The sequence below is a fragment of the Sceloporus undulatus genome, chromosome 5, assembly GCF_019175285.1.
Source record: "Sceloporus undulatus isolate JIND9_A2432 ecotype Alabama chromosome 5, SceUnd_v1.1, whole genome shotgun sequence".
Lineage (NCBI taxonomy): Eukaryota > Metazoa > Chordata > Lepidosauria > Squamata > Phrynosomatidae > Sceloporus > Sceloporus undulatus.
Window position 1 is genome coordinate 123235586 of NC_056526.1, and position 72089 is coordinate 123307674.

Sequence of the window (72089 nt, forward strand, 5' to 3'; positions counted from 1 at the left end):
GGAACTTTCAATCAATGCACCTCCACCAGATGGCCATCCAGCCACTGTTGAAAAACCTCCAATGAAGGAGGCTCCACCACACTCTGGGGAGGCAGCCTATTCCACTGTCAAGCACCTCTTACTGCCAGGAAAAGCAAGGAAGCCTCAGTAATGGCAAAACCCTCTCTGAAGAAACTTGCCACCCCGCCCCCCGTGATAGCCTTGCCATAGGGTTGCCATAAGTCAGAAATGACTTCAAGGCACATGGTGCAAGGTAATTTAGGAGTCCTGGTGGTGCAGTGGTTAAATGCTGGTACTGCAGCCATTCACAGCCACAAGGTTGTGAGTTCGATCCCAGGCTGGGCTCCAGGGTCTTCCATCCTTCCATAATTAGCTAAAATGAATACCCAGCTTGTTGGGGGCAATTGGCTTACATGTTGTAAACCACTTAAGGCTGTGGTGGCAAACCTATGGCACGTGAAGCCATTTTTCTGGGCACGCAGAGGGTGGGGAAAAGGAGGAGTAGGTGCATGCCTGTCCCTCCTCTTCTTGGCTGTCCAGGGCCTTCAGATGACTCTGGAGAGGCTGGGGAGGGTGTGTGTGTGTGTGGGGGGGGAAGTCCTGCCCCAGAAGATGGAAGTTCTGCCCTGGAAGTCCTGGTCCTCCCCTTCAAAAGTCCCACCCCTGGCACTGGATAACAACCAGTGCTGGAAAGCCTTTTAGTTTGGCTTTCCGCCACCTTGATGGGTTCCTGGTGGCGCAGTGGTTAAATGCCTGTACTGCAGCCATTCACTCGAAACCACAAGGTTGCGAGTTCAAGACCAGCAAAAGGGCCCAAGCTCGACTCAGGCTTGCATCCTTCCGAGGTCGCTAAAATGAGTACCCAGACTGTTGGGGGCTAATTAGCTTACTTGCTGTTCACCGCTATGATCTTTGGAATAGCGGTATATAAATAAAACAAATTATTGCAGTGGTTCCCAATCTTCCTAATGCCATGACCCTTTAGTTCCTCATGTTGTGGTGACCCCCAACCATAAAATTGTGGTGTCTTAGTTCCTAAGACCACCTGAAATATGTGTTTTCTGACGGTCTTAGGTGACCCCTGTGAAAGGGTCATTCAACCCCCAAAGGGGTCACAACCCCACAGGTTGAGAACTGATGCTCTATTGGGAGAAAGGCTGGGTAGAAGAAAATAATAATAATAATAAATAAATGATTTGGGCACTCAGTCCCTAAAAGGTTCGCCATCCCTGACTTAAGTGCACTAAGCGGCAAAGAAATGGACTTGCTATTGCTATTTTGATTTGGCTTTCTGCCACCTTGAGTCCCTCTACTGGGAGAAATATGGAATATAAGAATATTATTATTATTATTATTATTATTATTATTATTATTATTATTATTATTATTATTAGTGATTATGATTAATTTGGGCACTCAGTCCCTCAATGGCTCACCTCCATCCCTGACTTAGGGAGTGATAAGCGGCATAGACTTGCTCCTGCTCCTTGGTATTTATTTTATTTTCCCTTGAGTGTGAGGTCCTTGGCTTCCTTCCCTGCTTGCTCTCCCTCCCTCCCTCCTTCAGCCTCCAGAGAGAGAGAGAGAGAGAGAGAGAGAAAGAATGAAAGAAAGAGTCCCGCCCTGAAGCCCACAGGCTGCCCACACATCTTAGCACTCCTGGCGCGTGCCTGGCGCCCTTCTCGCGCTGCAGGGAGGCTCCTTGCTTTCCTCCTCCACCAGCAGCAGCTTTCCTCCCTCCCTCCCTCCCTTCCTTCCTTTTTCTTTCTTCCTTCCCTTTCCCTTCCTCCCTTCCTGGCTCTCTCTCTCTCTCCCTCCCTCCCCTCCTGCTCCTCCTTCCTCCTCTCCTTCGTCCTCCTACTCCTCGTTCTCTCTCCAGTCAGACTCAGGGGAAGGAGGAGGAGGATGCATCTTCGGAGGCTGCTGCCGGGGCTCAGGGCCGGGGGGCTGCTGCTGAGGCGCCCAGCGGAGCGAGGCTGAGGCCCCGGAGGCTGCTCCTGCCCTGCCTCCAGTCCCTGCCTCCTCTTCATTCTGGCCGGGGCAGGTAACCCTGGGGAGGGAGGCGGGGGCTCGGGGGCTCGGGGCTCCTTTGGAGTCCGCCCGGGCCGCTGGAGGCTGGGCAAAGACGCCTCGCCTTCCTCGGCTGCATCCGCACTGCGGGCACCATCCGCTTTGGCACCGCTTGCACCGCCCTGAGGGCATCCCCACCATCCCCAGGGCACTCAGCCATCGGCACTTAAAGCGGGACCAAACCGGATTGTTTTGTTTATTTATTAGTTTAATTTAATTTTTATCCCGCCTTTCTCCCAAGTTGGGAGCCAAGGCGGCTCACAATATTTATATCTATATATCTATATATCTATGTGTGTGTGTGTATGATGTATGTATGTATATATATGGACAGAGAGAGAGAGAGAGAATGTGTATATATATGCGTGTGTGTATATATATATATATATATATATATACACACATACACACACACATACATATACACACACATACAGAATGTATGTACTGTATTATCCCTCCTTTCTCCAAGTTGAAACCCACAATATATATATATACACACACATATATGTGTATGCATATATATATATATATATATATAGAGAGAATTATATATATATATATATACACATATTTTATATGTGTATGTATATATATATATATATATAGAGAGAGAAAGAGATATATATATATATATATATACACACACACTATATATATATATATATATATATATATATATATATATATATTGGGAGAAAGGCAATCTATATCAAAACCCATTCCTAGCTAAAGGGAAGCAGGGCTGAAAGGATGGATGAGGCTTCTGCTGGGGATGGACCCTGGCAGCTTGTAGATCCAAATGCTTAGTTGTGAGGACATGCTTGGGCTTTAAAACAAAACCGAACCCAGTTTCCTTGTAGATGCTGGTTTTTGAATGCCTTCCCTGGCCTCTTTTGTGTGTTGTTGCATGGCTTTTTACAAGTCCTTCTTTTCCAAGCCTGCTTCCTCCTCTTGACTTCTTTTGAATGGACCTCATTGCTCCCTGCTCCTCCTCCTCCTCCTTCTCCCCTTGAGCTGATGTTTTGTGTTCTGCAAATAATCTTAAAATAGCTCTGCTCTTGGAAACAACGTGGGCGAGGTGGCCGGTTCTTCAGGCTGGAGAAATAACCTGGTTTGGCTCCGCTTACCTGCCCTGACTCAAGGCTATGGAATTCTGGGAGTTGGGCCCCACAACAAACTCCAACTCCCAGAATTCCACAGCCTTGAGCCAGGGCAGGTAAAGCGGTGCCAAATCAGGTTATTTCTCCAATGTGGATGCAGCCCAAGTTTATCACACAGGGAAAATTGGACCTTTCTAAGGATAGATCTCATGCTTATTGTGCAAATGAAGCATAATTGCGCAATTGGTTTTCACACGACGTCACATGCAATCCGCTATTAATCCAATAAGAAAGAGGCATGATCCATTCAGGGATAGCTGCGTTGGCCATTGAACAAGTGCAAACCAAAATCCATCAGGGATACTGTTACGGGCCAACCGAAATGCACAATATGGCAAGCTTTTGAAGCTCCACGGGCTTCTTCGTCAGGCAAGATGTTACAAACCAAACAGGAGGGCGGGGGGAAGCCAATTGGAAATATTAGTCAGATGCCTGCATGTTGTTTCAGGCCTTAGTAAAGATGGTATGCTGCGGAGGATATGTTTTGTTCAGACAAGCTTCTCCTTCTTTTTCTCTTCATTTGCGAATTCGCTTCATTTGCGCAATTGCTACAGTATGAAAGGTAATTACAGTTTATTCACGGGATAATCATCGGTTTTGAGCATATTGCTGGATTTATCATGGTTTATCAGGGTGAGTTTATTTCCTGGTCTGCTTTGTGAGCAGACATGGCCGGCTGGTGAGTCGGGCGCAGCATTTCATGTTCTGGATTCTTTTTGGTATTGTTATGTTCCTTTATGCATGTGGCAGGAAATGCAAGGATGGGTTGGGGGTCATTGAAATAAATAGATACGATGAGGATGAGTACAATGAGCCCTTGGTATTCGCTGGGGTTTGGTTCCAGGACCCCACTGTGGATCCCGGGGATGCAATGACTATTCATGTGAGCATGCACGAAAGTAGCTATTTCTAAACCATTAGCAGGATATTCATGCAACTGTGTGAAAACCAAATGTGTGTTCTACCCTCTTTACCCCATTGGTAATGTGCCCTCATCACATTATTATCGGATGTCTGTGAAAACCATTTGTGCATTTGCACGCTTTTGAGCAATGTGGATGCTTTAATAATTTCATGGGATGGTGGCACATATGGTCCCTGATAAACTCCTATGAGGGAAGCTGCCTTGCTCCATGTTGGATTCCCTGTATGGATATTACATCTACATTGGGGGGGGGGGGAGAGGGGTAAGCACACCTGTAATGAAGATGTGTGACTAAACTAACAGGTACTCACATCAAAATTGACATATTGGCCACATGCTTCCCCTCCACCCCCCATGATCATTGCACAGGACATCAATATGATGGCATTAGATGTACCAAAGAAACATAAATCTGATGCACCTGGAAAAACCTGAAAGAATGACTTTACTGTAAATATTCCCTCCGTAGTTTATTGGTGGGATGCCATTTCCAGACAGTAATGTGATAGTAATCGTGTGTGTGTGTGTGTGTGTGTGTTTGTGTTCAGATTGCCAGGAGTGGCAGGTGGCCAGGTGATGCCTTGCTTGTTTCTCCTTCTGTTGCTAGTCTCCACCTTGTGTTTGCATATCTGTGCACTGTCTACCTTTTCTTTCCATGCAACATTGCAACCATATGCTGCCCTCTTGAACTGCATCTTTGTTTATCCATTTCCTCAATAGCCCAGTGTTTTTCATATTGTTTCTCCCCCACCCACCCCTGCTTTATTTTAAATTTGTTTTATGGCAGTTTTGTTCTAGGGAAAGAGACCTTCCTAAAGCTTATTAGGTGTGGCAAGGGATTATCAGGGGTGTGGAAGCAAATGTATTAATGTAGAACAATAAGCCTGTGGCAGTATAAACTGGAAACAATGCGCAGTTATATAATGAAAATGTGTGCAACAGAATGGCAGCATTTAATTACATCATGATGCTAAGGTTTGACATTAGGATAACTTTAGCATGGAGGGAAAAATTAATGACTTTTAAATAGACTTTTAAATGTTTAATAATATTTATCAAACATGACATTTAAATTAGTTCTATAGCACTTTAAAAAATTTTTTACACAAACTTTAATAGCTAATAAATAACACAGTGTAACAGCCCTCAGTATAATACATTTGCTGCATCTTATTATATTATCCAAGTATTTATTTTAAATAATTTTTTTTTAGTACAAAGTCTTTTTCCTTAATGTCCAAATGGATGCAATTCTCTCCCCTTCCACTTCTGGTAAACTCAAATAAAAAATTAACTCTAAATTACTTTTCTTGTGGATGTAATATTTTGCTTTCTCTGATGTGCTTTTTCTTTCTTCACCATCTTACACCATGCATTTATAGGTTTAGTTTACATGTTTTATAAAAGTTTCATATGTTTTAGAACTTTATATTATCATATATAAAATAAATGTTTTATATTTATATGTTTAGTTAGGATTAATTTAGCATGGAAGGAAAACCTTTGCAATTTTCTTAGTTTGTACATCTTCTGAGCATCTAGTTCTGTGGTATGATTGCAAGAATTAGGGCTTCTTCATTGGTAGAATCCATTGGTGAACCTTTCTCCATATAGAAGCTTGGGAAGTATGTATACTACTAGGACTGGGGAAAGTCTTCCTATTCAGGAGAGTATTTAGGGAATGGTCATGGATCCTTGTTAGGATTTATGGTAGACTTTGAGTAATTAGTTCAATATGAAGTGGTACATAAATGAAGCTGCTATTGCTAATTAACTGTTAAACTGTTGACTGGATTTGTATAACTCTTTATTATTTCAGTGGGAAGGGTCCAGAAGTCTGATCAGTTCATAGGAAAGGGTATATATTCAAACAGTATAATAATTATGAATACTTAATTCCACATATGGAATAAGCCTAATTCTTAGGATGTTGCCAACATCTTCTTTACATTTCTAGCCTTCAAATTTTTTGAAAGCAAGTTCTTTATCCTCTCTCAATGTATTGAACATATACAGAAAACTGTGTAACAGATTTCTCTGCAGGTGCTCAAAAATAAATTGTTCCTTCCTTCTAGCGTTTTGTGTAGTGAGTGTAATTTGGGCATTGGGCATTGCCTTTCTGCTTGATTAACTTTATGTACTTAATTTTAAACCTGTTAGACCATCATGTTTAGGTTTTTGCTGTTTTGCACTAACGTGCTGTGCCTACTTACAAAATACATGTAGGTTTTTCCACCCTTGTCTATGGCATGCATGTGTTCCCCTTGTCCAATTATCTTCTATCTTTACATGCTTGTGAGATTATGTAATAGAAATGTACAAGCCAACTGAATGCAAAAGGACCCTTTTCACTCTTTGTTAAGCCATGTAAAACGTCTTTACATAGCTTAACAAATTAGGTCATTCATTCTTTTCCAGTTTGGAAAGAAAGAGGTGAACAGAATAACTTCAGTATTGCTACAGAGGCTAAGAAGGCATGGAGGAAAAAAATCCGCTTGACTCATCCTTATTTCACCTTTGCCTGGTAGCAATGCGAACTAGGCATATGACTGTGACTTGGAATGCATGAATCAGGATTCCAAAATAGATGTTTAAAAAAAAAAAAAAGGGGGGGGGAGAGATCCAGTTTTGCAAAATCTTTTGATAGCCTAGCATGAAAAACATCAACACTTTCTTATGATTGCTTATTTCTATGTTGATAAAATATCTCAAAGGATCAGTTGATTATTTGCATTGAAACAATTTCCGAATTCTGTGCTTTTGTGTGATTATTTAATGTAGTAAAACCTGTCTCCAATGCATGGAGAGCTAATATTGGTGGCTGTTAAGCAATGGGCTCTTGAAATTATGGGGTGGGGGGAGTAGCTAAAAAGTAAGTATTCCCTGGGCACGTTCACACTAGTGTTTTTGTAGTGAGGAGATCTGAGCAGAATCAATGTTGCAGTTCTGTATCGAAATTCCCACTACATTTGCTCTGATCGAATCTCTCTGTTGCAATTTAACACTGTGGACATTCATACTACCATTATTATCAATTTAAAAATAATAATAATAATAATAATTCATTTTTATTTATATCCCACCTCTCCCTTCGGATCGAGGTGGGTTACAATAGCACAATAGTAACAATAAAATACATAACACATATAAAACCAGTTCTACATAATCCCCTACCCCCAACCCCCCTTCCTCCCTTAAAAATAAAATAGAAATAAAAACAACAGCAATATAAAATTAGTTGTGATAGACGTATTTCAGGCAAGACATCTTTTGGGGCAGACAGGATTTAAAATGGAATGTGTTTGATCATTTTTGGTTTTTTAAAACTGTCAATCAAATGACGTACTTCTGCGTCATTCTGCATCTGCTGTCTTTGTTGGTGACATGAATCCCCAAGGCACCTCCGGATCCATGCATGCCAGGGAAGTATCCCCCATGGCACTCTTGGCTCTATACATGCCAGGGAAAAATTCCCCATGGCACCTACAACCCCCCCCCCCCCGTGAAGTCACACAAATGCAACAGTGTGCAGAAAGTGTCAGTTTTTTTTAAAAAAAACAACAACATGCTGCACCATGCCCCCTAAAGAACCCTCCCTCCCGACTTCCCTGACCTCTGGTCAACAGAGAAAAGGGAATCAATTCACCAGTAGAAGTGGAAGACAACTGCATGGTGATATAAAAAGAACACCTGACAGCGTGGGAAATTTGAATTCACAGGATTTAAACAGGTGGTATCTTTGCCCACAGAACTAGAGCCCAAGAGGGGGAAAACAATGGTGGTTTGCCAAGACCTGTGGGATGGATATGTTCTATCCTTCTGCCCACCCTCTGCTCATTGTCCCTCCCTCCTGGATGCCCCAAATGGGATTGGCAGCATGTTCCCATTGGTGGCTGACTAAAATAACCTGATTCTTTTGAAAAGACATGGCAAATGCCTTGGTTTCAAAAAAACTGGATTAAGGGGGATTTGCACCCCCCCCCCAAAAAAAATTCGGATCAGGGAAAACCAGCACAAGCGTGAACAATCCCCTTTTAAACTGGTTTGCAAACCAGTTCAAAACATACTGTGAGAAGCCCCTGATTACCTTTTTGTGGTACAGAGCTCATTAGACAAATAATGACATTAAAGCTGTTAAGCTAAGTAAAGTTGTAGCTTATTAGCTATGTGGAAGAAAGTATTATTGTAAGAGCAAAACATGTAATTGCTGTACGTAATTATTAAAATCATAAAACTGACAAAGAATTAGTACTAGATTAGTACAAATCAGCATATTGGATTATATTTGAATCCTGCCAGAAGACCATCTAAGGTTTAGATGCCAAGGCTGATATACCTATTATTCTTGTGTTATGACATGCAGTAATAGCCATTGGTGACCCAACTCTAGTGGTTTGCTAGCTATTAGTATGGGTTAATATTTGGTGTGCTTAGATAAAACTGTGGATACCAAAGGGACTAACTAATATGGCTACTTAGTAATCCCTTAGTGAAAATCCCTTTCTTCTCTAATCCTTTGTCCCCTAAATAAGTGTCTAAAAATACACTGTAAGATAGGTTTCTCTACATTTCAGTTTGAACTGAGTGCCCCTTTGTGTGGGGAGAGATGTTAAGTAAGAGCCATGCACCACTCTGTATTTATCTCCTCTCCCCCTGTCTTGCTGCCACAGCATATTTTTGTATTGGATGTCCAAAACTCTTTCTGGCCCTTGTCTTCTGTTTTTGTACAAAGAGAACAGATGGATTGGAAGGGAGGGGAAAGACATAGTTATTACAGAGTCTATAATGAGGAGTGTTGGGTCTCATTCTGAAAGTATCCCACCCTTACTGTCTGATTGAATTGCTAAAAAAGCATGCTACAAGTTACATATAAGCTATCACTTCCTAAGAAAACTATTGATGGTCTTCCTGAAAACATTATCCTCACTATTGTGGATGTGAAGGCTTTTTTTTACATTACCATCCTCCGCAAAGATGGACTATAAGCCATTAAGAACGAACACTTGGCCCTCCACATCCATCCACAGTTTGAAAATATTCCAATCCCTCCTCTCCAAAGCAAATCTTGATTTTGCCATTTTATATAAGGAACATTATTTTACGACACCATTGTATATAATAGGATTTGAGCATCAATGTATTTTGGCACCCACAGTGGGTGGGGCTGGTCTTGGAACCAAACTCCAGTAGATGCCTGATGTGCTGTAACCAGCTATACCTTAAATCGGTACGTATGCAGAATTATTTAATCTTTGGAGAGAATGTATATTGTTGTATCAGTGACACTGCAATATGTATTTCCTGGCTGTACAATATGCCAACTTTTCCATGAATCCCCATGACCAATGATTTCTCAGTTCCTGTCCCCCAAGGGCTCTCTTCTCTTTGAAACACATTGGTGACATTCTTATGATCTGCATTCATGGACAAGAGGCACTTGAATTTCAACCAGGATGTCAGTAAGCTTTCATCTCATTATAAACCTCATTATTTCATCTCATTATAAAAATGCACATGACAATTCAAGAAGAATTAAATATCCAATTTCCACTATCTCCAGACTTATATTTGCTGAGTATAACTTCAGTACTTCAAAAGAAAGACAAAAATACTTTTTGGAGAATTTTGCTATATTTGGTAACGGCCGCGAGGCTAATAATAGCAAAAAAAATGGAAACTGGAAGAAGCACCAATAATATTTGAATGGAAATTAAAAATTCTAGACATGAGAGAATTGGATTTTATGACTCTTCTAATTAAAAATAAGCCAGTAAATAAAATAAAAAAGGAATGGCTTCCATTAGAAAAAATATGAAAAGGAAAAGGTGAAACAAAAGTGTTAAAGGCAAAATAGAAGACACAAAATATGATAAGCATTGACAAAACCTTTTATGTGAATATTTAGTTTGAAAATAAAAAATAAAGTATGTAGAGATATAATACAATATACATTAGTTAGATGACAAACAAGAGAATGCATATTTAGTAATAGTACATGGTAACAATATTTTGTTTTATTTTATGGAAAATTAACAGATTAAGAAAAATGCAAAATATTTGATATTAGGATGGGTAGCTGTAAACGTTAATATAAGAGAGGTGCACAAAGGATAACAAATCTCTCTCAGCTAATGAGAAATGAGAAAGTTGCAAATATTATAAGTTTTGTTGCATGTTGTAAATAATTTACCAATGTCTTTATGTATATATAGGGAGGTATATGCAGACATATATACATATCCTTTTTTAGTTAGTACTATGTTGAAGATGTGACTTTTTAAGATTTCATTATTATGTTTCAAAACTTATTTTTCTAAAATTAATATAATATAAATAAAAAAAATAAACCTGAGCTTGGATAAGTTCAGTTTTCTGTTCTGCCTCATAATAGACATAGAATCATAGAGTTGGATGAGACCACAAGGGCCATCCAATCTAACCCCCTGCCGTGCAGGAACCTTATATGTGAAACCTGCTGATCGATATGCATACTCAACTACTTTTGTATTCTACTCAGAACACGCTAGAAATCCATTCTCTGCAGCTAAACCATGCAATTACAACTGTGTTCAGACTCCTTAAATGAAAGCCAGCATCTTGTTAGCTACATGCCTATGTCTCTTTTTGAGCAGGGCATGGCGGGGAGCGGGGGCATTCTCTTGCCCTTGTGCTCCATCTTCAAACCTTTTCCCCAGGCAGTTGTCAGTTCCTGGAAAGGGCTGCTGCTTCTGAATAGTAAGAAGGGGAGGGAGGAATTACAATCCACACCATCAAGATGTGGAAACTGGGATCCTGGGGGAAGGAAAGGGAATGTGCACTCCATCTACAAATGTACCTTTGTTTCTTCTACCCAAAGAGACAGTTGTTTCCAGCTGTAACTTTAAGGTATGAATCTCTTGCTAGAGAGGTTAAGAACAGTAAAAGGACTTTTATCGTTATGGCTGTAGCAAAATGAAGAAGGAGGAAATGATAGGGCCATTGTGTGGAGTAAATGTTGAAATGTTACTGGGGACAGAGAAAAGGCAGAACTACTCAACACCTTCTTTGCCTCAATCTTCTCACAAAAGGAAGAGAGTGGTAAGCCTGAGGAAAACAGAGGAGAGGATGCAGTAGGTGAAATGCAGCACAGAATCAGTAAAGAGGTAGTACAGGAGTATCTGGTTAATCTAAATGAATTCAAGTCTCCAGGAACAGATGGATTACATCCAAGGGTATTAAAGGAACTGGTAGAAGTAATCTCAGAGCCACTGGCAAAAATATTTGAGAATTTATGGAGAACAAGAGAAGTCCCAGCAGACTGGAGGGGAGGGCAAATATCTTGATGAAGGGGAAAAAAGAGGATCCCAAAAATTATTGCCCATTTAGCCTGACATCAATACCAGGAAAGATTCTAGAGCAGCTTATTAAACAGTGAGTCTGTGAGTATTTAGAAGGGAATGTCATAATCACAAAAAGTCAACATGGGTTTCTCAAAAACAAGTCATGCCAGACTAATAATATATCTCTTTTTTGATAAAATTACTAGCTTGGTAGATGAAAGGAATGCTGTAGATGCAGCATACCTTGATTTTAGTAAGGCTTTTGACAAGGTCACTCCATGATATTCTTGCAAACAAGCTAGTAAAATGTGGTTGACAATGCAACTGTTAGGTGGATTTGTAATTGGTTGACCAGCCGGACCCAAAGGGTGCTCAGCAATGGCTCTTCTTCATCCTGGAGAGCAGTGACCAGTGGGGTGCCACAGGGTTGTGTCCTGGGCCCAGTGCTATTAAACATCTTTATCGATGACTTGGATGAAGAAATAGAGGGTATGCTTATCAGATCTGCAGATATTGCCAAATTAGAAAGAGCAGCTAATAATCCAGAGGACGGGATCAAAATAAAAAAAATGACCTTAATAGATAAGAAAGCTGGGCCAAAACTAATAAAATGAATTTTAACATGGAGAAATGTAAGGTACTGCACTTTGGCAGTAATAAAGAAATGCCCAGATATAGGATGGGTGACATCTGGCTTGACAACAGTACATGTAAAAGAGATCTAGGAGTCTTTGTGGACTACAGTCTGAACATGAGCCAGCAATGTGATGAGGCAGCTAAGAAAGCCAATGCATTTCTAGGCTGCATCAATAGGGGTTTGGTATCTAGATGAAGGGAAGTAATAGTGCCACTCTATTCTGCTTCAATCAGGCATCACCAGGAATACTGTGTCCAGGTCTGGGCACCACAATTCAGAAAGGATGTTGTCAAGCTGGAGCATGTCCAGAGAAGGATGACTATACTGGTGAAGGATCTGGAAACCATCCCCTATGAAAAGTGGGAGCTGGGTATGTTTACCCTGGAGAAGAGAAAATTAAGAGGTGATATGATAGCCCTGTTTAAATATTTGAAGGGATGTCATATTGAAGATGATGCCTTGTTTTCTGCTACTCCAGAGATTAGGACCCAGAGCAACGGATACAAACCACAGGAAAAGGGATTCTACCTCAACATACCTGATAGTAAGAGCTGTTTGCCAGTGGAATGTGTTGCCTCAGAGTGTGGTGGAGTCTCTCTCTTTGGGGCTTTTTAAACAGAGGTAGATGGCCATCTGTTGGGGCTTTGATTGTGTGTTCCTGTATGGCAGGGGTTGGACTGGATGGCCTTGTGGTCTCTTCCAACCCTATGATTTTATTATTCTATCTCCCCTCCCCCCCAAACACACACACAAACACAGGTATAAGCAGCAGCTTGAAAGTTGCTGAGGGAGGGATAAAGGATGTATACAGGTAGAGCCATGCTGCAATGCAGAATCTCATCCAAAGACTTAAGGATTTACCCATCAGGGCTAAAGTGGTACCTGGAAATAGTTTGTTATAGGAAAGAACCAGAAGAGGAAATGGCAGAACACTACTTGTTATGCCTGTCTAAAATTAATCATTTAATTCATCAGTGGGCGACATCTGATTCCAGACTATGGGTGCATCCACAGTATAAGAATAATGCATCTTGACAGCACTTTAAGTGTTGTAGTTCCATGCTATGGAATACTGGGATTTGTAGGTTTGCAAGCCTTCTTGGCCAAAGAATGCTGATGCCTGACAAAACTACAAATCGCAGGATTCTGTAGGATGGAGCCATGGCAGTTAAAGTGGTGTCAAACTGCATTTTTTCTACAGTACAGATTCAGTTTAACTGTCATGGCTCAATGCTGTGGGATTCTGGGATTTGTAATTTTGTGAGATATTTAAACTATTCTGTCAGAGAGCTCTGGTGCCACATAGACTACAGATCCCAGGATTCCACAGCATTGAGCCATGGCACTGAAATTGGTGTCAAACTCCATTAATTCTGTGGTGTGACAGCAGCCTACATTTTAACTGTGAATGCTAGTATGTCCCTGCTGTCATCGACAGTGCTTTCCACGAATGACCACCATTAATATGAGCCTTGCCATCCATACCTTCTAATTTTCTTTTTACTTTCATGTTTATAGTTTCCCAAAGTCTCTCAATTCAACTTTTGTCCATCTAATGGGTTCAGTCTGTAAAAGCTTATACAATAATATAGTTGTCTGCCTTTAAGGTGTCACAAGACTCCCTTGCTTTAGTCATAAACTGGAATTTTCAGTCACACTGACAAGGAAGGCTGCATCTGTACTGCAGAAATCATCCATGGCTCCATGCTATGGAATACTGGGATTTGTAGTTTGTGGCAACAGAGCTCTCTGACAGAGAAGGTTAAATGTTTCACAAAATTAAAATTCCCAGAGTTCCATAGCATGGAGCAATGGAAGATAAAGTGGTGCCAACCTGGATTATTTCTGCAGTGCGGATGCAGCTGAAAAGGACTTTTCCAAAGTTGTATACTTGAACCAGGAGAGGCAGCTGAACTCCCTCACCAATGTCTCTTCTACTCTTCAATTCAACCAGTCCTCATTCCAAAATTGTATATCAAACTTGGTAAGCATTGTTATTATATATAATGTACCAAGGAAATGTTGAATAATTTATTGATAATGAACCAAATTCATTGCTATTTTGTTAATATTTAATAGTGTTTTAGTTGGTTAGATAATAAAATCTAATCTAAAACAACAGAATAGCTTGGAAGCTGTGCTGGATACTTCGATGTGTGAATCATCCACAGTAGATAATATATTCATTCACATTAAAAAGTCAGTGGCAGCAAATACTCTTTTAATTAGCCTGGTAACATCAAAGTACTTTTAATCTTGCTGTGAACAGGAAGTTTAAAAAAAAGCACCAACTATAATCCCAACATTATAGAAGTCTATCAATAATTCAGTTCATACTATAGTTTTAAATTTTTTAGCACAGATCGATTTTTGATAGAGAATAATTCTAGTATTGCTTGTTGCTAAAATTCCTCTTGAAGTTTCAGTTTTAATTTCAATTAAAAATCTTCTTCATTTGGTTTGCTGGGGAAGGATTACCCATCCTTCCAACACAGGGCTCATTTGTTTCAAAAGGTGAATAATGACTGGAAAGAATAAAGCTGCCCAAGGTTTTCCTAGCATAATGGATAGCATGATGGGGAAAACAGAGTTTAAAAAAATTCTTTCTGTAGTCATGACCTTTTAAAGGCATAGCATTTTGTGAGGGAAAGACAGCCAGTCCTACAGCTGGAGCAAAGCAGAATGGATATAGGAATGCTGAGTTAATGTTTGAGAAAGCTGTGAAACTGTAGACTGGCACAAGAATGTGGGATGGGTCTGAAGGTAGCCATACCTAGAATTGCCAGACAAGGCCTGTTCCAAGATCTGAGATTTCAAGGCCAAAACCTTGGGACAAACTTTTGTGATACCATAGTGGCAGACTCTGGAGATTTTACAACAGGTGATATAATTCAGCACAATATCTTAAGCATCATCCACAGCTGCATGGAGCAAGCCATTCAAATAAAAAAGACCAGGTCGGGCAAATGAGGAAAATATGCAGAGGGCCCTTGGGATCTGTTGGGGTTTGGTTCCAGGACCCCCTGGAGATACCAAAATCTGTGGGTCCCAAGTCCCATTAAATACAGTGGCATAGTAAAATGGTGTCCCTTATGTAAAAGGGTAAAATCAAGGTTTGCCTATGGGAATTTGTATATTTTTAAGTATTTTCAAGCTGTGGATGCTTGAATCCATGGATAAAAAAAATCAGTGCATAAGGAGGGCTGACTGTACAAACACAAGTTTTTCAAGGTAGTGTTCTCACTCTGAGATTCCTCCCCCTCTCTTCCTGAGAATTGGAGAAGATGGTCCAGGGCCTGAAATTTGGAAACTTATCAGTATCTGAGCACTTGAAAAAAACAGTGCAGGCCTATATGGGGAACATGCTGGTGTGGTCTTTAGACTCCTATACTTAGAGTGTATCTAACTACACACATAACAGTCTGATACTGTTTTTAACCATGATGGCTGCATTCTGTGGAATCTTGGGGTTCATAATTTGTTCAGATTTTTTTTTTAATATCACACCAAACTACAGGCTTCTGTAGGATGGAGCTGTCATAGATGTCATAGATACAACAATGTAGTAACAGCATAGATACACTGAGAGCAGCTGACCCTATAATGAGAGATCATGATATAGACAAATCTGCCAGTCATTAAAGAAAGAAAAATTGGAAATTTTTATTTATAAAAAAGGGAGCTGTTTTTATGATGAGTAATGGAAAGTGACTAATGGGAAGGTAAAACAACAGAGGCCTGTTACAGACTGCCAAAATAAAGCTGCTTCAGGTCTCTTTGGAGGTATGTTATTTAAATGATGCATGGGTCCTAAGAGTCCGGAGGTTGCGCCAAAGCCACACTCCATTCCTAAGCACTGGAGTGCAGCTTTGGTACAGCTTCCGGATTCTTAGGATGCATGCATCATTTAAACAGCATACCTCCAAAGAGACCCGAAGCAGCTTTATTTTGGCAGTCTGTAACAGGCCAGATTCAGTTGGAAGAGAATGGCCTCTTTTTAACCTGCTATTCTGCAATGCAATTGTTTCCCACACCAACATCTAAATAATATTAGCCTTCCCCAATCTGTTGTCTTTCAGAAGTATTGGACTACAGTTCTTGATCATCTTCATGTCTGAGCAACTGATTGCCTTTGGCTCAAGTCACCCGCAGCTGCATCGGACCTAAGTCTGACTGTCTCGTCTTTCTTGTTTACACCAGCTGCTTCAGTTGTAGCTACTATTTTATGTCCCTGTGACTATTCTGTGCATTCTAAGACTTTTATGTTTTGTAATTGCTACTCTGTAAAAGCAACTGACGCAGTCATGGAATTCACTGTCTACGTTAGATGGACAAGAAATAATAAAGCAGAGAGGATCTTGTGTAAAGGGCCATGTAATTCAGAGGCATTATATAAATAGTTACAATTATAATTTCCTCTTTAGAGTATGTGTATTATTTATATACGGAGAAAGAAATGGTATCTTTTATGCTTAATCAAAAATTACATAAATTTTAATCGCAGTGGGAAAAGGTCAGGTCCAGTCCTACCATTAGACAGAATGAGATGGTTGCCTCAGGCAGCAGATTTTGAGTGCTATGAAAGGACAGCACATTGTTATTAATTTGAGCAACTCAGGTTACTCTTTGCTGCTTCTTAGAATGGTACTGGGAGTGGCAGAATGTTTTCTTCTAGATAACTGATATTTCAATTTTTAAAAAAGAAACTTAATGAACACACACACACACTCCCCTCAGGTTCTGCAGGAAGAGCTAAAAGGTAGTTTTAGCTCTGGAATAATGACCTTTCCAGGGCTATATACAGTATCGCTCCTAAGCATCCTTTCTGGCCTGCTTCTAATAAAAAACCCTGAAGATCTCCGGGAAATTAAGCGGGCCGCGCAACGACTAGAGCGTAGCTGGCAGAGACACCAGCGCTTGTTCTATGCTGTGCGTATTGCGTCTGCAGAGTCATGTCCAGCAGAGCTGTTCAGGGTGGTTAGGGAGCTGACTCAGCTTCCTCCCGCCCTGAACCCTATTTTAGAACCAACTAAGGCCTGCTGTGATGACTTTAACAGCTTTTTCACAGATAAAATATCTCGGATAAGGGCTGATCTCGACGTGGGCATTTCAACAGGAACAATAGCAGAGACGTCCAGAGCATCCGTGGACTCTATTAAACTGGATCATTTTGAGTTTGTTAATACTGATGAAGTGGACAAGCTTCTTGGAAGTGTTAGGAGGACGACGTGCTCTCTCGATCCCTGTCCTTCGTGGCTGGCCGTTCAGGGTGGTGATGCTGTAATCTTATTATTACAATGCATAATCAATGCATCTTTCAGGAAGGGAAAATTTCCATCTAATTTAAAACAAGCAACAGTCAAACCGTTGCTCAAAAAACCCTCCCTGGACCTCCTGATAAGGAACAACTACAGACCGGTCTCATTATTGCCATTTTTGGGTAAGGTGATCGAGAGAGCGGCCGCCTTCCAACTCCAAGCAGTTTTGGATGAAACCAATTATCTGGACCCATTTCAGACTGGCTTCAGAGCGGGATATGGAGTTGACACTGCCATGGTTGCCTTAGTCGATGATCTCCGTCTGGGCATCAACCGGGGAAGTGTGACCCTGTTGGTGCTCTTGGACATCTCAGCGGCTTTCGATACCATTGACCACGGTATCCTTCTGGAACGCCTGAGGGAGTTGGGCATCGGGGGCACTGCACTCCAGTGGTTCCAATCCTACCTCTCGGGCAGATTCCAGATGGTGCAGTTGGGGGACACTTGCTCCTCTAAGAGGGAACTAACATCTGGTGTCCCTTAGGGAGCTATTTTGTCCCCCACTTTGTTTAACATTTGCATGAAACCGCTGGGAGAGATCATCCGGAAACACGGGGCGCGGTGTTATCAGTACGCTGATGACACCCAAATATGCTTCTCTGTGCCTCTGACTGATGCAGTGACTAAGGATGGCGTCTCTCCTCTGAATGCCTGCCTGGAATTGGTAACGGGCTGGATGAGGGAAAACAAACTCAGTCTGAATCCAGAGAAAATGGAAGTACTGGTGATAGGTTCCCCAGGCCCGGGGAAGGAAATTTATCCACTTGTCCTAAATGGGGTCACACTTCCCCTGAAGCAGAAGTTCGCAGTTTAGGAGTACTTCTGGACTCGTCCCTGCAGTTGACATCTCAAGTAGATGCGACGGTCAGAAGTGCTTGCTATCAACTTCGGTTGATACGCCAACTGCGACCCTAACTGGGCCAAAGGGATCTTGAAACTGTGATATATGCACTGGTAACCTCTCGCTTACATTTCTGCAGTGCGCTCTACATGGGGCTACCCTTGTATCAAGCCCGGAAGCTTCAGTTAGTACAAAACATGGCAGCCAGACTGGTCACCGGCGCATCCAGGTTTGACCATATAACACCTATCTTGAAAGATCTTCGCTGGCTGCCCATTTGCTTCCGAGCGCAATACAAGGTGTTGGTTATTACCTATAAAGCCCTACATGGCTTGGGCCCGAGTTACTTGAGGGACCACATCTCCCCATATAATCTGCCGTGCACGCTCAGAACATCCGGGAAGAATCTGTTGGAAACTCTATCCTCCAAATATGTTTCCACATCCCAGATGGCCTTTTCAGTGGGGGCCCCGCAGATTTGGAATAGTCTTCCCGAGGAGCTCCGTCTCACGACCCCCCAGAAACATTTAAAAAGAGGCTTAAAACCTTTCTTTTTTGTCAAGCCTTCCCCCCACAGGAATGAAGTTGAGTGTTCTTGATGTCATTGATTCTCTGCCTTACCCTGTGAATGATTGTGTTTTGTATAATTATATTCTTGGATTTTATCTATTTTTTATAAAGATGGTCTGTAACAATTTTAGTAGTCTGTAAACTGTTTTGATCTTTGGAAAAACGGTATACCAATAAAATTTATTATTATTATTATTATTATTATTATTATTATTATTTAGACTTTAAGTGGACAAAGAAGGATGTGTTTGTGCTGAATGTTAAGGACTAATGGCTCATCTCATAGAAAATGCTCACCAAAGTTGCAGTATTCATTCTGCCTCATATGTTCCCTCTTCACAGATAGGCTGGAAACCACTTTCCTTTTGACAGAATGATTTTGAATAAACAAGGAAAGAAACATTGCCATGTGGGAGAGATTGTAGTTGAATTATGTTCTTAAAAATCCAAGTGCACTCAAGCAACAGATTTCTGCTTGAATGGAATGGACTGTTAACAACACATTATTTTTTTTACAACAACACGCTAAAGCTACCACATGCAGTATAAAAATTTGAAATAGGGTGAGCCCTGCCCACAGTCTTAAGGAGTATCTGAATGTAATAACAGAGGAAATGAACTGGATATGAAGTTTAAAAGGAGATTCAGGAAGCTTTAAAAAATTGCTAAATAAGTGAGCAACAGTGATAGTGATTTAAGGTTTTATTGTGGCATTGGAACAGGGGAGGGGAAGATACAGCCCAGGGCCATTTTAAGCTCCCCCCTACATACAACTTTGAATAATGTAAGGTGGGTGCTGCTCCTAGGCTCTAGGCTGGCTGACAGATGGTGAAGAATAGCATGAAGATGGGAGAAAAGGAATCACCTTGAGCTGACCATTTTGAACAATATTATTTGGAAATCCATAAATATAGATCCAAGTTGTGCCCTAAAATGCCATTATGGGTATCTGTGCAAGAAGCATTATTGAAATCTGATTAAAGTGATAAAAGTAAAAAAAGAACAGTGACTGTTATATAAGGACTATCTGACTTACAAAAATGATCAATATAGATTTAAAGGGATTAATGTGCATTCGTACATATATAAACAAATGTTTGAAAAAAGAGACTTATGGTTTCTGGCATAGAAAGTCAATTTGAGTTGTAATGATGAGCACTTGATTAAGAAAATGTATAATAATATTGTTGAAAATTGAGTTGGAAAAAGAGGAAGATAAAATTGCTCAAGATAACATTGGCCTGTCTGTAACAGGCCATTGTGTCCTTTTGGGTTGGATAGATGAAGATAAGATATTGGGACCATATGAAAAGTTATTTCAATATTTTATTACAGTAGCAAGATTATTATACACACAAAAAATGGAAAAATATGGATATTCCATCAGTGGGAGATCAGATTGTGAAGATATTTGAGTTCGTTGAGAGGGATTAACTACTACATTGCTAAGAGACGAGTCAGTAGACAAATTTGTTGATGTGTGGAATTTGTATTTGAAATATATAAGAAAGAAGTAAAATGATAACATTAGCAGATTTTAAAATTTAACAGTTTTTATATATCCGGGAGTAGAAGAACATAATCATTTGGATATTTAAGTTAAATGGGAAAGTGACTGAACAATATATTTGCACACACACACTCACCAAACAATTAGCAGGAAATCCTTTTTTAAAAATTCAATGTGTTGTTTTTTGTTGTATGTGTTTATTGGAGTGGAGGGAATATGTTAGAGGTTTGTCTAGAGGTGTAAATATGTTTTTGTCTTTTCTGTTATATATTTCTGTTGATTTATATGTGAAAATTAATAAACAAATAAAACATTTTTTCATAGATTCCAATGTATCATTGCTAATACTTTACCATATACTTTGTTATATTCAGTACATTTGTTGTACAAGCTGATATGCCGGTCAACAGTTTCATCTTTTTCTTTGCATAGACAACTATCCATAATATCCATGGTTATTTTTCCCCCAATATTTGCCTTGATGCTTTCTGTTTGAAGTGCCTGTTCTTGAGCCACAAATATAAATCCTGAAATGTTCCTTTCTCTATTTTACCTTCACTGCTCTTATATTTTTTTGCCATGCTTCAGTGTGATTTTTCCTTATTTTTTTATACCATCTTTTGTTTCTTTTATTTCTTCAATGATCAGTATATTATATAGTTGGCCCTCCATGTTCGTGGCTTTGACACTTGCGGCTTTGATTATTTGTGAGCTCACGTCTGTCAGTACAGGCATTCCTCCTCTTCTTCCCTCCTGGGCTTTTGGAAGAATAAGCCCAGAAGCCAACAGGCAGCAATCTGGCAGCTGGGCAGCCCAGGCAACAATCCAGCTGGGAAAGGGTCATGGAGGGTGGAGGCTCCCCCCCCCCTTTCCTGGCTGGATTGTTGCCTGGGAAAGGCAGTGATCCAGATGAGAAAGGGTGGGGAGCTAGTTAAAGAGAGTATGGGGGAAAATGTGCTTCTGATCCTCTTTCCTGCCCAGCCCTTCCTTTAACTGGCTTCTGTGGGGAAGGGGGGTTATTCATGGTTTTTCCACATTCACAGGGGTCTTGTTCCCTTAACCCAGCAGTTCCCAACTTTTGTTGGGCTGCAACCCCCTTGTGGCTGTAAGTCCCACCCGGCGGGACTTCAGGCTGCCTACAAGTTCCAGCGGTCTTTGTGGATGGAGGTCCCGTCCCTTCTCGGCCTCCCAACCAATCAGGGAGGCCGCAGGCTGGAAGAAGAGTTGGGACTTCCAGCCGCAAAGGCCAGTGGAAGCTCTTCCTCCTCCTCTTCCTCACCCCCTCCTTTTCCTCCTCCAACATCGGCCAGGCCTCCCCTGGTCTGCCGCTGCCGCCACCACAATAACAGTGGTGCTGGCGGTGGCGACGGAAGTGGTAGCCCTGCATGGTAGCAGCAGTGGTGGCAACCAGATGGGGGAGGAGGAGAAGGGGGAGGAGGTGGTAGCAGCAGACCCAGCCCTGTGTGATGGCGGCGGCAGCCGCGAGGAGGAAGAGGCGGTGGTGGTGGTGGCAGGCCAGAGGAGGCCTGGCCGCTTGGAGGAGAGGAGGAGGAGCGGGAGTGGCAAGTCCCAACCTAGTGACCCCTGAGGAAGGATCAATCAACCCCCAAAGGGGTCGCAACCCCCAGGTTGGGAACCCCTGCCTTAACCCCTGTGAATGTGGTGGACTAACTGTACATTTATCAGCATTTTTCTTTAGTTTCTCTGATGTGTTCACTGAAGGATCTTTTCTCTTTTTCAACAGCTTGCTTAAATTGTAATAATCCCCATCCACCCATATTACATGGCAGATATAGTTTTGAGGATAATAATTTTCTGGATCTGTCTGTCTATCCGTCCATCCGTCCATCCATCCATCTATCCACCCATGCACCCACCCACCCACTGATCTAATTACCCATCTACTTTCCACAGTGGTGGCCTTGTGTGCTATGCTGCTGGTAACGTTGTTGGTAGGGGCTTTCAGATAAGTCTAGCTTTTGCTAATGTGCCAGAGTAAAGATATCCCATTAAGAACTCTTTAAATATGGTGCAGAAGCCAAATATAAATCCCATACCAAATCAGAGTTCCTGGACATGAGATGAAAAAGAAAACAGGACTCAGTGTATTTTGCTAGGCAACTAGAACAAGATACTGTGAAGTTACTGAAAGGACAACCACAGTGGAAGAAATTGACAGCAGATTAATGATGGAATGCTATTATAATGCTAATCTATCAGCCTGAGGTCACTAAAAGAGAATGCATTATTACTGTTGTTGTTATATTTGTGCTTTGTGTGTTTGTGTTTGAATGACATGTTGTGAGTCCTCTGGCAAGACATACAAATCTCCTTCCCCAAGTTTGTGACGCAGTGGAGAGAATGGGGTCAATAGGAGGTCTCCATGCATTGTTCTGTCAGAAAGTTCTGTCTGCTTCAAATCCCAGTGTGTGAGTGAGAGCTAAACCTTCCATGCTCCATGCAGAGATGTGTGCTGTGTTCTCCAAGGAGCTGCAGCATGACACAAAAGACCTGTTCCTTTCTACCTTCTTTTCTGTCTTCTGTCACATACAGAGGCCTTCAAGGAAGAATTCAGTAGTAAGACAGTAATGTGTATAGTACACACAAAAGTTTGTAAGAATATTCCTTGAGAAAGAAGAATGTAAGGAGAGTTCTGCTGGATAAAAGCAAAAGTCTGCCTGTGCCAATATTCTCTTTCTACCATTGACTAATCAGATTCCTCTTGGAGAGATAGGACAACATTGGCTCTGCATGTGTATTGATGTGCCCTGATGGAATCAGGGCTTCCCTTCATGCATAGGTACTCCACATTCATTCATCACTTCACATGGAAAGTCTTTTCCTCTGCTGTCTAAAGAGGTGGGTGGCTGGAAAGTGCCAAATATGGCACAGGATAAAGCAGACTGTGCCCACAGGATGTGTCAGCAGCAAGAGGAAGCCCAGCTCATATGGCCCTGCAGTTCCCCTCCTCATCTGATCACGTGAGCTAAGGCTGCTGTTGTTGCTGACACATTCTGTGGCCACACTCCCACATTTAGCCTTGTTCTTAAAACTGAGTAAAACTTATCTTCATTAAGAAAGATGATAATAATAATAATAATAATAATTTGTTTTATTTATATACCGCTATTCCAAAGATCATAGCGGTGAACAGCAAGTATGCTAATTAGCAAGTAAGCTAATTTGCCCCCAACAGTCTGGGTACTCATTTTAGCGACCTCGGAAGGATGCAAGCCTGAGTCGAGCTTGGGCCCTTTTGCTGGTCTTGAACTCGCAACCTTGTGGTTTTGAGGGAATGGCTGCAGTACAGGCATTTAACCACTGTGCCACCAGGGTTAAATGTTGATTTGGTCATATTTTAGGTATGTATGGCCTGATACAGATGGGCACTTTGTGGCGTAGCGGCGATACTAGGGTTAGGGACTGTGCACCAACCGCACAGTCCTTAACCTTAGTACAGAATGGTGGCATACTAATGCAGCATCCCGTGTCTATGGGCACCACCATTGTGATGTAGGCGCTGCGCAGCATCTGCACGGTGCTGCGTGTCGCTTACATCACGAGTGCACTGTAAAAAGAACCTGGAAATACTGGGTTCTTTTTACTCCAGAGGGAAGCTGCACAGTTTGGCGGCTGCAGCTTCCCTCCAGAAGGAAATAGGCCGCTGGCTGGCCTCCCCTTTGGGGCGGTCTGTACCACACCTATGCCTACAGTTGAGGTTGGTATTATAATCAATACCTGAGGTTCTCAAATAACACTGAGTTCTCTTTCAAGACTCTCATGAATTGCCCTTCACTGCATCCTGTAACGTGCTACCATACCCATCCAAAATCTGCTTGGGCCTCCTCCTTCACCATGCTTACTACACCTTGCCAGGGAACCAGACACCCTGTTTTAACAGGTTCTGGTTTACAATACTGGAACAAATCTATGTTGACTTTGGGCTTTACTTGAAAATTGACTTTAACCTACAGCCAAGGTGCTATGATGCGTTGTTGGCATAAGCTAGCAGTTCTTTAAAGTGATTTGCACTTAGTGCAAGCAGTTATGTTCTTTCCATTTCTGTTTAAGATGTGCAGGAATGGAAAGAGAGATTTCTGAATGAGTAGAAAGAACATTTGGCTCCTGTCTACAAATCAATTAAGAAAGATTGTTCTCACTGAGTTCAATGACTCTAAGATGGCTTAAGCAGAGAAAAAAAGTTTTAATGCACTGAACACTAAAACCAGGGTAGCCATGAGAGAAATTTAATAATAAATAGCAACAACATAAAGAACAAGGAATGTGTAGAGTACAATTTGTTAGATTAAATTTGGATCCTATTTGGAGAATGGACTTTTGAGAAACAAGCAATATTGTGATTTATTCCTACAGAAACCTACACTACAGTATTTCTTATTAATGTAAGCCATGTCTCTATAATCCATCCTGTTGTTGTTATGTGACTTCATGTCAGTGTGGACTTAGACAACCCTACCATATACTTTTCTTGGCAAGATTCATTCAGAAGAGATTTGATTTTGCCTTCTCAGGCTGAGAGAGTATGACTTGCCCAAGGTCACCCAATGGATTTCCATGACTGAGTAGGAATTTGAGCCATGATCTTCCAGACTCCATGAAGTATACAAATGTGCCAGTTCTTTCTTGGTGTGTGTGCATGCGTGCATTAAAAAAGGCCTACGTCTCAGAGCAGGCAGCGGGAAATATTTACCATATGAGCAGCCCATTCACTTTCAGTTGCTCCCTCCCCAATGCTGATCTTCAGTTGGTGTGGCATTGGTGCAGATCTGATCATACAATCCAGGTAATATATGTAGTTGTAGCATATGTACCAGCAGCAGGTAGAGTCCTGATGATATAGAAATACTAAGTTTGGAAAAGTTACTTTTGGATACAAGTCCCAGAATACCCAAGCTAGCATGGCTGACTGGTGACTGGATATTCTAGGAGTTGTAGTTCAAAAGTAGTGTTTCCAAACTGCAGAAAAATTGATACTAGTGTCACCTTCGTAAAATGAGCAAAATGGTAATAAATAGACTTTGCTTGTTGTGTTTAGGCCTGTGGGCACTATTTGTCTCCTAGAAGGATCAGGTTGCAGCATCAGATTAGACTTTGTAGCGAGAGGCAGGCAGAAACTGCAGCTGAAAAAAGAAGGGAGAACGGCTGTGAAACAGCATAAGGACCAATTGGCTTGTTTCAAGAACGAAAGCTTAGTAAAGAAATGGAAAATACTTTCCTGTGAGGAGAAACAGTTTAATTGTGAAAGACACTATGTACTTGGAAAAGTTGTAACTTCTTGTTAGAGTCTTGACTAGTGGTGTATGTGGGGAGGATCCTCTCTTACTGTGTTTCTTGAATTTAACTTGAGCATACACAATTCACATTGTTTGATGCATATATGGTCTCTGTTTGCTGCAGGATGGAACATGAGGCTTCCCAGCTAGAAAAGCAGCATGTACATAGTGTCTATGAAAGCACAGCCACCTATTTCAGTGACCTGCAGGGCAAAGCATGGCCTCGTGTTCGACAGTTTCTGCTGGAGCAAAAGCCTGGAAGCCTCATTGCAGATATAGGTAAGTTGTTTTTGTTGTTGTTTTTATGTAGCACAGTCAAAGGCTCATTATGGCTGTGGACCCTTAATAACATAGGTTTTTGTTTCCACTGTGTCATGAATTTCTATCCATTAAGTCATAATTTTTTACACATTTTACATATATTGTTAGCAGTCAGTCTTCCAAATGCTGGTAGGAAGTTATCACAGACACCTTTGGGTAATTCTCAATTTCTCAGTTTTACAGATTCCAAAGAGAGAGTCTAGTGTCACTTACTGCCCTGTGTTCCAAGAAGCCTTGCTAATCTGATCCAAATGCTCTTTCCAACATGAAATAGACCTCTAGCCCAGAGGCTTCTGAGACAGTTTCTAGGCCTTAAAGATCTGAATCTAAGGTGATCTCTGGCTTCTCGGTAAGAGTGTGCTTACAGGAGGCAGTGGAACATGGGGTCCCTCTAACTGTACTTTTATGCAGTTTCTATTGAGAAATGGCAAAATGATTCAGTATCATGGGTCAGTGATGTTCGCTTTGCCCACAATAGTCCACAATGGTTGTGGGCCATTGACAGATCATACCCCGTTGATGTTTTTTTTTTTAATTTTCAAGGGTTAAATCATTACTATTTTCTAGATGGAATAACAGAATGAATTATTTAAATGGCATTATTGCTCAGCTGTAGAAAACTTTAAAAATTACTATCATATTTGATACATAATGAGATTATTTATTTATTGTATTATTTATTGGATTAATATCCTATCTTTCTCCCAAAATGGGATACTACTAACTCAATATATATGCAGTGTATAAGAGCAGTAAATATTTGCACTGTTTACTAAAAGTTACATGAATAGTATATAATTAGTACTAGACCTTGTCAGTCTTTTGAGCCTGATTATACCAACCACAGTGTGAAGCCTGTTTAATGGTGGCTAAACTCACAGCCAAGCTAAAATGAGCAGTGCTTACTGAGTCACAGCAGGTAAGGAACTGAACCCATCTGTTTGTGGAGATGGGCATTAGATGCTCTAAAGGCATATGTGCCAAACTGATTGAAGAATACAATTTAGTGGTTATTTTATATTGTTATTCTGTAATTATCTTTATTGTGTTCTATGTTGAAAAATGTTTTTCAAAATGCAGTGGCAACATATTTATGTTTATTCTAAGAACACATTCAAACCCATAATCGTACTTTGCTATGATGTTGGTACACTTCAACAGCACAGATGTATGTATGTATTTTTATTTTGTTATGTTTTATTTTCCTACTAGTATAACAAAGTTTGATGTATGTACATTTTACTTTTTGAAGGTTGCGGTACTGGAAAGTATCTTGGCGTCAACAGCCAGGTGTATAACCTGGGATGTGATTATTGTAGCCCTTTGGTTGAGATTGCAAGAAGTAAAGGTTGTGAAGTGATGGTCTGTGATAACCTTAATCTTCCATTTCGGGGTCAGTGCTTCAATGCAATCATATCTGTGGGAGGTAAGAGAGTTTGATTGTTTGAATGTCTGAAAAATACCAAGTCAAAGTGATGGTATAGTCTGTTAATATGTGTGTGCCACTAGAAGAAGTTCTCTGGGGCCTCAGGTAGATATCTTTTATATCACCTGCTACCTGAAGGTGCAAAGTCAGCAAAATAAAAAATTCTTGTTGATATATGAAGATTTTTCCCTTGGTGCAATCAGTAACAAGCTGAGCAAATTGTCTGCCCTCCTTTCCACATTGTATGAGCTTGAAACACAGAATGCTGCTGGCCCTGCAGATGTTTTGAATTATAAGTCCTACATTCTGGCGGGATACAGACTGCCCAAAAGGGCGGTCTGCCAACGGCCTAGTTTGCTGCATGAGGGAGCCACAGTGGACAAACCGCACAACTCCCTCGCGCAGCAAAAAGAAGCCGCTTTTTTTCCTGTGCCGTTGTGACACCGCAAGGCGCCAATGGTGCACTTGTGGCATCATAAAGGCACCATTGGCGCCTTGCGGTGTCACAACGGCGCAGGAAAAAAAAGCGGCTTCTTTTTGCTGCGCGAGGGAGACATGTGGACGCTAGGTGTCTGTCACGTCAAAATGGCGGCACCCATATGTACAGGGCGCCGCCATTTTGACACCCTCGTCACATGTGAGGGGCGAGGGGTGTTTGAAAGCTCCACCCCTTGCACGTGACAGGGGCGCCTCATAGCGCCTGTTTAAATAGGGCCTCTGTTACTGTTGTCTGTACTGGCTGATGGGAGCTGGAGACTCAAATATCAGTTATGTGAAAGGTCTGCTAACCTGGTTTAACAGTAGGAAAAATTAGGTTTTTGATAGCATCTTACTTTTTTATCTACCTGGATAGGCAGGCAGGCACATATTACATTCCATTATTTTTGTACTGAATTAATATATGTTCTTTTCTGAGAAAGGGGGAAAAAACCCACCAGGATTTCACTATTCAAAAACTTCTGAATTTTAAAAACTTTGGATTGATCACACTAAATAACCAGTTATAGGTTGGAGCCCTACAGAGTTACAGTCAATTTAGAAAGTCAGAAATTGTGTTCTATCCATTTTAGTAAATGTATAAAAGATTAGGCAAAAATGGTGGTAATGGTTATACTGCATTTGCTTTTGTGGGTCAGCTGTGGTCCCAAATGCTATTCTCATTGTTAAAGAGTGGGTTCTGTCTATTCCAGGACTCACGAAAGAAAGAACTCCAAACAGAGGAAGGCTTGCCAGTTCCTTAAATATTTACTCCCCAATTGCAGGTGTTATCTATATGAGCATGTGCTCACCCAACCATATCCCAGGACCTTATTTCAAATTACAGTAAGCACACTGACAAAGAGAGAACTGCATTTCCTCACCAATAACCTACTGTGTTATGTCTGATTGGATGTGAGGGTGGGAATATGATGAAAAATCTTTGTGGGAAGGCACTGGAATCTTGTGTAGCAATGCATGCTTGTTTTGGTATGAACTCATAAATCTGCAAAGCTCTAAGTAAACAAATTTTAGCTGTAATGGAAAGCTAAGACTACAGTTGTAATGGCTGCTGAAATCTCAGAAAGCAAATACTAAGTAACCAAATCAAATATTCCAGATGTCAGGCAGCATAGTGACCTACATAGCTTTTTGGCTCTCCTAAGACTATCAAAACAAGATAAAACTATACAAAATGGTAAAATTGCAAATGAATTATTCAAAAATAATAGAAATTATTCAGATTTGCTATATGAACACAGTTTGCAGAACTGATCTTTTGTTGGTGCAGAATTTTAATATCTTCATTGCAGACATCCACATATCTCTGAACACAGAACATCTTTTTGTTACTTTTGCAGTGATTCACCATTTCTCCACGAAACAAAGACGAATCAAAGCAATAAAAGAAATGGTAAGGGTGCTGGTACCTGGAGGCCAGATGATGATTTACGTTTGGGCGATGGAGCAAAAGAATCGGCACTTTGAGAAACAAGATGTGTTTGTTCCGTGGAACAAAGCCTTGTGCTCCCGGCTGCTTTCTGAATCCAATAAGACTGGGCATAAGACTGATATTGCACAGACTGGAAATTCTCAGTTCATGCACTCACACCAACTAATGGGTTCTAAATACAGCTACCCTATTACCCTTGAACAGAAACACCACCAAAGGACTGATGGTTGCTTAGCTGAAACTTGCTGTGTGAAAATTTCTGATGAGGTAGAAAACCGATTTTACAGTGCCCTTGGGAGATCTTTCCGTTCCTGGTTTTCATCTAGATCCCTAGATGAGTCAGCCTTGAGAAAACAAAATGAAAACATGGAGTCTTTGAAGAATACTGTTGGCTGGACAAACAGCACTGTATCGGTTCAGCCCTCAAGACACTGCAGCTTAGATTTAGGTTGCCGTGGCTCCTTGCTGAAAGAGCCTACTGACTATGATGAAGTGTTCGTGAAGCACATGGCTTGCAAAAAAATGGAATGGCTGAGGGCCTCGAGGTCACTGAGAGATTTCAATGGTGAGCCTTCTGCGTTAGTCCAAACCCAGAGTGGTGAAGCCTCATTTCTACATGATCCCATTGAAAACATTAATAATGGCTATATCCATCAAGGCAATACTCATTCCTTTCCAGGCAAACACATCAAAAGGACTTCTTCTTCTGGCTCCAGTGAGTCTATTGTAAATGCTGCTGTGGCTGTGGGAAGCTTTGGAGAGGATGCAAAAGCCTTTATGCGCTATTATCATGTATTTCGGGAAGGGGAATTGTTCTCTTTGCTTGAAGAAAATGTGCCGGAGGTTCACGTATTAAGTTCAAGCTATGATCATGGGAACTGGTGCATTATTGTGAAGAAGACCAATGAGCAACTATAGAACTAAACTGAAGAATGCAGGTTTCACATGCTGCTTCCTGTAGAATTTTAGAGACCTTTCTGCTTGTGCCTGTCACCATTCTGTTTGCATTGGTACAACGCATGCATAAAGGATGTCACAGGGGAGGGAAGTGTACTTGACATATTGAGGAAATGCAGGCTTGTTACAAATAATATTTGTCATAATTTTATATTGCTTGTAGAAGATCTGTTTTGTGTTTTAAAAACTTTTTTTAGATAAATGAAACTTCTTATAATGTAAGGAAGTAGACTTTCCCCCCATACCCTGCACAAATTATTCCACTGTAAATATCAGCCATGAGCAGAAATTGGCCATGTTACTTTTTTGGGCTACAACTTAACAATTGTAGACTGGTGACCATCCCCTAAGTCAGCAGTGGCCATTTTGGCAGTGGAATTCAGGGAAATGTAGTCCAAAAATAACTTTGCTGAATTCCAGCCTTCAGCATAGATACATTTTGTTGAACCTTTTTATTCAGCAGATTGTATACTGTAATGTAAGCCTTTACTTTTTAGAAAATCTTTTAAAAAAAACAAAAAAACCCTTTGCTATCCAAATAGGCTCCAACTATCTAGGAAATGTTTGTACAGCAAAAGCCTCTGGAAAATAAGGTTTGACATTTAGCTTCTTATGGAGGTAATGGTGGGAAATAGGAGGTCAGGAAAGAACAGGATTTTGAATGAAGCAACAGTAGCATTCTGTGTTAAAACTGGAGTGCAGAAAAGTTCCTGCTTTAGACTATATCTCACAGAATCTCCCAGCTTGGCTGTGCTACACTGGCTGAGGGATTCTCGGAGTTATGGGGCAGGGAAGGAACATTTTGCTAGCTCTGGAACAATGTCAAAAAATGGTCATTGTACAAGAAGTCTGTATCCTTTGCTGCAGGAAGATTTCACTCTTTCTTAATGGGATACAGTTTTTCGTAGGACTGTGATGTAAGGCTTAGTGATGGTGGCTGAAATGATCCAAAGCTGCAGTCCCTGCATAATTCCTTATGAGTAAGTTTGGTTGAATTCAGTGTGATGTTTCTGGTGAAACTTACATAGGACAGAGTTCTGCAGTTTAAAAAAACATGGTTGTTTAAATCAAGCCTCAAACTGTTATCCATTTGTCCAGATTGGATTTAATTCCAAACTTTATGTTACGTATTGTGAGAATGAGTCTTGAGTTCATTAGCTTCTCCCTGCCCTCTTGTACTGTAATTGCATGGCCACAAGGAAGACATCAGGAGCTCTCCCCACCCAGTTGTATCTATTTACTATATGCATAAAATTATATTAGAATGCAGTTTTAATGTATAGTCAGCCTTCTGTGTTCATGAATTCTTTAACTATGGACTCAATTATATATTTATATATTACAGATTCTAAAAAGCAAAATTTGATTTCACCATTTTATATAAGGGACACCATTTTAATATGTCATTGTATTTAATAGGACTTGAGCATCCATGGATTTTGGTATTCACATGTGTCCTGGAACCAAACTCCAGCAAATAACAAGGACCCACTATAATTAAGTTAATAAATTTACAGCTCCCTTATTATTTCAAAACCTGGATAGGTTTTGCTCATTCTTAACCCTGGCTCAGTGAAACAAGCCAGCTTTAAACTATGGTTTATGATCTCAACATGTTTTCCTAAAGAGTGGGCAACTTTGATAGATCTGGGGCCAATTTCCCCCCTGAAACCTGCTATGCACTTGGAATTTTAATTTCCCTCCCAAGACTCAAAGCAGGGGTGGTGAATGAAGGTTTATGACTTGCAAAAATGAGGGCTTGATGTATGTGGTCCATGGACCATCTCTGTACTACACCACAGTTAAAGTTAACCAGAATTGGGGATTCAAACATAACAACAAATTGGTTAACTGATAATGGAAACAAAAGTTCCCACTCTCTTTGCATCTACTTTAGAACAGAAAAGGAAGAGGATGATTCTGAGTTTTTTTTTAAAAAAAATACAAAATACTAACAATAGCTATAGTATCATACAGTACTTAAATTTGATCTTTTTCTTGAAGTGAGTCTTAGGGCCAAACACACTTCAGAAATAATCCACTTTGACACTGTTTAACTGCCCTGGCTCAATGCTAGGGAATTCTGGGAACTAGTTCTGTGAGATATTTAGCCTGCTCTATCAGAGAGGTCTGGTGCCGCCATGAACTATAATTCACAGAATTCCCTAGCACTGAGCTATAGCACTGACAGCACTAAAATGGTGTCAAAGTGGATTATTTCTGCAGTGTGCTTGGCCCTAAGAGTGTTTTTGACTTTCTGGTTACAGATATAAAGAATATGCACAATTTAAAAAATCTTGGATGAGAATGGATATTCCGACAAGTCAAGACATTCTTTGAAAAATTGTTAACTGATGTGTGATATTTCAGCCTGCACAAATGCAAAAAAAATGTATTTTTGTAAAACCCATTACCTTTCATGGAAAATACATTTAATCTGAAAAGAACAACCCTTTGTGAATTTTTTAGAAAGTGATCCCAAAATCCCCCCCTATGCAAAAACTTTCATAATATTGCCCAGTGGGGAGAAAACATTTGAAACTTCATTCTTGTGTGTGAGAACAAAACAAAAGGTTTATATCACTAGTTTTAGGTTAGAATCCTGTTAGTGACATGTGTGTGCATAAGTGTGCCTTTTGTGTGCATATCTCTCTTTTTGGATGGGGCATTGGGGGCTGTCTTAAAACTCCCCCCAGCAGCTGTCAAACTGTGGTTGGGGGGTTTGCAGCTGGTGTTTATCATTGGGGAGGGAGAGGATGGAAGGAGGCAGATCAGAGGTGGTGAATGTGGCTGGTGTGGATTGTGAGGGGAAGGGAAATGAGAATGCACCCCATCTGGGAATTCACCTTGGTTTCTTTCCCCTCAGAAATGATATCAACCACTTCTTCCAAATTTGAATTACCTCTCCTCCCCACCAACAGGAAGCAGCAGAATTTCTCAGGGATTGACAGCTGCCAAAGTGTGGGGAGGATATACACCTCCACAGATGGAACATTATGCTTTGCCTGCTTGTTGCAATATCTTGGTCCTTGTCATCATCACTGAGAAAAAGTTGCTGCTCCTGTTCCTGTGCATTTAAAAATCTGCAGTATTTGCTAGGTGGATCTTATGGGTGGACCTTTGTTTTTTTTGTGAGCGTAGATTTCAAGTGTTTCTGTAATGCAAGATTCCTTGTGATTGGGTGGGCTATAAATAAATCATTTATTATTGTTATTTATAAGACAAGTAGCACAATGCCCAGAGGATCCTGGGATGTCCAGTAACTTCAAGTGGTAATGCCATTGAGTTACCATGTGAGAAGTACTTTCACCAATGATAACAGAAATACTGCACGGAAACAAATGTCATTATGATCAGTGATGTGATTTCCTGCTATATGTACCTGGAAGTCAAATATGGACAACAACCCTCATCCTGTGTCATTCCTGGTGAAAAAAAATTTAAACCATCAAAAGGTTTATTAGTGTTTTATTGAGTTGTGACTTCTTGGCTATATAGGGATTTTTATCACACTCTGCAGCAAGGTCAGTCATGGGAGATGCTGATTTTGTAAGAATAATCTATACCAGTGATTCTCAAGAGTTGGCTTTTCAGAGGTTTAAGACATCAAGTCGTTAGATACCTGATCAGTAGCCATATTGCAGGGCTAGTGTCATTAGGAGAGCTGTATGGTTTTCACCCCTGACATCATACATTAGGGCTGAACTCCCAGTGAATTTGCATGTGTCCTATAACTTATCTGTTCCCTTGTCAAGTTCCTCATTAGTGAGCTTAGTAAGCTTTCCTGGTGGTGTACTTTTGGAACAACCAGTTGTGTAACAAGTAAGAATTCTGCTAGTGAAGATTTTGCTATCTGTGTTATTTGGAAGCTGAGAAAAGCTTCCAGTTGGGTTACAGCAGAATTACATGTGGTGCATCAGTTTCTGTTCTCTTGGTTCCACTAAAAACACACACAGCGTCTTATGAATAAACTTAACAGTGTCTGTTTTAAGATTAAAAACACAACTGCTGTCTAGAGCATGTGGTTATAGACAGTCATAGTAACAAACAAACAAAAGGAGATCTCTTGCAGTGCTGCTATGAACCCTATGGTCCTGTCTCCAAATATTAACTCTATTTATAACAGTATGGTTTGTACTTTAGCAGCCTATGCAACCGTTAAAAGACACAGGAGTCCTGTAGAAATTGCTGCTGTGAGCTGTATTTTCCTTTCTTCCTTTCTCAGCATGGCCTGTTTCTGCAAAAGTTTCTCTGAGCCACGATGATCCTCAGTTTCTTGTTATCATCTTTCTTATACTTCTATACTGAAAATCATATTATTCTCTCTGCTTTTTCAGAACAGGGATCACAACATTTGTACTTTGTAGAAGACCTTCCATGCCACAATGGCATGTTAGATACTACCAACATCAGCAGTAGCAATATTTTGAATTAGGTCCAGATTTAGAGGAATGCAGCTGGGCAGATGGCCTCTTCACCCTGCCTCCCCATGGCAGCCCCTCCAGACCTTTCCTGAAGTGCTTCACAAGATTAGACTGGATCATGGGATATATTTAAAAAGATGTGCTCTGAAAGAAGAGGCTTGTAGGTGGTTTTCAAAGATCCCTATTCCACAGGCTACTCCTTTCAGCTGCCTTTGAACTCTTTGGGTAGCATTTTGAGGAGACAGCTGGAGGGGCATTCATAAAAGTGGGGCTAGGAGAGTTTTTTTCCACAAGCCTAGTTGTATGCAACTAATTTTGGACTGAATCCTTTATCATCTTATTTTAAGAGATATATGTGAGGGATGGAAGAAGCACAGCTCTCCCAATGTTGTGAGACTACAACTCCCAGTATATCCAATGGTGATCGATGCTGAAACCTGCAGTTTCACAGCATTTAAGGAACTCCATTTCTTCCCCTGTTGTTTACCCTAGTCTCTTGATCTAACATTTAGGTGGGCTTAAACCAGATTCTCCACTTCACTATCAAGCTGTTAACCCATGGGAAACAGTGTTATAAGAGTGGATGGAAAGGAATTACAGCTCTCTGGTGTGCCTGCTGTGATCACTTTATTTTTATAAGGTTTGTGGAAACCCTAGGGAAAATTGCCAGAATTTAGATGTCAATCAGGAACATGGTGCTAAGGCTATGTTATTTAAGTGCAACTTACAAGAAGTACTATTTTTAATAAGAAAAACTAAAATGCAACTATGTGTATTATATATGAAATTTAGTGTTATCCCCTGGAACTCAACAAGTCAGTTAAGAACGTGTAACCTAGAGTTATGCGTTTGTGCTGTGTGTTCATGATATCTCTGCTTTCTCTAGTTTAGGGAAATGTAGGGACCATGAAAGTCCTCCGTTCCCTACTTACTGGACAGCAGCTGCTGTGATTGACATGTGTCTGTTCCTTTGGTGATTAGGAAGCATCTGATTGACATTCCCATTTCCCACCTCCCATGTGAGCAATATGCGTCAGAGAGGAAATTGTGACGGGTTCTGCTGCTGCCTGTTGCGCTGGTGGGAACATCAGACCCTTGCTTCCCAATCCATAGGGAACAGACACCCATCAATTATAGTGGTTGCTGCGCAGTAAATGGGGATGGAACACTGGACCAAGAGTCACTGCGTAGCCATGTAACTGTTAACCCAGTGGATACACATTTGTATCTGTGCAAATGAATTATATTATTGCCAACAGTGACTTGGCTTCAGATGTAATATTAAGCTAAGGTCTTGGATTTGTGCCTTCCTTTCTCTGTCCAATATGGGCATGTGATCAGATGCTTTAGCTTCCATGGTTCAGCAGACCAGAACTGAAGTCACTCTGAAGTATGATTTAGAGCAGGAGTGGACAAAATGCATTCCTGCAGAAGTTGTTCAGCTGCAGTTCAAAGAATGCTGGGAGCTGTAACACAACCACATTTAGAAAAAACAACCCACTATCAGCAATTACTCTTTGAAATTGGCTTCATTACCTAAACTGTAGTTGTGTCCAAGTCCAAGCAATCTGTAGTTCACCTCAATTACAAGCCACTATTTGTTGAAAAGAAAATGGAAAGCTTTCTATTATCCTCCTGATGAAACTAAAGGGTGAAGTGGACATGCAAGTGGGTTTCATGTTCCTGAAGAATTTGTCTTCCATACTTTAAGTGAGATTCTTAAAACATTCATGCTTTGCTAATGAAGACCTGAGGAATCAGTGTCTAGAAAACTTTAGACTAAATCTGCCTCTTAACAAAATGCCAGTTAACTTCCTGCCTCTATGTAGATAATGTCTTTCCTGAGCTCATAGAAAAAGTCTTTAGAAAATTGACATGGCTTAACAGCTTGTTTGTTTTGGGGCATCCTAAGCATAGATTTTGATGATACTCCTTGGTCATTGAATTGGCAACCAGCATAAATGTGAGCAAATACATGGTGGTAAGATCACTTTTGTTTAAAATAATTTGGTTTTATTGTTTTACAATCTCTGTCTTTGTGAGGATGCTATAAGAGTAAAGATGTCAGAGCCTGGCTTTCTATTTAAAATGAGAGATGTAATGCCATTTATGATCTCAGTGACACTTAGGAATTTTGTAAGACTGAATGTTAAGATTCCTGTATTATATACAGTACAAGTGGTCCTTTACAGCAATAGAAATGTATTCTAGTTGATATTCTGACAAATGGCTCCATTTACTCAAATGGGTACACCTATGGATGCCATTATGCAGTTTGGTGCCTTCTTGTATCATCAGCCACAGAATGCTCCCATTGTATTTCACTTTTGTGGACTAGACCTTCAGATGCACAGGCAATATCTACTCCATAGCCAGTTTTGGGCCTTGCTCTAGCATGAAAATCAGACAGTCTACTGTTTAGAGACTTATGTAGGCCCTTCACCATTGTAAAATGTCTGTGCATAGCCTCTGAAAAGTGAGAATAAGAACACAGCAAGATGTACATTAATTTATTGGGCATAAAGTGGTATGTGTATGTAGGAGTCTGCTATATGAGCTGGGCTTACAAAAATAGCAAAGTTGTAGGGATGTACAACAGTAGGACCTGTCACTAGGGATGTCACGTGCTCTGGCCAATAGAAAGCTGTGCCATTGCTGCAGAGGTATCCTATATGGTGCTTGGAGTAACAATGGGTGTATGCTATATTAGAGCAAAGGCTTAGCATTTTCTGTAGCAATAAAATATTGCTCTTTGCTTCAGTATAACAGCCCCTTTCATATCACTTCTGGCAAGAACAGTATGTTTTTTCACAGTAGGGAAAGGGGAGATTAGAGGCAACATGCTTAGCAAAAATGAGGTGAGTTGAAAAAGAATAACTAGACCTGTTCAGACAGAGATCTCTGATGTCCAGATAAATGGTGTTATGCCATGGGATGGTGAAGTCATGCATACAATTTTCTTGGTCTGTTTCCTTTTTGAAAACAGGAATGATTCCCATGAAATTGTGTGGGTGGGGGTGTTGGCACTCTTTCTTTCTTTCTTTCTTTCTTTCTTTAAAGAGAAGTAGCAAAAATTGACTGAGATAACATTCTTTCTCGTTCTTGTACATCTGGGTAATTCACAAAGTGGAAATTTGTATAACTGTCAAAAAAAAAAAAAAGGAAGGAAGGAAGGAAGGAAGAAAGAAAGAAAGAAAGAAAGAAAGAAAGAAAAGCTACACACCTCTCTTGTACCATGCTGTAAAGATGTGCAAGACATTTCATTGTAAGTTGTGCTCGAGTTCCAAAACGGAATAATGATAAACATTTTTCCACATCTATAATTGAGGACTTACATCTTGGTTCTTGTCACTGGATCAGAAACTTTCTTCATTCTCCATCTTCAGCGATCCACTGATAATTCTCAATTATTAAACTATTCTCAATCAACTGCTTTAAATGTATCTATTTTCTAACAAAGCCTGCTCTTTGCCAAAGGTATTCATTAGGTAACAACAAAGTATTCTAATCTATCCCACACCATTAGGAGCAAATACGAATTACATAACATTTAACTACTTCCAGAAGATGTACAGATTCAGGCTTCATTGGATCTCTGGAAGAATAATCCAAAGCTTGGCAGGGTATATTAGAGCTCTTTTCTGCATACTCCTATATATCTGTTCTGGCATATTTTAGAATTTGGAGTTTTTAAGCAAGAATTCCTAGTTCATTTTTAAAAGTCATAGTAGGACTTGGCATGGATGTCTTAGTACTCTGGGCCATGGGTGTTTGGGACGTCGTAGGTTATCATCAGCACCTTGAACCAAGCTCAGGAGCAATTAGTAGCCAAAGCCATTTTTACAACAGTGGTCAGTCAAGTTCAATCCCAAATTTCTGTACCCTTGCAATAAAATCATTGTTGGTTGGAGGGGAATAACCTTCGTTTTTAGAACTGCAAATATCAAGCCTTTCTCAACTGATGTTGCATTTTATGGAACTGCCAGTGTAAATATTTGTATTTTATTGATATCATATTTCTGCAATGTGCAATTAAATATATTTCCTCTGAGCTGAAGGGAGTGATGATCTTGAAAGCACAAATGGGCTGTTAAAGCTGTAACTGGTTCTTGTGCTCTGTGTTGACATTTGCTATTTATTGTATGCTGCTTTGCAAGTCTTTTTGGTTGCAAGAGTATAGCTAGTACCAATGATGAATTGATTTTGTTTACAGGTTTGGTTTTACTCTTGCAACTGCATTTGCACTATTGAACCCATATTGGCATGAAGTCCTGTGGATCATAACTCTGCACTGTTGTAAGGTATTGTTATGCATTCATAATACTGGGGAAAGGGGGGTCATATTTATTAGCTTGTTGTTTAGTGCAACTGTGACCTTTCGCTCAAAAGGTAAAGGTTTTCAACTAAATATTAATTACTTGTTGCCTTGTTTTTGGTCTGGCAGCTATTCAGTATTGTAATTTCCAAGTTCATACCAACCAGCATTATTGTAGCTATCTGTGCAGATGTTATGTTAAGCTTTGTTTAACTTCAAAACGTTCATATTTTCAACTTTCATCAATACATTAATAAAGATTATTTATGTTATCAAACACAAGAGACTTTATTTGGGACAGTACTGATTTTATTATCTTATCTAGAAACTGTGTCTGATCCTCATGAAGCCTCCCAATCTGTGTTGTTTACAGTCTTCAAAAAAGCTCAAAGCACGTAAGATTCTGGGTTTGAATACAGAGAATATTAAATGTTCACATCTGGATTCCAGAGCCATGTTCCAAGACAGCATTTGTGTTTCTACTAGAGATGTCTTAATGTCAAACAGCTGGAACCAATCTTGCCGTTTGTGACAGTGTTAATGGAGAAAATGGGCAGATTCAGGTCTCTGTGCATGAAGAGCATTGTTTGGGACTGCTGCACAAACCAAACTATTGGCATAGATGGGGCATGTATATGTGGCCAGTTGTGTAGCAGTACCATGTACTTGCAGGCTACCTCCTTTAGGATTTTCCCCAAGACATATCCTAGTTTTAATTGGTTGTTTCCTACTTAGAAGATAGGATAGATGAGCAAGGAGCACATTAAAAACACTTCTGTATCCCTACTTGTTTCTTTATTGGGCCAACCAAATTTTGTGGATTTTGGATGTTATTGTACTTTGCTGTATGGTCAACATGGCTACTCCTGGATAAATAGGGAAACAATCCCTATTTAGAAACATATATCTGACATGCCAGTATGGCAAAGCTGATTTATAATGCAAGTACAATGTTACACATAGAATAGTAACAAGTATTTGTTTTTCTGCAAAGGCTGCAGTACATTCTGAATTATTGTAGGCCAATTAATATGGAAAGAACAAGGGGAAGGCTGTTGAGATGTATACAGAACTTTAGATGCTGGCATTAGTTCAGGGAAAAACGTAATGTTATTATCTTCACTGAAATATGAATATTTCATCCAATGGTGAAAGGTTGCTGGGTAGAGTATAGACAGTAAAACAGCTTTCAATAATTTTAAAAATGTAGAATTGTTGAGATCAGTATTACGTTCATTTAAACACTTTAAACCAGCTTAAAACTGTGTATGCTGTAACAGAAGTCCACTTGATGTTAGGTAGCCCTCTCCTGGAATAAACAGGTATGTCTTACTAATCAGTCTACTAAATGAATGCCTCAACATTTGTTTGTTAATAATCCAATTTGCTCAGAATTTAACCCAGAAAAATACAATATGATACACACTTTCAACTGGTAGACAGTAAGAGAAAGACAGTGGATGAGAGTGGGAGAAAAGTTTATGACTGCCCATATTGGTAAGAACTGCCTGAACTCATGGCAAAGAGTAGCCTGCACCAGACATGGAAGGGTAAGTCTGATATTTTCTCTGTGCACCATTTCTAGAAAGGCAAGTTTATTTGCATTCTTGGCTGGACAGGATTGGTAGGGGTGCTGCCAGAAGCATTCTTTCAAGTGATGGCAGGGGAAAGTGCATTTTTCTCAGGGCTGGCCCTGTCACAGGGCAGAGTGAGGCAGCTGCTGAGGTGGAGGTGGTGATGGTGGCAGTGAAAATCCTTTGATTTTTTTTCCCTTCTGGGTTCCTGGCAATTCCCATCCTTCAGATGAGAGAGCTGGCTGTGTGCCTCACATAGCCTATTCCTTGAAGCTGGCCTCATGGCTTCCAGTTTGTTGTAGTAGATACTGTTTCCTAGCTGGTATTTAACTGGCAGTCCACGCAGCTACTGGAGCAGCAAAATGTCTTGGGCCAGCCCTGATTTTCCTCCTCTTTCTATATATTACGATGATGCCTTGAAAGCATCCTTAATCCGTAACTCTAGGCAATTTATATATACAAATAAGAATACCAAAATATGTGTGCCTCAGATCAGCTGTAAACTGGAAAAACCTTTGTTATCAATCACTGCTTTGTAAAATTAGAGCTGGCTGCTGTCTTGACCTGAATATTACCTTTTACTTTGGCTGATAGCCAGACCTAGTGGCTGCAATGATCATCCAAGTACATAAATAAACCTAGGCCAATTCTCTGAGCATTTTGTAGACATTTTTTCTTAAAAGAAAAAAAACCCCAATCTGTTTTGACTGCTTGCTGTTTTGACGTAGATGCTTTCCAGTAATTTGAGGAGTGGGGGCCATAATATTTCAGACAGCTAAAGTGCAAATGTCCATTTGAACTAAGAACATTTTTGCTGTGGATTGTGTTCCTGACATTTTCTCCCTATTGGATCTGACACCTGCTTGTTTGTGCATAAGGCTCTGGCTGATGAAACGTAACACTACATTTGGGGGGAGGTATCATGCATTATTACTATGCCATGGTCCATGTTGAACTAAGTCAGGGAGAAGGCATTCAGAAATACAACACACCCAGATGTAGTTCCTCTTTGATTGGTAACATTTAGTTTTATCATGTTAGCTTCCAGGGAGATTTCTGGCTTGATCTGTTCTAGGACCCATTTGTTTGTCGTGTTGGCTGTCCACGGAAACCTTAGCACTCTTCTCCAGCAGCACATCTCAAATGAATTGATTTTCTTCCTATCTGCCTTTTTAACTGTCCAGCTCTCACATCCATACATGGTAATAGGGAATGCATTGGTGTGTATGATTTAATTTTCATGCTCAATTTTATATCTTTGCTCTTCAGGATCTTCTCTAGTTATTTCATAGCTGCGCTCCCCATTCTTAGACTTCTTATGATTTCTTGACTGCAGTCTCGTTGTTCCCCCTGGCCTGCCCTTGGTAAAGTCTGCATTTATTTGGGATCATGGATGGATGGCAGTCAGGTAGAGAAGTGAAGCGCAGTACTGTATACAGAATGCTGAGAGAAATTTTGCTTCTATGTCCCTCTTTTAAAACATGAAGTCCTTGGGCTGAGATCATTCTTTGTATGATAACAGAGCTCTGCTGTCATAGCTACTTCTGTTGATGCTGCCCCAAATCCTACCTGTTAAGCCAGGCTGCACCCCAGCTGAAAAGTTTCCAATGAACTACAGATCAGGTTGTTGGGAAATGAGGACTTGCAGCACTCTCCTGGTCAGGGGTCAAGTTGAAAAAGGCAGCTGAAGAAATCCCTTGGGGGTCCTGCCACACTTGCTTGTTTCAATTCACCCTGTGATAGGGCAGTGTTGCACTTGTCATTTTCCAGTTCCCTTACTTGCAGTGGCTTGGAAGCCCTTTGGTTGGGGTGCTGCCTGGTTTAAGAGGAAAGATTTTGGGGTCACATTAGACCATTAATGATCTTAAACGTGAATCCCAAAAGTTTTGAGATTTTAAGTTTGGCCTACAATCTTGTAAACTTTACATTATATAGCCTTAGAGGTGCTCATACAGACATAATAGAAACCTTGCAAAGATATTTTAGGAGTCTCAAAAATGCAAATACATGGAAATAGGACAGACTGCTGTGTGATGTGAATCAGAATGTGTCCCACAATATCTCTCCCTATCCCTGGCAGAAAAAATGACAACTACATTTTCAAATGTACAAAATTTGCTACCCTTTTGTCATACTCAAAATCTGCTGGTTAAGGTGTTTCCCTCATTCTCCCTAATGGGCTCTGTATGTGTTTTGGGGTGGAAAATGCTAGCAATTCTACTATGGAATAGTCATTTCTGCCCTTTGTTTTAAATTGGTTGCTTTTCTCAGATGGCTCTTCTCCACTAAAGCTCATTGTGTACAACATTTGCTAGTCTTTTAAGGGCTGCAGCAGACTAGCACTGCTCTGGAAAGAAATGGAGAGGATCTTGCATTTATTACTTCAAAAACAGTATGTTTGCTGGAAGTAATGTTTTTGTTCCCTCCTGCAATAATCTAGTGCTTACTTATAGAACCAAAATTTCTTGTGACAGTGCAAAATGAAAACAAACCCTTCTCATCATGATAAGGGACTAGGTTACACTTCCATGCAAACAGCTTGATCTTTTCATCACTATTGTTACTTAGCAGTTGATGACTCACAGCTGAGGGGATGAATAAGCGCCACTGAAAAGCATTGTGTTTGGGAAGTGACCTGAAATGTTCTGTCTATAGTGTGTGTATGTATGATTGCTGATGCCTTATTCATAAATGCAGATTTCCAGGTGATGAGTACTAGAGTGGAGAAATACTTTGCCCTTGGATGATCATAAGAGAAACAGCAGGTGTTAAAACTACCTGCATTAGTTTCATATGGACTGCTCTTTTGAATAGCCATAATAGATTATATCCCACTAGATGGCGCTCAAATTATTTAGGAAACTATTTCTGGGCACTTCCTTGAAAGATCCTTTCCAAAACACACACACACATATGAAGAGAGAAAGCAACTTGCTATGCATGCCTGTTTTTCAATGAATAGAAAATATTAGCAGTCTAGAATCACATATCTCGGCAGAAGCTGGCTCAGTAGTAGTTGGTATCCTTCTTAAAGGTGCAGCACACACATGGCTATCTATAAGTATAGCTATATCCCTGCATCTAACTCTGTTTATCTGTTCACATTGTTTCTGACTTATGGTGACCCTAAGGGTTTTACTTAGCAAGATTTGTTCAGATAGGGTTTGCCTTTGTCTCTGGGGTTATCGCATTGCTGAAAAACGCGTTTTACCGCTGCCAAATTGACGCTTCATTTGGATTGTACCTTGGTGTTACTGTACAGTTTTTCTCCCAAGACCACCATCCGGGTACAGCCCGGCTCCAACATGGGTTCCTGAACTCCACACCACGTTTCTGCCCAAAGGCAGATGTGTGGGGGCAGTGGTGTCATCCCCTCCTTAGGGTGTCATTTGGTGCAGCCCGCATACCCTGCATCCGCCTATTGATGCCCATCTCAAGTCCACCTTAAAAACCAGAGCTGCACTGGGATGAAGTCTCTTCAGCTGCTGATCAGTGGTGGGTGAGATGGGAGGAAGAAAGAAGGACATTTCAATTGGAACCATCAGATGGCAGCAGAAGTGGAGTTCCACCTGTGGAACCACTGTGCATGTGTTTGTGCGCTGACATTCAGAGAGCCGTGTGCTAATGATTACAACCATGCACTTTGCTTCCAATGATCATTCATTGTAATATATTGCTATCTTCTATAGGAATTATGTAATAGAAGTAGAATATAACTCTACTGGTATGATGTACCAGTGTATGTCGGCAAAGAAATCCCAGCCTTGCCACTGCCCATGGGGGAAGCTTTGCCAGAAGCAAACCTCTATTATTCTGAGCACTAAAGCTGATACTCTGTAATAGACTGACATATATACATATAGATAGATATCTATATCTATAGCCAGCATGGTGTGGTGGTTTAAGCATTGGACTATGACTCTGGAGTCCAAGGATTCAATCCTCACTCGGCTATGGAAGTCCACTGGGTGACCTTGGGCAAGCTACATTCTCTCAGCTTCAGCAAAGGCAAAGCCCCTCTGAACATATCTTGCCAATTAAACCCCATGATACCCTTAGAGTCACCTTAAGTCAGAAACAACTTGAATACACACAGCACAAATAGAGATAGATATAGAAATATTTTTGTTGTTGTTAACTGCCCTCGAGTCGCTCTCAACTCACGGTGGACCCAGTGGATGAGACATCTCCAAGACTCCTTGCCTTTTCCTGCTTAGTTCCTGTAAATTCATACCTGTGAATCCTTAAGAGTCCATCCGTCTAGAGATATAGTTACAGCTGTAGATAGCCATCTTTGTGCTGTGCTTTTCATGATACCAATTGCTACTGGGCCAAATCCTGCCAAGACATGTGATGCTAGATTGTTAATATTGGAGATTACTTGAAGGCACCCCCCCCCCCTCTCTAATCTACCATCATCTCCAAATACCACTGCGATTTCTCTCCCTACCTTCATGTTGCTTCACTGTCATGACAGTGGAACTATAATATATTCTCACAAATAATGAAGTGTCGGGATAGTTCACATGTGTTTGCAGGCACACACAAGTTTTTAAAAAGAATAAACTGTCATACCTCATAAGTTATGGATATAATGGGTCTGACTCAGACTTGCTTGTGATATCAAATGCCGCTGATGCAGTCTTTTGTAGATGCTGGTGGAATAGAACTGATGCTTGAACACTGCCACCTTGAGGTGTCCTTTCAATATCACTCTTCTCATAGAATTGAAAATAAATCAATCCTGCACATTAAAGTTTTGAAAGTTTTCTTAGTAAGAATTCTCTGTTCCCTGTGGAGATTTTCCAGGGCCCATTGTGAATTAAAACAAATGGAAGAGGAAGGTGGAGTTTGCTAGAAAAACAAACAAACACAGCTTTTGTGTTCTGCTACTTTTTAAAGCTAGTAGACCATCCTTTCCTGAGGCTACAATAGTGTGTCTTTGCTGGAAGGAATGTGCCTGCCTCAGATCTAAACAGAAGTCAAGACAAATGGAAGACAGAGGCCTTGTTTGTTAAGCAACATGCAAAGAATTTCCCCTTAGTTTCATCCGTTGTGAACTTTGGGGATGATCTGAAATATAAGTGCAGGAAAAACTCTACAATCCCCTTTACTCTTGGATTTGCTACTGCAAGTTACCGGGAACATATAACTCCCTTGCTGAAAAAGCATCACTGGCTACCAATTTTGTCAGTAGGTCATAGTATTTTGTTGTTCAGTTACTGCTGTTGCATGTGTTTCTAAGAATTCTATATAAAGTTGGTTTAATTGTTTGTTCATTGTGAAACCGTGGTCCACCAAGCCAGAATCCACCCAGCAATGTTACTAAATGAGCTGTGTGTATATTAACACTGAAATGAGTTCAATCTACTATCAGCTTCTACTGATGAATCTTAATTTTTTTAAAAATAAAAAAACCCCTTCATAACTGCCCTATCTCCACACTATGGTCTCTGTGCATAATACAGGTTGAACTGTGAAGGAGAAAGTCCTTGATTTCAATTTTCACATCAGCCAGTTCACCAAGTAGTATCCAAAGGTAGGTCATTTTGTTAACCTCCCGTCCTCACTACTTCTGTAGCTGAGAAAAGGAACATGAAATGCTTTGAATATTAACATGGAAACCTCAGCTGTATTTTTTAAATTTTTACTCTTTAGACACTGTTTTTCAACTAGACATCTAATAAACTCGTTTTATGAATGCATAAAAATGTCACTTTGGAATTGCCCCACAGACGTAACTATTGTGCCATGACCCAGTTGCTTAGGACAAGGAATACCCTTTCATTGCAAAGGCATGTTGCCATAAACATTATGCAGGGGCAACCAAGAACTGACACTCTGCCTTTGCAGGCACCGTCTCTCATTCTAAGCAAGTGTTTAGGATCGAGTTGCCAGGCGCTTGGAAAACATTAGCTAGCAGGAGGAATGCATATACCAGAAATTGGTACAATTGTCTATAAACATTGGTAGAGGTTCTGCATTCTCCGAAGAAGCTATGACAATGGAGTTTTATTGCTACAGCGATTTCTGTCAGTGCTGTGCTTCAAAAACCTACTTCTTAAGCCAGGCAATAACCTAACCAAGAGGTTTCTGAGGCATGGCAGATTGAGGTGCGGGAAATGATGATGGTAGCACTCTCCTAGTTGTGGGGAACATTGAGATGGGTAACTGAAGAAACCCCTTGGGGTCCTGCCACAGCTGCTTGTCTCAATGTGCCCTGCAACCAGGAGAATGCAGCAGCCATAATTTATCCGTACCTTGGAAATCCTTTGGTTGGAGTGTTGCTTGGCTTAAGATGTAGGTTAAGGGGTCAAGTTCAGTCATTCACAACCATCAACATGAATCCCAAAGGTTGCAAGGTTGTACGTCCACCTTATAATCTTTTAAATATGAAATAGGATTCCAGACATTGTGTCCTGAATGCAAATAGAGTAGATCTAGACCTCAGCATAGGTAAATCTTACAAAATAGGTTCATTTTATTGATGCAATGAGTATAATTTAGTTTGGATTACCAACAGGATTCAGGTTTAAGTGTCCAACTGGCAGAAGGGCATTCCTATATAATAAGTAGCCACAGCACCCAAATTTTAAGTTGAGTTTACCACACAATCCTCTCAAAAACAATGAAATAGTTTATTGCTGAAGTGCCATGTTCAAACTGGTCAGTCTTGAAATAGTACCTGCTTATCTCTGCTGAGCATTAGAGGAGAGAAAAATAGAATGTCTGTATGGGGTGTCAAGCATTGTGAGTTCTACAGCTTTTTTTCCTCCACATCAGAAGGTAGTTCTTGGTTGGCTTGTCTGCAGACTCCTTGTCAGCCCATCTATCATATGGGCCTAAAAATTAAGCCACAATATTTAGTGGACAACTCCCCTTCCTTACTAGCATAAATGCTGTGAACATACAAACTATGTGAGTGCTAGATTGTATTTGTGTTATTATCTATACCTCGCTTTACTATCAAAAGGAGCAAATATTTATTTAGTTAGTTTGAGCTACAGTGAGCTCCTGTTACCTGCTGCAGGTTCCAGGATCCCCCATGGATACCAAAATCCATGGATGCTCAAGCCCTATTAAATACAGTGGCATAGGTTTGCTTCTGGGAATGTACACTTTTTTGGAATGTTTTCAAGCTGTGGATAAGGAATCCGTGGATAAGGAGGGCTGACTGTATATCTCACCTTTCTCTCAAAATAGGGCTCATGGCAGCTACATGATTGTTCTAGGGTCCAGTGGCATGACTGTGTGGTCATTTTTCTATATGGTGCCACCATTTAGACAACATGTCTATTGTCCTAACAAAGCACTTAAGATTTCCTCTTTCTTTCAATACTCTAACTCAGAAACACAAACCCACCCAGAACTGGTAAGAAGGGCTCAAATGACCATTTCATTATTGTGCATTACTGGGAAGCATCAAGTTTACCTTTTAAAAAAAGATTTCTCTTCACATTATTGCATTAAGCAAAGCTCTTTAATTGTACAAAAGAACCTCTGAAGCATGGGAATTAGTCGTAACAACTTACTCAAGTCTACAGCACCTGTGGTGACTTTCCTTTTGTCTTTTTCTCCCACTTTTCTCTGTTGGGAGGAGCCGTCCCATTGAAATGTTGGGGAAGTAGGGGTGCTTTCACATTTCTATGGAGACACGGCTGGAAAATAATCAGCAAAAAAAAAGAGAGACACCTTCATTGGCACAGCAGCAGCCACTTGATTAGCGATGTGGCATTCGGAATGCTGCTACAGGAGATGAAAATGGAATCCTTTTTTTGGCAAGGCACAAAAACAGTACTGTATTATTTCAATTGACTTTTGTTTCTGTCTAACTTTTTTGCTACTGACTTTCCTTGAGCATTTATCCTATTCAGAAAGACACATAAAGCCCAGTTTCATTTTTGAGGAGCTTCCTTCCTCTTTAACACAAGCATTACACTTTCTGAAATTTATTGCTACTTTTGCTGTTTTGTCCTTTTGTTTTGAAGGAACCTACAGATTTCCTGGACAAGCAACTTTGTTTTCTTTGTGCTAGGAAAATCTTTTAAAGAGCTCTACCAGTAAAAGATGGGACTCATCTAAGAGGCAATCTTCCTTTAGCTTGGCCAAATTTACCCTGGAGGTACCAGATTTCATCTTGTTTCGGACGCTATTCAGGGTCAGCCAGGTCTGGCTAATACTTGGTGTACCAGGTGCTGTAGGCTATATTTCAGAGCAAGCCAATTATAAACTACCAGCTCAGAGACACATACATATACACAGTGCTGTGTTGACCCAATTGGGTAAACTGAAACCTACAATCTGATTTGTTAACTGTTACATGAAGGGCTTTCTTACACAAGTATTACATACGTGTAGTCATCAGTTGAAGGCTTCAGCATAGCACTGTAAATACAGTGGATCCTTGTTATATGCTGGGGTTTGGTTCCAAGACCCCCCGTGGCTAACAAAATCTGTGGATGCTCAAGTCCCATTAAATATAATGACATAGCAAAATGGTGTCCCTTATAAAAAAGGGAAAATCAAGGTTTGATATTTGAAATTTATACTTTTTTGGAACATTTTCAAACCATGGATGCTTGAATCCATGTATAAAAAATCCATGTATAAGAAGGGTCAACTGTAAACTGTCAATTTCTTCAAATATACTTGACTTACTTACTTAACATTATCTTTAGAGTAGCACACATTACCAAATAAACAATGTAAAAGAATACACAACTGGGGATAGATATGAAATCAGAAGCCAAAAATTAAGAAAAACAAAACATGTGTGCCTTCAAAGTTTTCTTGAAGACTTGTCCAAGGAACTATAATGGAAGCCAACTTCTGGGTAATAGACTCATTGTCAAAAAGTCCTGTACCTTGTATGCACAACCTTATTGATTTTATTCCTGGGCAATTGAGAAAGTATTTTGTTGATGCAACAGGATAGTGCTATATGTAGGATAAAATGGAGACCCAGGTAGTCTTATAAAGCAAAGACCAATATACATGCAAGAGTTCTGGACCCAGTGCTATTCAACATCTTTATCAGTTACTTGTATGATGGACTAGGGGGCAGACTTATCAAATTTGCAGATGACACCAAATTAGGAAGGGTACCTAATACTCCGGAGGAGAGGTTTAGAATTCAAATTGAATTTAACAGATTTAAAAGGTGGGCCAAAATGAACAAAATGAATTTCAACAGGGAGAAATATAATGTACTGCATCTAGGCAGAAAAAAATGAAACACATAGATACAGGATGGGGGACACCTAGCTTAAGAGTACATGTGGAAGGAATCTAGGAGTCCTAGTAGCCAAGTTGAATGAGTCAACAGTATGATGTGGCAGCTAAAAAAGCTAATGCGATTTTAGGCTGCATCAATAGGAGTATAGTGTCTAGACTGAGGGATGTAATAGTACCACTCTATTCTGCTTTGGTCAGACATCACCTGGAATTGTGGCACCTGGAATAGCACAATTCAAGAAGGATGTGGACAAGTTGGAACATGTCCAGAGGAGGGTGTTCTAAATGGTGAAACGTCTGGAAAACATGTCCTATGAAGACTGGCTTAGAGAGTTGGGTATGTTTAGCCTGGGGAAGGGAAAGATAACAGGTATTTAAACATTTGAAGGGATGTCATCTTGACAGTGGAGCAATGGATTCAAGCTACAAGAAAAGAGATTCCATGTAAACCATAGGAAGAACTTTCCAACAATGTTCCCATCCAACAGTGGAACATGCTTCCTCAGAGTGTGGTGGAATCTCCTTTGAAGGTTTTTAAGCAGAGGCTGAATGGCCATGCGCTGAAAATGCTTCGCTATTTTATTTATATGTCACCTTTCTCCTAGGCTGAGACCCAAAGTGGCTTCCATAACACATTAAAATATTCACAAAAAGTTCAAGATAAATATAAAAACAGTACATTAAAACACTATAAAATACGATTAAAGTATATATCTACATTAAAAACCTTCCCTGATTAAGCATTAAAAAGTTTGCTTAAATAAAAATGTTTTAATAAGAATGATTCTATAACTTTTCTACTCATACAACTGGAAAAAAATGTTGTGGTTGGACATTGCCTGCAGGGTAGATTTGGCCCATAGACCAATTTCCTGGCCTGTTGCTTCTTCCTGGCTTAAACATTGTAATCTGTGAGAATTTAGGAAGTGTAGGTGATATAAAATGGAGCAGAATTCAAATGTCTCACAAACGTAAACATTTAATAGTGCATTTATTGATTATGTTTTGTACAGACATAATAATAGCAAGTTATAAACTTTTTTCCTTTTACTTAGACCTTAACTGTATAGAACATATTTACATGGTGGAGGGAAGGATAGACAACTTGAGGTACACACATTCTGCCTGCCCCCCAAGAGTATCTGAGGTATAAATACAAGTATATTTTAAATAATTACTTTCATGCTTTATCTATGTTTGGACAATAAAGTGTGAACAAGTATACATGTTTACAACAGGATGGTATATACAACATACATATTTTTACACATTTAAACATGTAAAAAGTATACAAAGAATACACAAAGTTTCCCTATTGATGAGAAATACTATATGGTGCAATCCTTAACACAATTTGCCTGGTAGTGAGGTCCACAGCTACCGCAATGGATTTGCTGCTCAATAAATGTTTTTAGGCTACTGTTGTAAGGATAGCATTTAGTACAATTTTGTCTGCAAGTCACATCTGAAACAATCCTGATTCCTGGGTAGCGTCTCTTGCAAAGGGCTTCATCTCTGAAATTGTTATAGGGAAGCTAGAATCCCTAGAGAGAAGCTAAGATGGGGAATGTTACCCCATGACATTTCTTACAGCAAGTGGACCCAAACTTTGCAATGCTACTTTTTTCACCACAAATCCTATAATCCATCCATCCATCCATCCATCCATCCATCCATCCATCCGCATGGCACCAGGCATGATGACAGAGGGATTTTGGGATCCGTAAGTAAAAAAACATTAATTTGGCTAAGCTGCGAGTAGATCAACATACAAAGAAGTGCCCTAGCCTGGCCTATGTTCCTCATTGCAAGTTTCCCTGCTCCTGAATCCTGAGCTGATCTGAGCAAACAAGTTGTGCTGTAACACACAAAGAGGAGAGCATGAGCACAGAGGAACACATGAAAGGCAAGGGACACAAGTAAGACATGCTGACATGAAAACAGGACAGGCAAGAGTGCTATTGCTAAGAATTCTACATCACGTGTTAAAACACCACAATTCTTCATCACACATACTATATATACACTTAAGTAACACTGAAAATGGTAACAAAGGGCTGGTTCCAGCCATGCCTCTGCCTGAAGGTAGGGGAAAGTGGCAACTTCAAGGTTGCACACTTCTTTATGTGAGTCAGCAAGATGGAACTATCTGTCCAACTTTTCACACTATCTTTGGTACAAGACGGTATCTCAGCAGTCATCTCTGGCTGCAGGGAGAAGAGCAGGGATGACAAAAAGGCAGGGTTTGAAGGGACAGAGTCCTCCAACAAGAGCAACTACAGATTTGCTTCATACAAATACACAAACCAATCACTGCCCACATTACATTCACACTTTACTCACACTGGTTCAGTGCATCTCTACACTAATACTGCATCTTTACACTGAAGCACGATCCTTATACAGGAGTGCCATGTGGGGTTTTGGACATGGGAAGACAAGATTCACAGCCACAGTCAAGGTCCTGCTTTTGGGCACATATTACCCACTGAATGGCAAGACCAGTGTTATTTTAAGATCAAGTGTTATGCTTACTTTATCTCATAATAACCAAATATTTAGTGGCTGCTGAAGAATAGTCTCAAATGATCAGGAAGAGACCAGTGGCCCACTCTTCATTCCCACTTTGTGCTATTTTTTTAAATGGTATCATTCTGTGGCCAAAAGGATGTCTCCTGCACCCCACCAAAGATTTTTGGGGTTCCTTACTAATACGCACTGCACATTATATTATGTTGGAAATCTTTTGTTGCATGTATTTTTGTTTTTAAAAAATTGATTTTTCTGGAAACACTTGACAATCTACAGTTTCAAAGTGATAAAACAATAACAGCAGCACAATTCTACAAATATCTGACCAGATATCATTAATAACTTCTTATTGCTATCCTGGCTGATGTAGCACATATTAATAGTTAACAGGTCTGCGGTTTTCCTTTGAAAACTAGTGACCTGCACAATGGAATGTTCCATCCTTTGAAGCCTCTGTTCATCCTAACTTGCAGTTTTTCACATTGTGCCACATAATCTGATGGCAACGAACAACATTAAAAAAAAAAAAGCTTCAGAATCTCTGAATATTTTGGAAGTTTCTGCTCAAACCATGTGAGGAAGTGAGGTTATATGGTTATAGTAGACTGGAATATACCTTTAGATTCCCAACAACAACCATTACACTTTTTTGAACTCTATAATCCTCCAGTTATGACAATATCCAGTGCTATATTTGAATTACTGAAAGCAGCTTCACTTCTATTCTTGTGTCACTTGTTTTCTGTTTATTCCTATGAGAAGCATTCAGAAAGATGACTTTAATAAGATTCCTGTTTGTTACTTTAGCAGGTGCTGAACTATACAGTAAACAGCAGCCATTTATTAGGTGCGTCGAAAAGAGAGCCAAACATCAGACACAATGAAAAAGAAGGCCCACTGTTTTTCAAAATACAGGTTCAGTCTCCCTTATCCAAAAAGTTTGGGGCCAGAAAAGTGTTTTGGATTTTGGAATATTCATATATACAAAATGAAATACTTTGGAGATGGGGTCCAAGTCTAAACAAGAAATTCATTTATGTTTCGTATATACCTGATACACGTAGTCCAAAAGTAATTTTACACATAACATTTTAAATAATTTTGTACATGAACAAAGTTTGTTTACAATGAGCCATCAGAAAGCAAAGGTTCACTATCTCAACCACCCATATGGACAATTGAGGATTTTGGAGCACTGATAAAGGAGACTCAACCCTGTATGTATTTTTTCCCAAGGGCCATAGTTCTCAGTCATTCTCACTAAGACAACTAAAATTCTGGGTGCTGTCACTTTCGGCATGTTCAGTGTTTGAAGCATACAGGCATACCTCAGGTAACAAGTTAGATTCACTCTGAGAGTGAATCTTCTTTTTATGAAGGCTTTTGGACACAGATGCCTGGAAGTGGGCTCTTTCCCATTCAAAGGAGGAGAAAATCTCCCAGTGGCACCAGCCCAAGAGGTGGATCAGACAGGAGACTTTAGGATGCCAGCAAAGGTTTACTGGAACTAAAATTTTTTTTTATAGTCAGCCCTTGGTATCCACAAATTCCTTATCCATGGATTCAACCATCCACAGCTTGAAAATATTAAAAAAAAAAATTCCCAAAAGCAAACCTTGATTTTGCCATTTTATGTGAGGGACTCCATTTTACTATACCATTGAGTAGCTACAGATTTTGGTATCCATGGGGAGCCTGGAACCAAACCCCAGTGGATACCAAGGGCACACTATATAGTACACAGTAGATTAACTGGGGGAGAGAGACATAGGAAGTGGTTGTAATGGACTCTCAGAACCCACTCCCAGTTCAGTAAGCAAAGTATAGGACAACCCCTGATGTTCAAGCTTTTAGTGATTCATCCTGAGTCTTTCAGCAGAAGACTCAGAAATCTTTGCTCCTGTAGTGAGCCAGAGTGAGATGTATGTGGTTAAAAAAAGTCAAAAACAGACATTCCTATGTTTTGGAAAAGGTCTTCAACCGGTCTCTAGAAGATTAATGTTTTTGTTTATTTCCTTTATATTTTGCTCTGGTGTTAAAAACCTATCCCTCTTCTTTCTATGTTATATCTGCCTTTTGAACCAAATGTTTAGGAATATATCTACTTTGTTAACTGAGGTACACCTGTATATTCAAGATATTTTAAATGAACACCGAAAAACATGAAGCCTGAGCATGGCAAATAGATATTTTATATAAGTGGACCCATGGGGAAGTTGTGAATGACTGTTAGTTTCCTGCAGTAATGAGCTCATATCTGTCTGGTTGTAATTGCTCAGGAAGCTTTCATATTTGTGCACATACAGAACTACTGCCACTGCAAAAGAAATATGTTGAAATGCATTGGGCATTTTAAAAATTAAGTCAGTCACATCAGCATTAGGTGTTCTGCCTTTTTTCTTCTTTACCATATCAAGGAAGTCTCCATTTTCCTTTTTTTGAAATAAATGAGAAATACAGAACCTAAGAGTGAAGATCTGAAGCTTTTCATGGTCAAGGGTTCTAATGGAACATCTCCTTCACATGTTAAAGTCTTTCCAATTGCTTCCAAGTGTGCCAGACACTGATACTTACTGTTCTGTTTTCTAATACTCTGTTCAGCAATTCATACTTCTACTTCCATGCAAACCTTCCTTCACTTACTTTAGCAAGAACCCACTGATGAGTGCCAACAAATCTAGTGGATGAAATGGTCCCTCAAGAAATGGCACACAGATATACACATAAAGCTAACATTATATACGAATGAATCCTTTCCACTATATTCCAGAAATATATTTATGTATTAAGAGTTTTGCTTCTCAGAAGCAATTCACACTGTTTAAACACACACATGTATAACATTACTTCTTTGTTTTAGTTGCACCATCCAATATATTCCAGTCAAGGCCTACACTATAGGCCTAACACCAACAGGAAGCAGCTTTAAAATGTATGGTACTGCCACAGACATTTGAGTGAGAATGTCAAACCAAACACTCCTCCTTCAGGACAAGCCTTAACAGGCCACACTGTGATCCTTTCTGGGGCACACAATCAACAGTTCCTGAAAATATCTGTGTATGCCAGTGAAATGTTGGTTTGCTTCGGTTGTCACCTGGATTTTCCTTCTTTAGCCTCAAGATTCTGATTAATGAAAGAGTCTCTGATCTTAACCACGTCTGTTGCACACATATGTCCAAAAGCCTTTGTGTACCAGTCAGGCTTATGGCCCCTGTTTTAAAGAAACAGAGCAAATGAAGCTGGTAATAACTGCCTTTATTTGAAGGGACAAAAATCAGACAAGCATTCCCAAAGCAGGAGTCTATATCAGAGGAAAAATGGAATTCTAACAAGGGAATCACATTTTTTACAGCAATGACTTTTACAAAATCCCATGTCACTGTGCAAGTATGAGTAAAACATGCATGCAAAATAAATAAATAAATATTTTTGTTAAAAAAATCCAGAGCAACTGTAAATCAGGAAATATACAGTGGTCCCTTGCCTTATGCAGGGACCTGATCCGGACTCCGCCACGTAATGCAAGTTCCGCCTATGCTCAAGTCCCATTAAGAATAATGGGGCTCGTGCATGTGGTGGCGTGAGTGCTGTGGTTGCGCACACCATTCATTGAATGGCACAGGGCTTCCAGCATAAGCTGGAAGCCATGTAAAAGGTGCCCGCGTATGATGCGGGTGCACTGTAGTAGTGCAGACACCTATCACCACTGGTTAGTTATCTTTCTACATGATAGTGTGGTCCTTCAGATGTCATTGTACTGCAACTCTCAGTGCTCTTACCACTGCTTATGCTAGGGTTTCTGGAAGTTGTAATTCAATGACACCTGGATGAGGGCACATGATCTCAACATACACAAGAGGAAGGGGAAAGACAGCCAATATGGCACTAGTCGGCATTGCAAACTATCATGTGACATGGCAATAAATATAGAGGGCTGGACAAGCGCTCACACATAATAGAAGAAGAGAATAAATGAAGAAAAAGTTTACCTTAAATCAATTCTGCACATATAGGTGAGTTTGGATTTTCCCAGGCCACAGGGTTCAATGAGATACCTGGACAGGAGCACATTTACTCTGACACCAAGAACTGGAGCACGACCATGGTCCACTGAGGAGCTTAAAAGTGCACAAGCTCCCTTAGATAAGTTTTTCCTCCAAGTCCTGTTGAAAACAAGCAGAATTTTATAAAGGTAGGGGAAGGATTTTTTTGGCTATTTTTAGTCATGATAAGCAGCAAGTAAAAATATATTAAACAAAATGTGGTTGAAGTCCAACATCTCACCAGTGTAGAATAAATATCTGCATGCAGAGATACACTATGTCAGATTTAAACAACACATATCAGTGAGTCGGTGCCATTGTGCAAACAACAATGCACAATTGCAATGTGCAACTAGAATCCTCAATGTGCAATGTTGTCTGCACAACTTAGCATGCATATGTCACTAACTGGATGTTGGCCAGTGAAAGATCGCATGGATGCAGATATCAGTTTAAGGTGGGAAGGGGTTACAAATATTAAAGAAAAAGATGACTCAATATATGTGTGAAGATTGTTATTTTTGAGCAAGTTCTTCTTTCTGTTTTATTACAAATTTGTAGGTTTACCTGAGGACTACGTAGTCTCTGGCAGGGTGTGGCGCCATACTGTTTTGCACATATTGGTAAACATCCGTTTGGCTGTCCAAAGTTTCAATCACTTTTGCATCTAAAAGATCTTCATCCCAAAGATGCTGTTCCTTAAGTATACGGCTTAAGACCTCTTCAGGTGTTGCAGGGATTTCAACAGTGGATTTCCACAACCGTAGGGGTGGACCCTCACAAACCTAAAAAACATTGCCATGGGGATCTGAGTTATGCTCTAGTACAGTTAATAATCTTAATTCAACAACTCTTTGATACTGTTAATCTTTAAAGACTACCTTCTTAATTGAGCCAAGTTGAAAATAAAATGGAGGATCTAGCTGGCATTTCATCTCTACCCCTTCTGATACAATGGTAAAATTTATGGGTTGGCAAGGGGGTTGGCAAGCATAATTCATAAAGTGACCCAACAATGACCGGATTAAAAAGGGTAGGGTGCTTGATTAGTGCAAGGTGAAATTCTCTATGTAAATAAAATGAAGAAGCCAATCTTGCACATGATAAACCCAAACCACAAGTTTAGAATCCTCTATATTTAGGAATGAGCAAAGCATGGCCCAACATGTGGCAAAAAGGAGGGTTTTGTGGTCCTCAGCCCCTTCAGAATCTCCAGAGCCTTTTCTGCCCCCCCCCCCCCCAAAGGGGGGGGGGAAAAGCAAATGAAAGGGTGCTCCTGGAAGTTTCCAAGTGTGACATTTCATCTTTTAAATGGGTTGCAAGGCTATTTTCATTTTGCTTTTTGGTAATCTATGTGGTCCCTAGAGGATTCGGTGACATAAAAATGGGTTTTGAGTCTGGCACAGTTGCCCACCCTCTAAACTATATCATAATTCAGAGAATAGGCAATTCTTCCAGGTTTCTTCTGGGGTTTCCATGAGCTGCCAAAACACCACCTTCCTCTAACCATGCCACAAACTTCGAAGTATAATAATAAATAATATAAATAAAAGCTTTATTTGTATACCGCTTTTCCTTCTTGATCAAAGCGGTTCACAATATGGCAACTGTGTGAAGTAGATGAAAGTCCACTTCCGGTTTTGAGAAAAATAAACAAATGTGTAACAAAATAGGGGGATCTGGGGCTACATCTTATGTAGAAGTCATTTTGCCACTCTGGAGGTAACTCTTCGATTTTTTAAAATCAGAAGAAGATATGTTTGGGAGGACTTTTATAGGAAAGAACAGGCATAAAAACACCTCTGAGGTGCAAGCAATACAGTATCTACCCCAGGGGTTAGCTACAGAGGCCTTTAAATAAGAATCCCTTCCCACAAGATTTCCTTTCAGTCCCCATATTTCTAGCACTGCAGTAAGTTAAAACTTCTGTTGATCATTTAGAAATACAGTTTACGTATCTAAAGGAACAGGCAAATTACAAAGGAAATGCTAACACAGTAAGTATAAGAGTTCTAGGTGCGGATGATTTTGAAAGCCCCATTCTAGTCAATTCTAGGAACTTTGGGCCTGAAGGAAAATTTCCTGGGGTGGGGGGCAAAATTCTCATTTGGAGAAGCAATGGCCACATCCCACCCCTGTAATGTGGTACCCTGCCATTAACCATCTTTAACTCTTTCTTCAGTTTTTTTTAATGAAGTAAAATAGAAAAGTCTAAAATAAATGAAGGTGTCATGCACTGGTTAGCATATAGTGTGAAAAGATCTCCATGCTGCAGAAGGTACAGTATAAGAAAAACCATGGATGACATCCGAGAATTACTGTTCAAATGTATAAGCTATGACACTTGTGGAAAATATTTGACAACTTCATCCTTCCTGCAACTTTCTTTTTTCTCAGCTGTTGTCACCACAAAATTTGTATCTGGAAGGAGAACAAACGCAGTGGTGGTAGCACTGGAACAAGGCTGAGAGTGTTGCTTTCTGAATGCTTATTGCACTTATCAGAACAGATTACTGTTACCTGAAAACTTCTGATTATATAGTATTTCAACCAATGGCCTGGATATATGCTGGCAAAGAGTTTAAATTCCATACTGCCTTTCCACTGATTTCCATACAACTTTTTGACTCATGAACATTTTACTAATAATTTTAAATGATTTAAACATTGCCTCCAGTGTAACATTTTGCTGGTAACCAAATCAGCAAATGTGATTTCAGCTCAGTTTGTGTCATATTTTTCACTTTTGGGAAGAGCTCCAATGAGTCATTATTTACATGTAATCTTTTTTCCAAGCTTAAGGTCATTTCCGTTTCCCTTCTTCAAAATGCATGTCCAGGGTGGTTTCCTTTTCTTTCTTTTCCCTCACTCTATACAAAGTGCCTTTAAATCTATGCATTACTAATACCTAACAACAATCTTGAAATTATGCCCAAGTACCTTCTTGCAGGCAAGCTCAGCTTGCTCAGAGGTGGAACAGCTGACCCAGCCTTTAAATTTATCTTTAATCTCCTTGAGCAAATCATCCATACAGTCCTGGATGTAAGATCGATAGTCTGCAGGCTCGGAGTTATGAGCCTTCCCCAGTTCCTCCAAGCTCAGAGGTCTAAGATCTTGTTCTGTATAAGAATTACGACATCTGCTCATTTCTTCAGGGATCTAAGAATTGAGGAGTTCAGGGGGAAGAGGTACAAGAGGGAGAAAACAGTCAGAGATTCACAACTGATGACATTATCTCAGACATTTAGAATATTTTATTTGTGCTGTTGGAGACTCTAGGCAATGTGTTCACTGATAATTGCTGGCCTAAATCTGTTGCTTGGGAAGTATCGTATTTTGTATGTCTGAGGTAAAGAACAAGATGCCCTGAGTTCCACTTACAAGATTTCAATTAAACTGATAGTTGAATCTTCCTTGGACAGTGAAGGGGCAATGTTTTCACTAGAGGGCAACAAGATGGCTTAGGACTGGGGTGGGAAAACTATGGACCCCAGGGTTATTTTTATGGTGCTAAGGTCCCCCCCCCCCCGGGCAGTGAAGAGTTTTTCCACTATGCCCAGAGCCCCTATGTACCCTATAGGGATCAAAACATTTTTTTGCAAATTAAAAAAAAGCAATTTAATGACCCAAAATGCCCTCTAGAGGCCCAGGAAGGCCCAACAATATGGTGAGAATGTTCCATGTCCCCTACAGGGTGTTTGGGGGAATTTTATTTTCTGGAGCAGGTGCAATGGGAGCTGCGGTCCTTCAAGGGCTACTGGATGGATAATATAGCTTCCTAGTCTTTTACAGCTCAGGCTTGGGGGTTCTGAACAAGTTGCATGAAGTAGACTACTTTGGCGAACATCCGAGTGGCTGTCAGCTTCACCCACCATCTGCTCCCTTCTGCCCAATGTCTGGACTGGTCCTGCCCTTTCAATCACGTCCCACTAGCTGCCCAATGGGACACTATGATGTCAAGAACAGAGCAAAGAGTTCAATGCAAGATATTAATAGAAATAGATTTATAGTGGAAAAGTCACCTGGAACAGCTTCTTGCACTCAGCAATCATGTGTCCCAGGCCTTGTGTGGCAGCCAAATTCTCATTTAAATCTTTCTGATCAGGTTTTCCTAGACTCTGCTTCCTCTGCATCACCCTATTAAAACACAAATTTAATTAATGGTTAGTGGGAAGGCTGGGTACAATGTATTGCTGGCCCAAGATACTCCTTTATATGAATATATAAATCTGAAAGTCTTAGGAACTCTATTTAAATGCAATTTGCATCTTAATTTTGGGCTGGTGGGCTGAGAGGTGACAGATAAGTCCCTTGAACAAATAAATAAAAATATTCAGTACTTTCTGTCATTTATAATAGAATGTCAAGACCAGGAGCTTATGATTTCCCATTATACAATTATAATGCTATGATTCCACATTAACTGCCATAGCTCCAACCTATGGAATCCTGGAATCTGAGATTAGGAAGGAGTATTTAGATTGCTTATCCAGAGAGCTCTTGTGCTTCAGCAAATGCTATCACTTCACCAAACTACAAACCCCAGGATTCTATAGGATTCATAGTAGTTAAAATGGAATCATAGTGCTACATCCGTATACTGTAAAAGGGCATCCATAGCTTGAAACTGTTACTTTTTGGACTATGGTTCCCACTTGTGCTGATTGGGTGGGTTGAGAAGTAGTAGTCCAAAAATATATTTTTTCTAAGACTTTCCAAGATCTGTTATGAATGAACATAGGATTTTCAGCGTCATCAGGGGCTGGCCTGAAGACAGAGTGCCCTCCCTCCATAACTGTCATCTTTCGGCCGTTGAGGGAGAGAGCAGGCCGGCCCAGTGTCATCAGGGGCTGGCCTGAAGATACAGTGTATCTTAATTGTAGATTTTTCTTGTACTGTTATATAATTTTCTTGTACACCGCTATGATCTATTTGGAATAGCGGTTTATAAATAAAACATATTATTATTATTATTATTATTATTATTATTATTATTATTATTATACATACATGTTCACCTCTTATCAAATCAAGCAATGGTATAAATTTATGAATGATTATCATAGTTATAATTGTTTTTGTTGTGTGCCTTCAAATCCTTTCTGACTTATTGCGACCTTAAGGTGAATTTATCGGTGGTGGTGGTGGGTTGTCTGGGAATGAGGGTGTGACTCACCACAAGTCACTCAGTGAATTTCCATGGCTGAGCAGGGAATTGAACTCTGATCACCACAACTGTAGTCCAATGTTAAAACCACTACACAATACTAACTCTTAGTTATAATTACTGCTGTTTTATTACTCACAATGCTGTTCAATGGAGACCATTTACACAAATGCTAGAGTGATTTTGGTTTTGAAGGGGAATTCCAAACATTTAAAAAGAAAGAATATTTTAAGTACTTCAACAGCAAGGCCAACAGGATGAGACTTACCTTGGTGAGGAATTTTCCCTCTTCAGGGTGTTCAAGTGGAAAAGAGAAGGTGCTAAGCACACAGCAAGGTTTGTTGGCGTCATCTGGTTTTCCTTCACAGCAGCCGTGACGTCACTCAAAAAATATAGGAGGATCTGTAGGACCTCTCTGTTCTCATCTGGTAGAAGCATAATGGCTGCCTTGATTGCCTGGAGACGCTGGTCCTTTGGCACATCTGCAGAAGATTAGTAATCCTCTCATCAACTCATTGATTTTCCATACATATAGCATGAATGCATCCCAAAGCAAACTCTAGTTTTAACTATTTTTGACTCCAGTCTGCAGTGATTTCCTTCAGCGCACTGCATACCATTCATGGCAAATGAAGGTTTTTGGATTTTTTTGGTCAACAGCTTAACTGCCCTCAGGTATTTCCTGCCTAGCAAGAGACTCAACAACGCTCCAAATATTCCAGAGTTAAATTTAGAATTTAATTTTGAGAGCCACACACTTCTGCAGACCTGCAAAAAAGGACCATTAAATTAGATGGGGGCTTCTCCATTTTATGAACATGGGTGGTGACGGATACACAAAGAGTAAGCTCTGCTAGTTTGGGCTGCAAAAGAATTCATGCACACCAATTCCTCAATCATGGAGGCAATTAAAATAAATAGCCCTTAAACTATTCCCAACTTTGGCACCACAAAATATCCAGACAGACCTTCAATAAGCGGAGAGCATTGCTTCAGTGGACAATTTTTTAGGAATGGAAGGTGGCTATAAATCACACAACTCTGGGCTTAAAAACAGAAGAAAGAGTGGTCAGGACAAATTCTTGACTTTTTAAAAAAAAATAAGCCCTGCATAGTTGGAGAAAACTATGAGAGACTGATCCATTTTGTTGCTAATTATCAAAGAGAATTGGGAATGTGACAAACATGAGGGGGGAATTTAAATACAGAATTTAATAAAATGGAAAGCCAACATTAAAAATGAAAATACCAGAAAAACAAACAAGCAAATAATTATTGCACACAAAATCACAGCACCAACTTATACACACATGTGCAGGAGCACATGCACACACATTTAGGGACCATGTATAAAAATGCATAGCTGTGAATAAAACTGAAATTATTAAACACCTGCATACACACGTGTGTATATATATGGAAGAAAATTGCAAGTGGCATCCAAGAGACTATTGCACTGGTTTCCAAACTGTGTAGCAAGCTCCTCTTGGGGAGGCATGTATGCCTTAAAAAAAGGCACAAGGCAATTCCTTCTTCCCTTCAACAGGCAAGACATGGACAGGCTGAAGGTCCCTGGTAGAATATTCTTGCCAATTCACAGTAAATTTGTGGCAAAGGCTCCTCCCAACTCCTCCAACTCGGCCCACCTTAACTCAGGAAGAATGGGTGCTATGTTGTAATGAAGTCTCTCTTCCCCCCTTTCTCTGTGTAAGAGGGCTCAGAGGGAAGTCATTCTATTCCTTTTTCTAATATCAGTGTTGGATTAATGCCCCAATCCACATATACAGCCGTCCCTCCCCATTCACGTGGGTTAGGGGAACAAGACTTCCGCGAATGTGGAAAATCCGCAAATAGGGTGAGCCCCTCCCACCTCCTCTTCCATGCTTAGGACAGCTGTCTCAAGCATGGGCAGGGCCAGGAGAGAGCTCGTGAATAACTAAATTTACGAATGTCAAGTTTGCGAATGTGGACGGACCACTATACTTGCACACAGCAATTGGTGTCATGCATGGGACTCTATGCAAGAATCTCTGTATCCTTTGCTATACATGGGGATGGGCAGCCTCCAAATGTTGGACTGCAGTCTTCATCATCCCTCACTATTATCTCTGTTGACTATATGTGTGCCTGGGAACTGAGATCTGTTGAAGGAGCTCTCCTTTGTGTCCCATACATATATGTGGGAAGACATGGAAGAGAGATTCTTAGTTGTGACGTCCTATTTATGGAATAACTTCTCCTCAGATTGGTCCCAATGTTGATGTCACTTCATTTCCTGGTTGAAAAATGTATTTTTATTAAAGTTTTTTGGGGCCAAATTGATTCTATCAAATTTGCACATTATTTTATTTTAAATTGTTTTAAGTTCTTTTACATAATCTGGTTTCAAGTGATAATGATTTAGGATATGATTAACCTTTTAAAATTAGTTATTGTTATTTATTGTCCTAAATTTATTTTATTGTACAGAGCTTTGATAAATAAAGTAAATAATTAGGGCTGATAGGAAATACATGCATGAGCAGAATGAGGGCAATCGCTTACCGATGTCTGATTGGTAATTGGTGCTAGGTTGTTTTGGAGCAGAAATTATAGGATGCAGGCCAGGAAGTTTGAGAAATATTAGACTCATCCACACCATGAATAGTATTGTCAGTTTTTGCCAGGCAAATAAGGGCCCACTCCACGTATTTACAAAATAATAATTTTTTATTAACATAAATGCTAATACAAGTTGAGTATCCCTTATCTGGAATGATTGGGGACAGACAGGTTTTGGATTATTATTATTATTATTATTATTATTATTATTATTATTATTATTATTGGAACATTTGCATATACATAATGAGATATAAAACCAAAAAGCGGGAAGAGTCCACAAGGGCTATCCAGTCCAAAATATCAAACTACATGTTGTTTTTAGCATATTAGTCTGAGAAATTATGTATCTAAGAAGACATATTTAAAGATGACTAAAAATGAAACTGATGAAAATCCATGACTTACACTGGTAGATCTGTAAGAAAGTCTCTGAAAGTTTGTTGGTCAGGAGTGGTTCTGGGAGATCACGGAAGTACTGCTTCAGCATGTCAGCCACATCATATGCAGACTGCCCTTCATAGCTGACCTTGCCTGTTGAACTTTCATTCATCTGTCGTAATGCCTGGATTCTTGACTTGACCCCAGATTTTCGGAAAAGGCCAACCTACTTGGCAAAAGAGAGATATACACATTATATAGAATAGATTATTTAGGTTCTTTGGTTTGCAATTAGATGGTGGATGTTCTCAAACCCAGGTTTCAAGGTGGCAGTAAATCAAATTCAATGCTTTGTTTTGTGAAAAAGTAGCATATGTTTATAGTTCTTCTATCTTCTTCCATATCAGACTGAAATAGAAGGTCACATGTTTGAAAATGGTGAAGGGTCTGGAAGCCATGCCCTATGAGGAGAGACTTAGGAAGCTAGGTATGCTTAGCTCGGAGAAGAGAAGGTTAAGAGGTGATATGATGGCCTTGTATAATATTTGAAGGGATATCATATTAAGGATGGAGTCAGCTTTCCGGAACAATAGATGAAAGCGACAGGAAAAGAGTTTCCACCTCAACATTAGGAGGAACTTCCTGACAGTAAGAGCTGTTTCGCAGTGGAACACATTCCCTCGGAGGGTGGTGGATTCTCCTTCTTTGGGGGGGGGGGGATGTTGGACTGGATGGCCCCTGTGGTCTCTTCCAACTCTATGATTCTAATATTCCTCGTATTAAAAGTACCTGGGAGGAAAAGTGTTGTATAAAATTTTCTTTGACATCCTAGCTGTCTAAGTGTAAGAAGTTTACCCTTATGTGGAAGAACATACAGACAAGTGACTCCCTTTTCTCTCTCGCTTTCCTGGAACATCACCACATATCTTTCTTTGTCTGATACTCTAATAAGAGAAGGAGGTAGGTAGATTGACAGATGACATTATTTTGAGTTTGGGATTACAATTCAGTTCTCAATGTATTTCCTTGACCTATCAACACAGTTCTCAAAAGCAAAGAGCTAAACAAGAGCATTGGCGAGAATTAACTTTGGGGATTCTGGAAAACAAGAGTGGAATAAAGAATCCAACCTGATCCAGGCAGTGGTTGCGAAGGTATCGCATGGCTTGTTGAATGCTCTGCGGAAGAGGCTGTCCTGTACGTTGGACATTAACTGTTAAGGGAACTCCAAACACATTTCGGTCTTTATAATCTGGGACTTTTATCCTTTTCATGAACTTTGGCACAGCCCTGCAAAGGAACAGAAATAAGTGTGATAAAAGCTGACAAAGTATCAAGTGTCTTTTTCATGTGCATGTGTTGTCTCTCTCAAATACCCACTCTACATTTCTATTTCCATCTGTGGGCTGTGGAAGGAGGAATGTCAGAAAATATCTCACTTGACTGAGAATAGCAGTATGGAAAACCTGAATTAGAATATTCTGCTATGTTAAGAAAAGGCTGTCAGAAAAGTCCCTAAAAGGTAAGCACAATATTACAGAGTAGAACCCTAAATAGATTTTAACTGATAGTTTTGATCAACTGTTTTTTTAATTAGTCACTTTAATTTTTTTAAAAATGAAGCATGGAATTTATTGCAGGTTATATAAAGTTTCCAGGCAGCCTCTCACCAGGCACTGACCAGATGAACTCCTTTCACTGCAAGACTAGAGGTTATCACTCGCTATGAAAGAAAGCTTTTTTTTTGGTTTTTGTTTCCCTATACAGTAAGATATTTAAAAAGCCTCAAAAATTAAATGCAACATGCTTTAAACTGAGCTTGGAAATGTTACCTTTCCCCCTCCAGGAATTATTTTTTGGACTTGTAGTCAAGAAAAATATTGTTCTTCATGCTCTGCCTTTAACTTGCTGTGTCACCAGTGTGTAAAGTTTTTTTAAATTAATCTTCCAAGTGAAAATTGAATTCCTGTGTTTCTTCTGCCAAGGGGGCTTGGTCTTACCTTTAATTTATCTACGAAATGTAGAAATCAATTCTAGCCAAATTCTCATATCAACACAGGCAATGTTTTGAAGTGTTGCAATGAACAGAATAAAGTGTGTTAGAAAATTATCACTATATTACCCCCACCATGCCACACAGGCATTTTAGATGATTTAAAGAAGTCTATTGCATTAGAATTTGGGAACCATCAGGAAAAATGTATCTTTACTTAGGAATGTACAAAGGTCATGCATCATCTGAGTAAGAATGTGTTTAGAAGAAAATGGCAGCCAACATTTAATTTAATAATTAATTATATAGTAAACTTTTGGCACAGCCTGTACACCAACTAAGTGATGAAACCTTGAGGATTGCCATGTCAAAACAATTATGATGATCACATTAAAAAAAATATGAAGATACTGCTACAGAATCAATTTATGCATTGTATCACTAAATAGGTGGATCATTTCAGTTTGCTAATTTTGTAAGCCCCGATGTGCCAGACCAAAAGGTATAGGGCAGTATGAGGGTGGCCATGTCAAAACCTGTAAGAGTCAAACACAAATCTAGCAGTCAATGACCCTTTATAATCTTGCTTCTTTAGGACTCTTAGGAAAGACAGACATGGGAACAATGAGCTTTTTGTATGTTAACCACTTGCTTTAAAAAGCCCTCAAACCCACTTCACCACCCACCAGCCTGTGTCACAGCAGGAAACTGATGTAATACATTGGTTTTTGCCAGTAACAAGTTTTAGTTTGACAAGTGACCTTTTCAAGAGGCCCATTCCCCCTCACACACCACACCTTCTTTACCCACTTTGGGTAAAGGTCTTTCCATTGGTTTCACCTACTAAGGAATAAAGCCTACCCTAAGAAATTCCAGAGCCCTGCCATTTCACTTAATAAAATTGCTTTACACTTTTAAGTTGAGTTCAGCAAAGAAGCAAGTTAATATGTGAAGCAGGATTAGGAATGACACAAACCAATAAAATTCTAAACTTACAGGATAGCTATATAAACAACATTTTTTGGCTTATGAATGACTAATCTACCATACAACCATCCCACCTCATTTATGTTTCCACAAAGCTTAACACAGAACGTTATTGATATAAGTATATGCTTAATTCCCATTCCATCAAAACACATGGCACTGGAACGTAACATTAAAAACAAACACACATCCACACATCCACATACATTACGATGTCCGCTGAGAATCTGAAGCATGCAAGGATAAACTGGGCAAAACTTATTTTTGTCTTTCAGAACAAACAACTTCTGTATTTAGTAAAGGATCCCATAATAACAGCTTTTGAACAGGAAAAGCTTTGAAGCTGAATTTAAAATATTCTCAGCTAGTCCCAAGGAAAAGAAGGAAGGGATGAGACCAGATGGAGAAATAGTAGTAGAGCAGACTGCTGCTATTTAAAGAAATAATACTTATTTTGCACTTTTGGCTACCATATATTCCCATAGAAACAGCACTGTTTATCAGGCATTAACATTTTTATTGGCATTTTTATGATAGAACATGTTTACTAAAGGACCTAAGACTTATGTATTACAACATAACCTTAAAAGTATTGCAGTCTACCACATACAGTTAGGCAGAGAGCTGAATCTAGATTTATGCACCTGCAACATGGTGCATGGGGTGGGCTGGCGATCTGTGGTTTAGACTACTCGTAGATTGCCACACCCAATATTATTCAATAGCGGTGCATGCAAGTGGATGTGCTGACTTGTTCACGCAGACATCACTGCCATGGAATAACATGGGGCATGATCACCCACATTTTTTACCATTCACAGGGCCCACAAGAACCATACTCTCGCTGTATATCTGGTTGTGCTGGTGCCATGAGGAGGAAAGAAGAGGGAAGTTTGTTTCCCTCAGCTTCACTGTTTTTTGGGGGGGGTTTTTGTTTGTTTTTTTAAAAATCTGGACCCAACCCAATAAACCACTGCTCCCAAATTGCGGACTATTTATACTCTTTAGATGTGTGAAAGCCCAAGTCTGTGCATCATCCTGTGTATTTTTTTTAAAAAAGGAATTATATATATAAAAAAGTTATGACTAGTCGAAGATCTGTCAAGGATGTATGCAGCTCCTTACCAGCTGAAGCCATGTTTATTTGAAGGTGTGTATTTCTCCAGCAGTGCCGTTAGCTTCAAAAGGGAATATTTCTGCAGCAGGTTCATCTGTGCCACGGACTGACAGTCAATCTGCAATGATGCTGAGCTTAAGCTTGGTCGATGGGAACTCTGAAAGCTGTGCCACCTCATTCGGTGCCTTATGGAGAGGGAGAAAAGTCAGCAGAGGTTTAATACCACAGACAGGTCAAAGTTATACAGAAAAGTATCATAACATAACATGCCATAAAGGAGTGATGAGCCACACTGCACCAACATCTAGGTGATGTAAAGCAGAAACATTATGAAAATTGCTGCACAGAGTGCATAACAACATATAGGGTACTGGATGGCTAAATCGTCCTGAGTTCACTGCACTTAGATTTTACTGGTAAGGGTCTTCAAGATCTTTATAAAACCTTTATAAAACCATATGCATTCTCCCTGCTAGCATGAGGCAATCCAAATTTGATTGCTTAGCTATAATGAAAGAATCTAGGAAAAGGAGCCATGAGACTGGAACTCTTGCAAAATAAAGCAGAACAAATCAGAAGTAAAAGATATATGGCTTAGAGCACTCCTGTTTTGCACTACACACTGAAAAGGTCTAATACCATTCAGTGTGTGTGTGTGTGTGTGTGTGTGTGTCTGTCTGTCTGTCTGTCTGTCGACTTTCTCATTAGGTATTGCATGGAGAAAAAATCAGAAAATTTCACTCAACCAATATTCAAAACATTCCCTTCTGCCTCCAAGGTTGAGAAAACATGACTTCATCTATCACCCTGCCTCCTGTAGTCCTAGTTCAGCACTCAAACTACTGGACTATGCTGACTTTTTATGTAAGCTACTTCATGTTTTTCATTTCTTGGGAGTATATATTCCACATGTGAAAGCAGGGCAAGAATGGGTGAGAAAGAGAACTTTGTAAGAGTATCTGGTACCACATAAGTAGATTTCCTGCTCTTTTGCCCTTTCTCATCCCTTGGCTTGTCTCAAGCAAGATGCATGGCAAACACCAAAGTTAAGTATTGCAGCTACTATTTGTGGCATTTTACAGCTGGATTAATTGTCTAGATGTGGCAAGATTCTTTTGGGCTATGCCAAAGGATGTAGCTATAATCTTCCATAATCTAATGAAATATCACCATACATATAACATGCAACACATACAACACTTGTAAAATCCAAGAGAAAATCCAGGACCTAAGCACTCTCATGGTTGGTAAAGAATTTTGATCTCTACAACAATAAGAAAAGGGAACTGTGATGGCATAAATTTGATTTATATTTCACCAACAGGACTCCAGCCATTATCAGTGGCTACATCTCTTCACACTTTTTAACTCTCCACATGGGCAGCAGTCTCAATCCAAGTGAGAGTCCCAGTTTCCACAATTTTAATTGGCAAAGAATGATTCACTACAACAGATGAATCATCTTTGGATAATGCAACTGAAAGTATCCAGTCTGGATCAGGATCTTATTAAGGGCAAAAAGAAGGCAGGGCTTTTTTTGTAATCCCCCAACTAGGATCCCAATCCAGAGGCCACTTGTATTTCATTTTGAGGAGAAGAGAAAAACCTCCAGCACTTCTAGTTACTTGTTTCAAAAATCCCTGTGCTAAATGACATATTTTTCATCCAAAGCCTCAGAAAAACTTTTATTCTTCAGGGTTTTAAGAGCTGTTAAACAAATTTTGCTTATCCAAATGTTTTCTCGGCAGATTTTTATACTCTTAAGAGGTGTTTTTCTATCATTCTACTTTTTTAAAATAGTAATCACTATATTGCTGTTATCGTACCATTTTATAAAACCTGTTATTTCAGATTTGAGGAATGTTTACAGAAATACAAATCAAGTAGCTCTTAATTATTCATTCTTTACTAGATATGATAACAACTGCTATACAGAGCTACATGACCCACTTATATCAGACAATAGGTGGGCAATCCCATGCCCAAGGGCCCCATGTGGCCACCTTCTTGGTAGTTTGAGGCCTCCAGATCACCCCACCAAATATTTTGGTGTAAGAAAGGAAAATGGGTACTCTTGAAAAACTCTATGGATGGTGATTCCTCATGACTTGTTCTCTCCTCAGCATTTTTATGAAGCCAGAAGCTAAATTTATGGGGTGTGTGACCCCAGTTTCAACATAGGAAAACTAAGTCTGTGTAGTTGGAGTCAGAATTGCAGAAGTGGAAATGAAAACAACTGGATTCAGAATTGGTAGAAATGTACTCCGACTCTGGGTACAAACAAAATATATGGTAAATATATACTTATATTTTATACTTAATCAAATAAATATTTTTATTTTCTATCAATCTAAGTAGCCTTATGATTCATGTGGTGGTGGTGAAATGCCCTGTGCCACCATTTTACTTAAATTAATTTATTACTACTAACTAAGGTACATTTGTCATGTATAAAGGACTGGAAATTAGAGTTGGCAGTAGAAAAACAGAGGAGTGAGATATGAAAGTTTGGTGCATTGATTCCATAGGCCTGGGGAAAACTGTCTGATTGATCCCCTGAGCTTTCTTACCCCTGTGGTAGATCAAGACACATATTTACTGACCTGTTAGACCGTGTCAGTGATGCACCCACCCCAGAGTCCCTTCTCTCCTGAATTCCTGTAGGCTCTTCTGTATCGTTCAGTGAATTTCCTGTGCTGTCCAGGTCACTGGCTATTGTCCTATCATTGTCCACATCAAGGAGGATCTGCTTGGGAGATGAAGGGCATGGAGAAATTGAGTCTAGAGCTGAGTCTGAGTCTCCTTCATCTGAAAATTTCTCTGACCACTGGTTCACAATTTTCTGCATGCCTTTGACATGGTACAAGATGTCATCGAGTTCAGGGAAAAGGTCTTCATTTTCAAGATCAGCCAGGTCACCCGTGCTGGAATAGAGAATAGAGCCTGGCACATTGTCATAAATGCTGAGGCGACTGCACATAGAGCTGGAAGAATTGCGTCTTTTTCCAATACTCAGTTCTTTGGAGCTGTCAGAACTGGTCTCCCTCCTGAGGGAGAGATGACCGTGCCCATGGAAACTCCCCGTTCTCCAATTCACAGATGTGCTGTTCTCTGAGGGAGCAAAATTCCCATTAGAAAGAGCTTTGGGAAACGTTCCAGGTTTGTGGTCTTCTGGAATGAAGAAGACGGTGTCTTCTGCAAAGTTCTCCCGGTTTTTAAAGTTCTGCTCCAAGACATCATTGAATGTTGACTGGTTGAAAGGATCGAAGCCTTCCAGGTACATCCCTACCCTTTTACTGTAGGTGCTGAGACTCCGTGTCCTTGTTATGGGGCTAGGGGTGCTGACTGCACTGCTAGTCTCGGACTGGCTGCTGCTACTGCTGGTCTGGGTAGAATTGGAGACGCTTCTTTTGCGTACCATAGGGACATTGATGTGA

The 72089-nt window shown here is 40.0% G+C and overlaps 2 protein-coding genes across 9 annotated transcripts in view; one reads left to right on the forward strand and one right to left on the reverse strand.

Annotated features, from left to right (window-relative positions):
* The first annotated feature begins 1945 nt into the window (after nt 1–1945).
* Nucleotides 1946–39288, forward strand: TRMT9B (tRNA methyltransferase 9B (putative)). 4 transcript variants are annotated; one of them, XM_042469606.1, is made up of 4 exons: nt 1946–2044; nt 25772–25926; nt 27221–27394; nt 29233–37873. In XM_042469606.1, the coding sequence occupies exons 2-4, from the start codon at nt 25773–25775 to the stop codon at nt 30240–30242; spliced, it is 1338 nt and encodes a 445-aa protein (XP_042325540.1). In that variant the 5' UTR covers nt 1946–2044; nt 25772; the 3' UTR covers nt 30243–37873. The 4 variants fall into 4 exon arrangements, with proteins under 4 accessions (XP_042325540.1, XP_042325539.1, XP_042325537.1 ...); XM_042469605.1 differs by lacking the exon at nt 1946–2044 and adding an exon at nt 38919–39288 and having other exon boundaries at nt 25470–25926; nt 29233–30039; XM_042469604.1 differs by lacking the exon at nt 1946–2044 and adding an exon at nt 25478–25591.
* An 11514-nt stretch (nt 39289–50802) lies between these two features.
* DLC1 (DLC1 Rho GTPase activating protein) overlaps nt 50803–72089 on the reverse strand; it is a 295066-nt gene continuing 273779 nt past the window's right edge. For all 5 annotated transcript variants that reach the window (XM_042467912.1, XM_042467913.1, XM_042467914.1 and 2 more), the window contains 10 exons: nt 71256–72089; nt 68661–68837; nt 65686–65845; nt 64583–64781; nt 61842–62055; nt 60429–60543; nt 59347–59565; nt 56974–57191; nt 56353–56526; nt 50803–55574 (listed from right to left, as the gene is read on the reverse strand). The exon at nt 71256–72089 is cut by the window's right edge and continues 593 nt beyond it. In XM_042467912.1, coding sequence (XP_042323846.1) covers nt 55454–55574; nt 56353–56526; nt 56974–57191; nt 59347–59565; nt 60429–60543; nt 61842–62055; nt 64583–64781; nt 65686–65845; nt 68661–68837; nt 71256–72089 — 2431 coding nt within the window. In that variant the 3' untranslated portion in view covers nt 50803–55453. The remainder of the gene's footprint in view (nt 55575–56352; nt 56527–56973; nt 57192–59346; nt 59566–60428; nt 60544–61841; nt 62056–64582; nt 64782–65685; nt 65846–68660; nt 68838–71255) is intronic.

Bases quoted from the DNA above. Each gene is read 5' to 3' on its own strand.
- TRMT9B (XM_042469603.1), top strand. From the start codon at position 25,752: ATGGTCTCTGTTTGCTGCAGGATGGAACATGAGGCTTCCCAGCTAGAA. The intron at 25,927-27,220 runs GTAAGTTGTTTT...TACTTTTTGAAG, and splicing joins AAGCCTCATTGCAGATATAG to GTTGCGGTACTGGAAAGTAT. The intron at 27,395-29,232 runs GTAAGAGAGTTT...TTACTTTTGCAG, and splicing joins TGCAATCATATCTGTGGGAG to TGATTCACCATTTCTCCACG.